The sequence below is a fragment of the Arachis stenosperma genome, chromosome 8, assembly GCF_014773155.1.
Source record: "Arachis stenosperma cultivar V10309 chromosome 8, arast.V10309.gnm1.PFL2, whole genome shotgun sequence".
NCBI classification, from domain to species: Eukaryota; Viridiplantae; Streptophyta; class Magnoliopsida; order Fabales; family Fabaceae; genus Arachis; species Arachis stenosperma.
Window position 1 is genome coordinate 9,561,259 of NC_080384.1, and position 72,089 is coordinate 9,633,347.

The window sequence follows — 72,089 nt, forward strand, 5'->3', positions numbered from 1 at the left end:
AGTAACTCAAATTAAATACAATATATAATCAGGGAGATGCAATACAACATATTTAATTATCAATTGATGATGAATGAACCAGATTCTTAGATAACATAAGAATTAATTCATCAACTAATAAACTGAAAAATAAAAAAATTTTATGTCAATGGAACAGAGATTACCAACCAAATCAGAGCGTAGAATTATATATAATTATGATCAAATTCATAGCAGAGTAGTACAAGTCTATGATACAAAACAGAGTATATCATACATAAGTATTCAACACAAGTAACTAATTAGCAGGGTTTATAGTTGACCTTTTGTTGATCGGAGATAAAATTCAGTCTCAATTCAGTGCAATCCCCCAGATCCTGCTTTAATATTGACAATAACTAGCTCCAAGTGTCTTTACATTCGTTCAGAATCACAGCATACGCAATGACAAAAAAGTGGTTGTTGGAACTTGATGCCATTGTATTCCCAACCAGTCCATGTCTAGCCTCCACACCACCACCTGCTTCAGGCTCATCAACTACTACACCTTCTGCCCTAATTTTTTCATCCCTTAGAATATGTTTCCTCCTCCTACCTGAATACCTCTTGGAAGTCCATTTTTTGGCTGTCTTTGGAGAATAACATGGACCACCTTTATTCGGTCTAAGCTTATCCCTATTTTTTGGGCCATCCTTGCTTAAATCCCTATTTGGGCTAGACTTCACCTCACTATCTGGTCCATCCTTCACCTCACCAGCTGGACCACTCTTCACCTCCCCAGTTAGACCCTGACTAGCTCTCTTCCTTGATGACACCATTTTCTTCTTCTTTTTCTTCAATCTCTCCTTTCTTTTCTGTACCTCACTATCATCACTGTTATAAATCTCTTCATATTCTGGAGGAGGTGGCTTATATAGCTTGTCCTCAGTTATTTCATACCCATCACCTGAGAAAGATGAGTCACTCACAATAACCTCTTCAGCTTGCATCTTCTCATCCACAACTTCTGGCACATTAACCGGGTGATCAAAGTAGATATAAATCTCGTTTGTCCCCTTGTTTTTAATCTTGTTATTCCTCATGTCATTTATCTCAATATCACCCCTCATTACATGTAAGCTAGATTCCAAGTCAGGTGCCATGCTATCAAACCAAAACATCGTCTTGTACTCCCTATAACCAACTCCTTCAGTAACATTTCAAAATTAAAGAAGTTCACCAAATCAATGTCTAAAGGTGGACACTTCTTGACTTTTCCATCAACATATTCTAATTTGTCCTGTGCATTCCTCTTAGAAATTCCTCCATGATGACAGGAACTACTTTAAACTCGTCCATCTAAAAATTATTTTTACTAATCAAAATCCATTTGATGACAGTTTAGCATCACTGTGCGAATCATCTAAACTACTGATAATTAACATTAATTATTTAACAAATTAACTAAAAAACTTCAAAATCCATTCAGTATCACAATATTTATAAAAATAAACAACCAAGCAACCCATTTCAACCTACTGAACACTAAGACACCAACATGCAATTTAGGAACAGAGATTATATTAGAATAATATTTTAGATGCCCAAGTTCATTACTAATCTGAATGCCGACACAAGCTGTCTCCACTGCACGACATCAGTGACTCCATCAAGTGCGGCATTAGATGAGTCCTCTGAGTCCTTCCTGGCGGCCTTGTCAGCACCAACACTTGCTACTTCCACCACTCTCTATCCTCTCGTGCGAAGAAGGTTGAGGGATTTTGGTTATTCTCTAAATTTGAGTTAGGGCTTGGGGGGTTATCAGAGTGAGAATGACGTTTGCTTCTTCTTAACTTAGCAACAACGTCGTTTCTTAATATGACAGAGGGACAATCGACCCCTGTCCATTCTCACTTATCCACGTTGACACTTAACTCTGGACTAACTGACAGATCAGTATCGGTAAGTGACACATCAGTTTTTTCCGTCAACTATAGACGGGAGAAACACGGGAGGGGACGCGATGAGTTATTTTTTGCATATATAGGGACCGACGTGGGTTACTTGTTTGGTGAGGGATCGCGTTGTCCTAATTAGAAATGGACAGAGACTGGGTTGGGTGTTTACTCTAATTTTATACACATTAAATGTGCGAAATTTATATAAATTATCAAATTTTATTAAATAAAAATAAAAAATTAATATAAAAAAATATTAATGAATTTTAATAAATATATAATATTTTAGTACATAAACAAATATCTTTTAATATACAATATTTTAAATGATAACATAATTTTTTATTTTTAAATAAATAAATATAAAACACATAAATACAAAAAATATAAATATTTTTTATTTATTAAAATTAATTATTATGCAATAAAATTTTTATAATATTAAAAAATTATATTAAAATTATATTTTAAATTATACCATAAAAATATAAATTAAAATAATTAAATTTTATTTTATATTACTCAATAAATAATTAAATTATTATATTCAAAACTTATTAGCTAACTATTTTTTCTAAAAATATTATTATATAATCTAACTTTTTATCAAAATATTTGTAATTTAAAATATACACAATTTTTTTAAAAATTATTCTTTTATCTTTTTGTACTTCTTTTTCTTTTTTTATGATTAGAAATAATAAAAGTGGTTGAATAAAAGATTGTTTAGGGCAAATTCTAATTTGGAGCATCAAAAGATTCTAACTCTTTTTAATATGGATAGGGATGTTTTTAGCATGGGAGTATAGCTTAAAAAAGATTGTGTGCGAAATAGATTCAAGAGTAGCATTTATTGTTGAGCCTGCTTCAGAAGACAACAAATATGAAAATTTGGTGTTGCTTATTCATGAAATGCTTGGCAGAGAATGGGAGGTTCATTTCAGCCTAGTGCTTCGAGAGGGGAATAGTGTGGTCGATCTGATAGCAAAGCTCGGAACTTAGAGTCAGAACGAATATGTTAAGTGGTTAGATCCTACTGGTAATATTATTGAAACTCTTCTTTAAGATGGATGTTACTTGAGTTATAGAGCTCTCCCGTGTGTCTTTTTTTTGTTTTTTTTAGTTTCTTAGTATTGACTACCCACACTCTATTGCTTTTCGCAATCCTAAATTCTAAATTCTAAATTTTAAATTTTAAATTCTCAATTCGAACTCTAAATTTATATTCTAACCCTAAATTTTTTATTCTAAATTTTAAATTTTAAATCTTAAATTTTAAATTATATATATTAAATTAATTTTATTTTTTTTACTTGAATTTTGAATATTTTTAATATAAATATTAGTTTCTATAGTTACACTAGCCGCCAACTATAGCAGTATTCATGCATAAAAGTTATTTTTTCTGATAATAAACTAATATATAAAAAATTAATAAATAAGACAAATTTATAAAAATGACCTTGATATGTATAACCTATGTTATATATATTAAATAAAGTCATAAAATTAAATTTTACAAATATTTTAATAAAAATGATATTATATAATAATATTTTTAACAAAAGTAATAATTAATTAATAAATTTTAAAGATAATAATCTAATTATTTGTCAAATAATATAAAATAAAATTTAATTATTTTATATTTTATATTAGAGTTTGAAATATTATTTTAATATTATAAAAATTTATTGTATAATAATTAATTTTAATAAATAAAAAATATTTATATTTTTGTATTAATATGTCTTATATTTTTTATTTATTTAAAAATAAAAATTATATTATTATTTAAAGTATAATATATTAAAAAATATTTATTTATATTTTAAGATAATTTATATTTATTAAAATTTATTAATGTTCTTCTTTTATATTAATTTTTTATTTTTATTTAATAAAATCTAATAACTTATATAAATATGACATATTTAATAAGCACAAAATTATTATGTTACCTATAAATACAACTTGGATAGATCCAATAATTTGATTGTAATCTATATAACTACTTGCCAACACCACAAAGAAATCTTAAAGCAAATTAAGAAACCAGAGAAGCTTTTGACAACACTAATTTAATGATGAACTCTGGCAACTGGCCAGACTATGATGCTAATGGCAAATATGTAAGTCTCATAAATCATATTTTGGGGTTTGAATTTTAATAGAGACAGTGGTTTAAGAAGCTTTAAGTAGAATGTGTGAGTTGCATAATAAAAAAAAAAAACTATTTTAACTTATAGTGAAAGAGTTAAAAAAATATATAATTTAACATTTTTATGAATATTCTCTTAATTCATTTTTAACGAGGCTACGAGACTAATGGCAAATATGTAAGTCCCATAAATCATATCTTGGGGTTTGAATTTTAATGGAGACAGTGATTTAAGAAGATTTAAGTAGAATGTGTGAGTTGCATGATAAAAAAAAAAAAAAAAAAAACTATTTTAACTTTTAATGAAAGAGTTAAAAAAAAATAAAATTGAACATTTTTATGAATATTCTCTTAGTTCATTTTTAATTAGTGTTAAATTCGTGCGACATTTTAATTTGATAAGTTAAATAAAAAATAATATTTTATAATCATAAATTTTTTAAGTTTAATATAACATTATTATTGTTATTATATAATAAACATATTGATTATGTTGTTTTATCTTTATTCAAAATAAAATGCAAATAGAATAATTTGAAATTTATAATATTCTTCAACCATAAGAAAAGAGACCTAAAAACATAAGAACATATATAACTGTAATAGTAGCATATCAATTTTATACTAAACTTTATATCAAAAGACTAATGAAAATTTATCGACAACCTAATATTTTACTAACTTCATTAGAAAAGTAATTGGCATATGATGTTGTGCTTCTTCTTACACATTTCATTTCAAGTCTGAAAGTAGAATTATAGATAAATTAGTTATATCTAAAGTAAATATTTGTACAAAAGTGTTATTAACATGAAAATACTATTTTTCTTACCTAAATATTATTAAAAACTTCTTTGAATACGATATTTGTTGTTGATGACTTTGGATTGTCGTCTTTATCCAGAATTAGAACCATGAGGCCACTACGACTCTTAACTGTTAACAAAACAACGTCAAGTTGTCCATCGGTGAACACTGATTTTGGCAAGAAAAATCCTACATGTGATAATGATTGACCCTAACTCTTGTTGATGATCATTGCAAAACGCACTCTTAATAGAAATTGTCTCTGTTGGAACTTCAATGACAATCCTAAATCTGGAGAGATCAAATTCATTCTTGAAACGTACACTTTGTCGCCAATATTTCTATCGGTCACTGTCTTCGCTCCAATTACGTTGTTGCCAAGTTCATTAACTATTAACCTTATCTTGTTGCATAAAATTGAAATCTCGTCTATATTTTGCAGTAGCATTACAGCGACTCCTGGCTTCAAAGTAAACTTGTGGTTGGGTAGTCCCGAACCTTTGATATTATTTAGGAACTCTGATGTGAATCACTCTTATTGGACATCTTCATTTTCATCAGCTTGACATGTTGTGTCAGAACTTAAATACTCCTTTTCCATCTCTAGGAAGATTGTTAAGACGAAATCGTTTACCTTCTCGACACTCTCAAGCCTGGGTGCAAGAATTGCCTTACTCTAAAAATACCTATAATCTGACATATTTTACAACAAATTTGGATATGCAAAGTCTACCAAATGAGAAAGAGGATCATCAGTAGTTATAATTAGTAGATTATCTAAAATTTCAACTTCTGGCTCATCACAAACAGTAGAACCAATGTTTTCATTTTTAACATCAAGTATCCAATTAGCAAATCTCTTTATTTCACCATCATGTTAACTCAAAGAACACATTAGAAGCCTCATATTCGTATGTAGCTTAAGAACTTTATAGAACAATTACAAATAGAATGAGTTAATAGCTGGCGACAATATATCGTGTCTACTCTCTTTCGGAATCACCAAAAGTATCTGTCTGAAATCACCTCCTAGAACTACAACCTTACCACCAAATAATTGATGTGTCTTATGTTGATCAGTAACTGACATAAGATCACTGAGCGTCTATTCAAGTGCTTCAAAGCATATTTTATTGAGTATTGGAACTTTATACCAAATTATTAAGTTACTTTCGATGAGCAGCTCAGACTTCAAATGCCATGCTTGATGTTGCAAGTAGATTCATCAGTAATTGTAATGGGTATTAAAAATCTAGAATGAACCGTTCTGCCATCAAGTAGGGGTAAAGGTGCAATTCCACTGGAAGCGACATTTAAAACAATCTTTTCTCTAGACTAAATAGCAGAAAATACTTCATTCAAATAAATGTCTTACTACATCCCCCATGCCTATAAACGAAATAAAAAACCACCAGAGTCTACAATAACAACATTGAGTATCTCACAGAATACTAACCTTTGTTCATGAGTCATTTTTTGTTTCGTATATAAGTTTGTACATATGCTAACTCTTCCTCTATTAGCTTATTCTGAAAAAGCGAACATCAAACGGCTCAGGATATAACATTGATTGATAGTCTCTTAAAGATCTTGCATTGCTATTGAGTATCTTCTGAATCTCAATAAGGCAGAAATTTTTTAATTCGTCGTCAGTCGTCGTGTCTTAGCAAAAGTACATGATGGTTTTATGAATATTTAATAAGTAATTTCAAAATAAAATTTATTAATATTATTATTAAAAATAAAGAGTAAAGTATCATTTTTGTCCCCAACATTTGGAGTAAGTTTCAAAGTTGTCCCTAGCGTTTCAATCGTCCTATTTAAGTCCTTAAGTTTCAAAATCGTCTAATTTTGTACCGCCGTCAATTCTGTTAACGGATTCCTAACGGCAAGAAAATATTGAGTCAATTTTGAAATGTTAAGGACTTAAATAAGACGAAAACGTTGGGGACAAAAATGATACATAGAAATAAATTTTAATTTTATCATTCAATAATAACTTTCATTTTAAATAAATTTATTTTTTTATAATTTTATACTTAAAGTAATGTAATTTTTTATAAATAAATAAATTTTACACTTTCATTCTAAATAAATAATGTAATGTGATTAGAATGAAAGTGTAAAATTATAAAAAAAATCAGATCTCTTCATCACAATGACATGTAACTCGAGTTGGCAAGAGATTGACAGAATTAACAATCCAAGAAACTTAAAGGTTGAAGACCGACCAGATATATCGTGTATTAGGACAGTTAATACTTAATAGTACATGTGATATCTACTATATCAGAATTTTGTTAACTATTCAGAGAAGTTGCACAACATATGAGTCTATTCAATTTGGATAAATAACTTAAATAAGTTCTTTTGTGTTTGGATTTTTAGTTATAAAATTATTTATTTTAAAGTTATAGCGTTTGGATAAATAACTCATAAAATAATTTTTTTAACAGAAGATAATGAATATTAAAATAACGATGATAACAAATACTTTCCAATATTGAATGTTGATTTTACATAACCTAATCACTAATATTATGTATGATATGGTAGGTGAAAATAAAAATAAATATAAAATGTCTGACAATGTATATTTTGTTGCTGTTTTTTTATTTTTTTACTCCTATTAGAACTCCCTTCTACTTTAATGAGGTAAAAAACTTGCTATAATTAACTATGAAAATAATAGCAAGTTATAAAATCATATGTGAAAAAAAAAATTAAAATTGAAATTTCATACCACAATTAAATACAAATTTAATAATAAAAATAGAATGATAAAATGATAAAAAATATCTAAAAGGAATATATACAGTAGGTTAGTGAGATGCAATATTATCTGAAAATGGTGGTGGACGATCAATACTTCCATCAGATGAATTATTACGTGAAAATAGTGAGATTTGGAGCATTGCGTGAGAATGATGGTGGAAGGCCAGTTAAATTTTTATTAAGGAAGTGATAGAATGACTTATCTAGAAGCAGAGAAGTCATATATTTAGAGCCCGTTTGGGAAGTAGCAGAAACTTTTTTTTTTTTTACTTTTGGATTATGAAAAGTCACAATATGTGTGTTTGGCACCATTTTAGAAAAAGCTTTTAACTTTTCGAAAAGTTAATTTACGGCTTTTTGAAGAAGTAGAAATATATGACTTCTCTACTTCTCGATAAGTCATTCTACCACTTAAAAAAATTTAATTTCAAAATAAAAAAAATCTACTTTCCTTTTTTCACTCCGTGAAAAATACAAACCCTTCACTTCCATTTTCACGCAAGGTCTGCTAAAAGCACTGGCCTTCCAACATAATTCCACCATCATTCTCACGCAATGTTTCAAACCTCACCATTTTCACGTAATGATTCATCTAATGAAAGTATTGATCCTCCACTACCATTTTTAGACAATATTGTATTTGAACAACCTACTGCATATATTCCTTTTAAGTATTTTTTTTTTTATCATTTTATCCCTTTATTTTTTATTAAATTTGTATTTAACTGTAGTATGAAATTTTAGTTTTAATTTTATTTTTTATATGTGATTTTATAGCTTGCTATTATTTTCATAGTTAATTATAGCAAGTTCTTGACCTCAATAAAAGAGAAGAGAGTTCTAATAGGAGTAAAAAAAATAAAAAATAGCAACAAAATATACATTGACACACATTTTATATTTATTTTTTATTTTCACCTACTATATCATACACAATATTAGTCATTAGGTTATGTAAAATCAACATTCAATATTAGAAAATATTTGTTATCATCGTTATTTTAATATTCATTCTCTTTTGTAAAAAAAAAATTATTTTTTGAATTATTTATCCAAACGCTACAACTTTAAAATAAGTACTTTTATAACTAAAAATCCAAATACAAAATAACTTATTTATAAGCTGCTATTAATAAAAGTCCTTATGTTTTAAACTCTTTTTTCAAAAAAATTTATTTAAGTTATTTACTTAAACTAGGCCTTATACTTATCCAAAAAGCTGTGAATTAACTTTTTGAAAAGTTAAAAACTTTTTTTAAAATGGTGCCAAATACTTGTGACTTTTTATAATTCAAAAGTAAAAATAAAAAGAAATAGCTTCGGCTACTTTTCAAATGGGCTATAGGATAATTAATGGGATTACATATTCTAACTTTTAAAATGTTTACTATTCTATGAGACTAATGTGTAACGATAAAAAATTTATTGCAGCTATTAATGAGGTAGCTGAACTTACATTTAAGACTAAAATTATATAATACACATGAATCAAATAATGATAGTTACAATATATCAATGTTCAAATACAAAAAATATAATATATAACCATATGTTTGTCAAAATTTTAAAAATTTGTATACCAATGGATAATTTTTTTGTCTACAAAAAACCATAACAATAGTGAATAATAAAGTGTTGATATATATTCTCAGCAACATCGGATATGACTAGGTATTCAATTTGCACAAAATTATTTACTACAATCGTGTTTTTAATAATATTCTCAACTTCTTCAAAAATTCTTGCAAGATTTATAACCAACTATTTTAACAATGATTTTCTTTATCATAGGTGTTTTCTCTTTTCAGCTATGCATACTGTTTCTAATTATTTAGTTAAAAAATTCGAATTAAATATAGTTGTCCTTGTAATCATTAGAAATAATATATCAATTATCTTATATAATAAAAAAATTAATGTATCATTAAATTCAAAAAGAAACTAGGTTATATTAGCACTATTTATTACTGGCTATCTAGGTAATATTGATACATGTCATTATTATGTCTGTAAGATGTTTTTGAGTATAGTAATAAAAAATTTTCGTAACTTGATAGTATCTGTAACTTTATCACTCGTATATGTATACACAAATTATTATTTGTAGATTTAATCTTAACAATTTTGTGAGCATGAATTGCCATGATTAAAAGATAGAAAATTTTTAAAAGGAGTAATTAATTGTATTGAGCAAGAAAAGTGTGTTGCTATGCCTCTCTAATTCGTACTTTTATAGTTGACTTATAGTTAAGATTTTCTAAAACCTAATTGACTTTGATTTGAATTTAAAATAAAAATCCTAACAACTATAATGTAAACAAAATTATTATTATTAGATAAAAAATTAATTGAATAATTATTAATAATTATCATTATTAGCTTATGAATAAATTTGAATTAATTCAAATTGACTCATATAATAATTACGTGAACTCATTAGTTTAGGAATAAATTTAAATTAAAATAAATTTAAATTAATTTTTTATAAAATTTTATTTTCTGAACAAATAACTTAAAATTAAAAAAAACAACTTAAACAAATAATAATAATTTATAATTTAAAAAAGTAATCTTTAAATAATTTAAAATTAAAAAAAGTAACAATCTAAATAAATAATTTAAAATTTTAGAAATAACCACATAAGTAAAACAATTTTAAATTTAAAAAATAATCAGCTAAGCAGATAACTTAAATTTAAAAAGTAACCATTGAAGCAAATAATAATTTATACTTTATAAATAAAATTTTAAAAATTCAAAAGAATAATATGCAAATAACTTAAAATTAAAAAAATAACAACCTAAATAAATAATTTAAAATTTAAAAAATAACAATCTAGATAAATAATAATTTATAATTTATAATTTATAAATAAAATTCTAAAAATTTCTAATAGTGACACCTAAACAAATAAATTTGCAAACTCAATATATATGTGTTAGGTCTCTCTATTTATATTATTATAAAGATTATTGTAAAAATAAAGATAAAGATAAAAGCTCTCTATTTGTATTATTAAAAATATTTGTATTATTATAAAGATAAAAATAAAGATAAAAATTAAAATAAAGATATATATATATTTTATATTTTAATACATATTTTAAATTAATAATTAATTTGATGCCTAATTTTTCATGTATTTTTGATATGATTTTTTATTTTTAGAGACACTGACAGTTTTTTTTTTGTTCGAATTGATTTCTTAGTATTACTTTAAAAAGAAAGGATGAGAATAAAAAATGTACAAAACAAAATAAAAGAAGGCGATTTTTTAAAGTAAGAAAAATATTAAAATAAAAAATAAAGATTTAATTGTTAGTTTTATAATTTTATGAATCGGAAAAATTGAATCTAGAATAAAACCCAAAACAAAACCCTGGAGTGTAGAACTGCGCAAGTAGCATTTGTTCCTTATTTGGTAAACAAAAGTACTATAAACGAAGCAAAGTCTCTCTCTTTAATCCACTCACTCACTGGTTAGAAGATATTAGATATTCTCTCTTCTTCGCTTCTTCCTCTTCTTCTTCTTATTCTCTTTTAAAAATAATAATAAGAAAAAAAAAAAATCAACGTCTTCTTCCACCAAAAAATATCTGACAACACCCCCATATGAGTTAGCACCACTGATTCACACCGCCATAACCAAAAATCTTAACTTTCCAATCCCACCTTTGACCACACCTAACTAATTTCCCTTCTTCCATGGCTGCCACAGCAGCAGCAGCGTTTCGATCGAAGAATCCACACATTTACAGGGAAGCCACAACCCACCTTAGGCAGCTCCTCCTCTTCAGCCACCACATGCACGGTGGCCGCACCACCCCAATCTCCCTCCCTCCGGCCACCACCAAGTGGGACCACCCGTTCTCCAACACTCCTTACCACTTCACCTCCTTCAAGCCCCTTTCTCTCCGCGGCAATTTCCCAAACCCTTCTCCAACCAGATACGAGGTTCTCGACTCTTATGGGGACCCTCCCGAGCTCTGGAATGGCGGCGGGATTGTAGTCAGGAATTCTAATAACAGTTTTGATGCCGGTGGTGGCGGTGGCAGTGGCGGCGGAGGTGGCGCTGGTGGTGCGGCCGGTTCCGGCGATTCGGGGCCTTTTGATTCAAAGGATGGGTGCTGGGATGGAACCACTATTGGGAATAGTTTTCCAACGCCAAAGGAGATTTGCAAGGGGCTTGACAAGTTTGTGATTGGCCAAGAGAGGGCCAAGAAGGTTGAATTCTTCTTTTGAATTGTTTTTTGAATGATTGAGTGATGAAAGAGATTGAATGGTTATTGATTTTTTTTTTGGCTTTTTTTTTCAGGTGCTTTCTGTGGCAGTTTATAACCACTATAAGAGGATATTTCATGAATCTTCACCCAAGTGGTTGGTATATTATACTTAATACTTCATTGTGAAGTAGTTTCTAGTTAGTTTGCCTTCTGTTTTTAACTGTTTCGTTCGTTGTTGGTTGATGATGCTGCTGCTTTTTCTCTTGTTCTTACTATTGGGAATGCTAGGCCTGCAGGAGGTTACAGCAGCAATGGTGAAGCTGATGCATCTGATGATGATAGAGTTGAACTTGAGAAAAGCAATATCCTTCTCATGGGGCCAACAGGATCAGGTAAACCAGTTTCTTTATTTTAACCTTTACTTTCTGTTTTAGTGTTTGTATCTTCATAGAACTCGTAGTTTTGTGTTATTGTTTTTCATGGTATTTTGGCATAATTTATCATCCTTCAGCTGTTGGAATTACAAGTTGTTATTGTTTCATTTTAGTTGCACTGGTGCATTTATTTGGGCCAAATCCCTTGGTTAGAAATTTGACTGTGGAATCATGTATAATATAAATGAAAGTGGCAGCCAAGTATAGGACTCCCTTTTTCACTTCAACTTTATTTATCATTGATGACATGTTTCTAGTCTAACTTGTTAATTTTTTGATGCCATTTCAAGGACAGGGAAGACATTACTAGCCAAAACTTTGGCACGGTTTGTAAATGTTCCCTTTGTTATTGCAGATGCTACTACACTAACTCAGGCAAGTTAATATGATTTTCTTACCACTAAGAAATTTGAGTGTTATATACCAGATGCATTTCTGCTTGTCCAATTTGAAAATGCCCCAGTACCAACTTTGTGCAGGCTGGTTATGTTGGAGAAGATGTGGAGTCCATATTATACAAGCTACTCACCGTAAGCACCTGTCATTTTCATACACCATAGAAATTTGAGATTTGTCATTAAGCCCAAAGAAAACTAGTTTTTGCAGGAATATAGACCAGGTTTAAACGGTGTGATTCAATCTTGGGAAGAAAATAGGTTTTTTTGTTTAGCTTTTGTAGCATAGAGTGTTGGAGGAAGATTACAGTGTCTTGAATATTTAAAATGGCTACATGTATATTGACATAAATAGACGACAATAACTTGAAAAATCATACCACTGCTAAACAAACTTTATTACTGGCTTGAATATTTAAAATGGCTACATGTATATTGAAATAAACGGACGGAAATAACATAATAACCCATAGACTATGTAGCCATGGACTAGCTGCAGTTTAATGAAATACTTAAGTCAACAATCATAGCATCTGAATCAACATTTCATACATATATTTCCAGGTTGCAGATTATAATCTGGAAGCTGCACAGCGAGGCATTGTTTACATTGACGAAGTTGACAAGATCACCAAGAAGGTTCCCCTTTTCTTACGTCCCCCCATCTTTTCTTTTTTCAAAATCCCAAAACTTTTTTCCCACTGTCTTCTAAGTCTGATGTTCGTATTTCAGGCTGAGAGCCTTAACATCAGCAGAGATGTCTCTGGTGAAGGCGTTCAGCAGGCATTATTGAAGATGCTTGAGGGAACGGTTAGTTCTTCTCGTGAATTTTTTAGCTAATTGATACTGCTGCTAACATGATGTTGAAACAGTAAAAAGTCAAAGCTAGTTATATTACTTTTTGTTTCTGTATCTTTATCAATTCATTGTAATATTGATCTGTTGCATTCTTTCCATTCAAGGTTGTCAATCTTCCTGAGAAGGGAGCTCGAAAGCATCCAAGAGGTGACAGTATTCAGGTATGCTATACTACAAGTTGACGTACTTGTGTATACTTAAAGAGACCAGCGGCCTACGGTGAATGAGCCTATTATTTACAACTGCTGTGCCATCTATTTCTCTTAACAGATTGACACAAAGAACATACTTTTCATTTGTGGAGGAGCCTTTGTTGACTTAGAGAAAACAATCTCAGAAAGGTTGGACAAATGCTGTAAATTGAATACCAATGATATCAATAATGTTGGGTGTGCAACACTTTGTAACTAGTAATTCCCTTGATTCCATTTTAGGCGTCACGATTCTTCAATTGGATTCGGGGCACCTGTACGTTCAAACATGAGAACGGGTGGTGTAACAGATGCTGCCGTTACATCAACTTTATTAGGAACTGTAAGTCACATGTTATGTCTCTTTTAAGTACACCAGCTTCTATGAATCTACTAGTTTCAGGTTGGACATTTGTATCACTGAAAATAATTATATTTGGCAGGTCGAAAGTAGTGATCTTATTGCATATGGATTAATACCTGAATTCGTTGGGCGGTTTCCTATCCTTGTCAGTTTGTCAGCTTTAACTGAAAAGCAACTCATTCAGGTAGGCTATATTCGAGTAACCATTCAACTTGGTCACTGAATCCTTGTGTGAAATTGTGAATGCTTCTCCCATTTAGCTGAGTTCTCAAATGAATGAGGTAGTAAATCAAGTACCTGTTGTCTGTTGATAACTACAAAATTGAACAACAGATGGTGAGAAAGAATGTGATTGACCCTGGCAGCCTGGCTTGTGTGGTGGCAGAAATTTTCTCTTAAGACATGCTTTTTTTTTTTGTCAACTTCAATAGTCATTTTGGGTGCCACCGATGCTTCTAACTTTGCTATTTTTCAATATGTTCTATAGGTCCTCACAGAGCCTAAGAATGCTCTAGGGAAGCAGTACAAGAAGATGTTCCACATGAATGGAGTAAGCTTTTATGAACCTTCTCATCTTTATCTAGGGAAACAGATAATATGTCATGATAGTTATAAGGGAAAAAGGGATTCGGTTTCTCATGTAGATTTTGAAACTCCTTCATAGGCTTTTTGGCTGGAAATTGTTTGTTTCGACAACAATTAACATTATTTTGTTTTCAGGTAAAGCTGCATTTTACAGAAAGCGCTCTGAGATCAATTGCTAGAAAAGCAATATCTAAAAACACCGGTGCTCGGGGCTTACGATCAATATTGGAGAGTGTGCTGGTAGATGCCATGTACGAGGTATGCTAGTTTCCTTTGAATGAATAATTTGTATGTAATGTATGACATCGAGTGCGTGTGTTGACTGTTAATATCACTTGTGTATTTTGATCTCTCTCCTCTATTTTATTTAGAAAAGCATAGTCAGAATAGATGGCTTTTGTAAACTAGTAACTTTCTGACCAAGAAATTTTAGATGGGGTGTGCATTGGTCTACAAACCTATGCTCTTCACTAGGAATTTAGAAAATTGGAATGTGTTTTTCATGAACTGTATTATTGTATTGCTTAGTTTGTTAAATGTTTATGCAGATTCCCGATACAAGAACAGGAGACGATATTATAGAGGCTGTTGTTGTTGATGAAGGGGCTGTTGGTGGTGAGGAGCGTGGGAAAGGGGCCAAGATCCTTTATGGCAAAGGGGCATTGGAGCGTTATCTTTTAGCTCAAAAGAATATTTCAGAGGTATGCATCATTTGAAATGGCATCACAGTTTCCACGATGGTTCTTTTTAATTAAATCCCTAATCATGCTTATTCTGCATGTAGACCACAGAGGCACCGGCCGGAGAGCACGAAGCAGAGGCGGAACTTCCTTCCATTGTTGCAAGCATGTAATCCATTGCTGTATTTATCTTTGTACATAGCAAGTTGATACATTTCTTGAATAATATAGAAGGGTCCAAGTCACATAATGTAATATCTTATAGTAACTTTCTAGCTTCTATGGTCATTCCAACAAATTACAGCAAGGTAAACTAATTGTCCCATACCACTTTTTTAGTGTACAATACCTGATTCATGTACACAAGTTTTGTGCAGAATTGATGGAGCAAAGTGCATCACTTAGATTTTGGCATTTTGCCCCACCAATGCCTTTTACATAATTTATTGAATACTGAAACAAGGGGTGAGTTGTTTCTTGTTTGGGGAATTTTATTTAGAGTGTGCTCTAGAAAAGTTCATAATTCCTTCACACGGGTACATCATCTGCTGCATAATGAATTAGTGGGCAAAAATTATAAGTGAAGTTTGGTGGCTATGTTTTAATGATTCATTGAACAATACTTAAGCCGTCGGGTTCATTGTACTTTTTTAAACCTTGATGTTAAATTTTATACAATGTTGATAGTGAAATAATAAAATCAACTCATAATTAATGAACAAACGATTCATACGTTTAAAGTTTGAAAGTTGATTTTAATATTTACCTGGATGTATCCAAAAAAATATTCCAATTTTTTAGAAATAGAAAGAGATTTAGTTAGATCACTATGATGGAGATATCTTCATGATTCTTCGTTTCTATCTATTATAAGGATCCAAAATCAGCCACTAATGTATTTGTATATAAATATATGTGTTGTTTAATTTATTTTTAATGTATATTTGTATTCTAATATGTATTTTATATTGATGGTTGATTTTGATAATTGATTTTGGTGTATACTTAACATAGTCGTATTAGGATTTGGTGTTATTGCAATATCAACTAACAAATATGGTACCTAAGCAAGGCCAACCCACGCGTACATAGTACATACCTAAAAGAGAAGCGGTGGAAAAGTGAAAATGGAATCAAAACAACATAGGTCTTTGTCTGTGATGATGTTAGTAAGTAATACTTAATACGACATTGATAATAGGTTTTAAAAGAAGCAATAATAAAAGAAGAGGGCTCATTTTCTTTGGGTCAGTTTCTATATGGTGGATTGAGTTGGAGTTTCCATCTATGTGATAAAGATATTTTTTAACATGAATTGGACGGTTTGTTACTTTTCAAAATCAATTAATAAATATCAACAAAATAAAATCATTATTGACACTTGTTCTATTATTAATTATGATTTAGCACAGTATCACTTTATTTAGACGTAAAGTTAACGATACACGGCACATGAATATCGATGCCTAGATGAATAAATTGCTGTTGGTTTTCAGATTATGATCATCAAGCGGCCAATGAGAAGAATTAGCTCTATAAGCACCACTCTCTTGTGATGATGATGCATTGATGCCATTACCTCTTCTTCTCTGATTAATGACCAATTTTATGGATCCAGCATCTCTTATTAGTAAGACATAAACCCAACACACATGAAATGCATTATAATGCAGGTTTCAAACCCAAATCTTAACGAAATAGTAACAACAATTTTCTTTAGATTATTAATCAAATATGAAGTCAACCAGTAAGTGACGAATGAAACGGTCAACGGAACAAAGATACAGAATGATCTAGCTTGATACTGATGACAGCAAAGCGAGAATTCAACCAAGGCATTCCTTTTCTAAAAGAAGAATTAAGTTTCAATAAATAATAGCCATCAATTTATCATCACATTATGCACTTTTTTTTTTTAATATTGGATTAACAATGATGTTTTTTTTTAAATTGTGGTCTTTTGTGATATTTTTCTAAAATGTGGGATGATTTAATGTATAGAGTACAAATCGTTCGATTTTTAAGAGGTACAGGAATCGAACTGTCCGATTTGTGTACTTCTTATAGTTTTAAAAAATACCAAAAATTACCACGTTAAAGTATAACACTCATTTTACTTCTATATCCAAATTTTTTAGCCATATTATGTAGTAAAAAAAACAAAGGACATAATATATAGGCAATGCAGGAGTAATAAGAGAAACTTTTTGGTGGCTACTACAAATAAAAAAATTTGTGTTGTCTTGCTAAAATAATCATTTAACTTAATTTTTTTGTTATTGAAAATTATCATAATGTAATTTGTTGTTGAAAATTACTAATGAAATAAATTTGCTGTTGTAAGAATAGATTTGAATTTGATTTTTAATTTGTTAATCATTTATTTTTTTATTTATTTAAATTGAGAAAGTATTTTATATTAATAATTAATTTGTTATTTATTTTTGTATTATTAATTATGTGTTAGAATTGATATTTGATTATTATTAGGTGAAAATTTATGCACTTAATTTCATGTAAAGTTGATAATTAAAAATCGTTTAAATTTAATTAAATTATCATTTAACTGTTCTCAACTATCAAAAATTTTTTTTAACCAAGTTGGGTTGGTCTAGTGGTTAGCTCACTAGTCCGCTTAAGCAAGTGTCGGGGGTTCGAATCCCGCCTTGTGCATGCAGCAACTCATTGGCCAGCGGCAAACCCTTAAATGGAGCTCAGTACCGCGACGGATTAGTCCTTGACCTGCCGGGTTGGGGGATACCGTGGGAAACAAAAAAAAAAAAACTATCAAATTTTTTTTATCTTATTATTAATATATTTGTGAAGATATATATTTTAATCTTTTTTATAATTGTATATTTTTATTTAATTATATCCAGATCGATTGGATAAATCATTAACCTATCAATTAAATCATTGATTTAATTGTATGACCAAATACATTATAGATTCAGTTTTTGATAGCTATGTTTTTCTCATAAAAGACTGAAAGAGTGAAAGACCATGCTTTTCAAGGTAATCTAATTTTTATGTTTTTGAGGGTTACTGGTTCGGTAGTATACCCTCAAAACGGCGTAGTTCTCTCTTTCTCTCTCAACTCTGAAGAATGAAGAATGAAGAATGAAGATTGAAGAACCCTAGTCCCCGAACCTCCTTCGAAGTTCGAACGCAGCCTGCAGCCACCATCCATCTTCAAAGTCATCGCCGAACTCTTCTCCTCCGGTAGAGGGTGCTGTCGCCGCCGGCGGGGACAGACCATGGGTGCCGCGTCGCGTGTGGAAGCTCTGCTCGGCCCGCTTCTCATCGTTCCTCCTCTCCTCGTCGTCGCAGGAAGGTTTGCGTGAGCTCGTGGCGTCGCCGTCGCCAAAGGTTGGTCGGTCGTCGTCTCTTCGAGCTCTCTCTCTCTCTCCCTGTCTTTGTCCGAGCTCAACGTCCCTCTTCGAGCTCTCTCTCGCTCTCTGTCTTGTTCTGAGTTGCTGATTTTCTGAAATAATGGTTTGAATGATTCTGTTGAAACTTTCTTGATACTCGACTGATACACAACGATTGAGAATTTGAGATTGTTGCTTAACTTTGTTGAAATTGTGATTCACCGAGATGAAATTTTGAAATTTTATTTGTATTCCTTTTTTTTTTCTGAAGCACAACACATCTTTCATTTTAAGGCTCCATCATTTTGACTTTGTAAACAACTATCATGGAATATTAGGTGTTGGAAGTTAGCTTTTGCTCTTTCATATTAGTTGAGGCTAATATTAATATATTATCCTTCTAAATGTTTATTCCATTTCTGAATTGCCACAATGCATACATGATATATCTTTTGTTTATTAAATCTACAGGTCCTGTAGGCTGTAGCAGGAGATATGTTTTATTTAATTGAATGTGAGTGTGCCTTGATGAAGATAGTTATGCTAGTGATAGAATAGAAGTGTTTTCATTTCCGAACTCACTCTTTTGATTGGGTTGTTTAACACCTCAAACCTCAGATATAGTTGTTCAGTTCTAGACTCTAGCTTCCTTAAGCTTTTCTGTTACTGGAACAATGAAGAGAGTTTTTCAAAATACATGCATTTGTATCAGTATATGTAACTATTGGACAAAACCAGGGGTTGATTGTTGATTGTTGTTTTTGTTCTGCTCCAATTATTGTTGATTGTTCTTAACTTTCTTAGTTAATTTTGTACTACTGTTCTGATCCTGAGTTAATTTCTTAGTTGTTGGCTTGTTGATTCGAAACTAATTAGAAATTTTTTATTTTGAAGATGAAACATTATGCATTTTGAAATTATATATTGAACTTTTAATAATTGTATTTTATATATAATTAAACCGGTTCAACTACGGTTTGACTTTTGTTGGACCATTGAACCAATCACTCGACCGGTTCGGTTCTCACAACCTTGATTGTTTCTGATTTTTAAGGTTATAGGTTCTGCCACACCATTAAAACCCTGCATTCTCCACCTCTGCATTTAGCACCACCAAAAATAGATTAGTCTTTAATTCTTTTTAACAATTTTAGTCTAGATTTTTATTATTTAAGTCTTTTTGAAACAGATTGGTCGCATGAAACTAATTTGTCAAATATGCATGTTAAAATTCAGTGTTTATTCCAACTATTATTGTAGCAACGGTGAAAGTGATAGATTTTTCCATGCATTTTCCCTTGTTCTCGGCCGTGTCTACTACTGTAGACAAATTTTGGCAAACTGTAAAGAAAAGGAGGTATAAGATTTCATAATGGTCTTTGACAAATTAAGCGTTGTGTATTAGTGTTTCATAATGAAGGAATTATATTGATTTATTGAACGAGCTAAGCTTTATCTAGCTGTGGTCTATAGAAATATGTGTTATATCAGTCATTGATTCACATACACAGACATGGCTGCTGGTTTCACCCTGCCTGTTTTATGCTGTCTCATTTTTGTCTATTGATATGCCATAATACAAGCTGCAAGGCTTTGCTTTCTGCTATATATTATTATAAAAGAAAAGAGATCAGAGAGAGATAGAGAGGGGGCAGATAAATCAGAATATACATAATAGTTCTCTATCTATTTACATGTCACTAGAAGAGAAACAATTGCTAAGCATAGAATATATATTATTCAATACCCGTCTCCTATGAATGGATGATTGACCATTCTTTTAGTTTATTAAATAAATTAAAACAGTATGTATACATAACTATTAATCAATGAGGATAAAATCCACTTAGAGTTTTCAAGTAAGAAATATTATGCCAAATGTGTCCTGTAACTTGGTTGGCTATATCTTTAATTGCTTGGATCAGATTTCTTTCTTGTTTTGTAACTTGAAAATCTATATAAATGATTGAAGCATTTAGCAAAAATCTAAATTTTGAATTGTATGGTTGTTTCAGTATCATAAAGTTCTCACGTTTATTTCAACTACCAAGAGTGAAGGTGCAACAGTTTTGACTGGAGGGTCTCTTCTTGAGGTATGATATCATTAGTTCATTACCCTCTGATGCTTGCAATTAGGAATATCTTTAATGAATTTCCTTTATTTGAATTAATTGATGGCATTGGCAGCACTTAAAGAACATTTCAAAGTCACACTTAAATGTTATGGTGTTATCTGGATTGAGGTTTGAGTTAAGCTTAAATTAAAGAGGTGTGTTTTAATGTTATTTTTTAAGGGGTCAATAATGAATCTTTGAGTAGTGTAGGTCTTGACTCTTGATTGATGCTGTATAACTGTGGAGGAAACTTTATTGAATAGTTATGGATTTTTTAAATAAATAACCGTGTGAAAAAAGTAACAATATTTATTTAAATGTGAGACTTAATAAAGGAAAAAATGGAATGTTCTTACTGATGCTTCTAAATTGAAGAAGTAACTTGTACATGCATGTTGGAATTTCAAAACAGCACACAAATTGTTCACCAAAATTGTACTAACCTTCCTAGTACTTTGTCACTCCTCTCTGTTTTTTTTTTAAATTTTATTTAAGGTGTTAACTTTAGTTTTCTGAAATGCACTTAGTAGACTAAATGAATCATATAGCTTGAGGCAAAATCTATTTATAGTTTAAGATTGTTCATTTTTATTTTATTATAGCAATTAGAATGCGTAGTTTTGTCCGTTCATTACTATTTTTCCTTGTGGGAGTGTGGGACCATTCATTATTTTTTTGCCTTTAAATATTTCAGTTCAATGCTCCAAATAAGACATTTTCATTATCCATCTTTTAATGATTGATTCACTGTTAAATTGAATTTCGTAATATGAAACAAATTTCAATTACAAATGAGTGTCAAAAAAGAAGCTAATAATTATATGATTGTTATTATAATTGCTTTCTTTCAAATTTTATATTCTTTTTATATGATAGGTAAATCAACTTACTAGATAGAATATTGGTGCATTTGGTCTAATCTCTTGGAACTTTACCCGGCAACAAACAGATTGTAGCTATTGCTGTCGTGTTCGCCCACCTCGTCCACTGTTCTGCGCTCTGCCTTGCCGTCGTGTCTCCCCAGCGCGTCAGCTCAAAAGAAGTCGCCGTCTGCCGTCAACAGCATTGCCGCTGCAGCCCCAGTTGCCCCTCCTCCTCCTCCTCCTCCTCAACTTTCACTTCACTTCAGGTTTGATACTCTCTCCCTCTCTGTAATCTGTTGCACTTAAGGGTTTATCCTACATCTTTGTGCTTGTTTGCTCTGAATCTTGATGATTTTGAGGTGATTATATCTGGGATAAGCAACATCCAAGATTAATATCATTTGGTGTAGGTGTTATCCATGGATCCCTCATCTTATTGGTTCTTAATGTGGAAAATAATGAAAAGTAGCTGGCCACTGAGTTTAACCTTTTCATTTATCTTTTTGTGGTTAGATAAATATTTTATAATCATTGATGGTTGATAACAAAAAGCTAACTGTAAATAGTACTGTTTACAAAAATATGTATATAATACAGTTCTATATATTCTGTTGGTACTTGGTACATCTGCCTTTATTTTAAATTATATTTCTTTCGTTCTTTAATTATAATGTGATGAGATTGTAGGTTGTTATTATTATGGTGAGAGAGCAAACGGCCGTTTCCTTCTACAATAAGCTGCGGGAGTCAGCATCCAAGTCGCCCTCCACGCCACTCCTCATCTTCCCTTTAACCTCCGATGTTGACTCACTTTGCACCCTCAAGATCATCTTCCACATCCTCGAGTCTGACGGCCTTCAATACGCCTGCTATCCGGTCTCTTCCTTCAACGAGATCCATAATTATGCCGGCCCCACACTTGCCTCTGCCGCCGAAACTGGTGACTATGTCGCAATGCTCTTAATCAACTGGGTCTGCCACAGGGACCTACAGAAGACTCTCAATTTGCCACCCTCTGCCCGTGTCTTTGTTGTTGATAGCCACCGTCGCATCCATCTCAACAATATCAGCCAAGAAAATGAATCGGTAGTTGTTTTGTTTACTAATGAGGATGAGAAGATAGCGGATCTTGTTTACAGTTTTGATATTACCCTTGCTGAGTTGGCCAATGCGAGCTACATGTGCAGGGAAGGCAATGAATTGGAAGAATCCGAAGAGGATTCGGATGAATCGGATGAGGAAGATAGCGAAAATAGCGACAATGATGAAGATGAACAGGGGTCTAGGAGAAAGAGAAGAAGGGTTTCGGATTCTGATCCGGTTCAGCTTTTTAAGAACCAGGTTAAGAAGTATTATAAGTTGGGGACTTTTCACGGGAAGCCTTCCGGGTGTTTGATGTATGAACTGGCTGATTCACTACGTAAGAACACCAATGAAGTGTTGTGGTTGTCTTGTGTGTCTCTTACTGACCAGTTTGTTCATGAGAGGTTGAGTGATGAGAGTTACCGTGATGGTGTGGCGGAGCTAGAGGACTGAATTAGATGTGCTGGCAACTTGGATGTGGTTACATCAGTTACTCTCAAGGATGGGACTAGGATACGGGCGCCACATTCGTGCAAGATTGCTTGTGAGGATGAGCTTAGGCTTACGTTGTTGAAGGAGTGGAGCTTGTTTGATTCAATGTTGTGCTTATCTTACATTGCAACCAAGTTGAAGACTTGGAGCGATAATGGGGTCAAGAAGCTGAACCTTCTGCTAGCTAGGATGGGGTTTGCGCTCGTGGATTGCCAGCAGAAGTTCCAGTACATGAGTATGGAGGTAAAGAAGAAGATTAAACATGAATTGAGCGGTTTTTGCCAGAGTATGGACTCACTGATTTCTATTATAGGGGTTTCTTGAGGATACATGGGTATAGCTCAAGGGTGTCTGCCGCGGATGTGGTGTATTGAGTGACTGCCCTGCTTGAATCGTTTTTGAAATCAGATGTTTCTTGTGCATCCAAGCAATTCGGGGTGGCTTACGATGCATTGTCTTTTAAGCAATCTTGATAAGCTCAAGGCCGGGGATGCAACACGCAATTAGGATTCAGAGAGCTATTCTAAGGCATGGTAGCACTGCGATTGCGAAGAATGGGTGCATAAGAAGTGGGAGGAAGTTCGGTGGGTGAAGCTTGAGGATTCGGCTGACACCAAGTTGCTTGGTTATCCGCAGGCTTTGACTAAGTTCTGTTATTTCCTTATGGATGTTTTGAGAGAGAAGGGGGCAAGGATGAAACCTTTGCTTTGTGCTTGCTCGTCTCAAGAACCCAATAGGATTTTGATTGTAGGCGTTTATGGGAAGCCTCGCCTGATCGGAACTCAGGGGAATGCATTTGGGATTGCGTTTAGAAACGCTGCTGAGGAGATTGGAGCAGAGTTCTTCCATGAGTTGTTTGACTCATCATGGATTCTTCTTGATTCTTCCACTGTAAATTCATTCATGATCAGGTTGACTGAGAAGCTATGATGCTGCAACTCTGCTATGAATCTACTTCAAGGAAGTATGTTTGACTTACTGAGAATATCGATAAGTGATCTGTGGTAGTTGATGTTGCAACAAACATGACTCTCTCTCTTTGTCTGTTATCTTATGTTATTTATAGCGTATGTCCCCAATGTGTTAATTAGGTACTGTCACGTTTAATTTGATTAAAATACCCTTAATGTTTCAATTTTCTCCCCAATAACTATTCTATATGTTTATTTATACAACATTATACAGGGCCTTGATATAACTTTTTCTCCCCTTTAACTTTTCTATATATTTATTCACTGTGTTGTCATGTGGCATAGGTTAAGGTTATGAATCGATCTCCTATAGGTTAAGGTTATGAATCGATCTCCTATTTGTTGTTGGTATTATTATTTTGCTGCTTCACATATAATCCTAGGTTATGAATTGACCTATTCTGACCCTAAATTAAGAGAGAGATAGATACAATTAGAGTTAATTTGTTCTAATGCAACTTGCAACCAAAGGAAAATAATTGTTATAGGGGAAATTCATATGAAATATTATGTTGATGAATTTAGCTTGTGAACTTGGCATTTTGTTTTTTCTAGTAATCAGCACATTGTGGGTTAGCTAGTCTCTATTGATATACCTTATTGGAACAAAGGGATATGTTACTTTAATCTGTTGGATTCACTAATGATTTGGTGTTTTGGTTTGCACGTGTGATTCAGGTTACATGGTAATGCTGAATCCATGGCTGTGTTTAGCATTTCGGTTTTCGCTTTTAAAGATGCAAAGATTTCTGTTTTAGAGTATGGTGATTTTATTCATGGACATCGTACAAGGTGAGCGACTGCTTTTTAACTTGAATAAATAGGTCTTTGGTTTGATAATTATTTGTTAATAATTCGTTTCTTTTGGTTTTGCACTTAATGAACTAAAAACTATAAAGATCTTTTAACAATAAAAAATGTGGCCTAAGCTGCCTGATCTCTGTACATAAATAAAACAGGAGTTCTATTAAAGGCAAGTGTTATAATATAACTGTTGTATTATGTAATTCAACTAACATGTTTGGATTGGAAGTTCAGAAGACGAGAAATATCAGAGCACTAGAGTTTGCACCGCGAAGCGAGCTTTCAGAGAATGAAGAAGAACAGAGGTGGGTCACAGCGAGGAAAGGTGGACGGCGGAACAGTAGACGGCAGAACAAAGCGGCGGCGCGGCGACGATCCAAAGAGGCACACGAGGCGGCAGCAAGGGCAGAAGAAGCGGAGGAACGACCAGTGAAGCGACGCGTTTGTGGGGGTGGTGGCAGCTATGAAATTGCGGTGCCAGCTGCCTGCTCCAGTGCCGGCTGCCGTGGAGACAATAAATGCGGACAACAGAAACAACAGGATGGAAAAAAAAAAAGAGAAATGAATATTATTATTTGATTTGGAATTTTTTTATTTAATATTGATTTTTTTTAAATGATCTGATTTAGATTGGGTTTAAAATTTTGAATTTTTTTCAGAGTCATACTAAGTACTTTGTTTACTTGGCGGAGATTATTAAGAATGCACAAAAGTAGACCACTAAAATAATGATCATTGCTTCCAATAAAAACTTAAGTGAAAAAACCTTGCTTCTAACAAAAGCAAAATAAAACGGGGAGAGAGTATCAAATTCAAGTAATTAGGTTTAGATTAAAATTCATACACTATTAATACAAAATGTAATGCTGATCTTACATTTTAATTTAATAAACTTTCAAGTAATTGCCATATGATAGTAAATAATCACCTGATATGATTTGATAGTTTTTAAAATTTTGGGTAGAGAATATTTTTTGTTTCTAAAATTTGGCAAAAATTTTAAAAATATTTTTAAATTTTATTTTGTTTTAATTTTGTCTAAAAAATTTATGATTTGCATCAAATATATTTTTAATGGTTATATTTTCAAAAAACTTAAAACCAACCTAATAATAATATATGAAAATTATGCTTTATTTGTTTGTGTTGAGAGTTGTTTTTATGAAATTGTTGAATTGATTTTAAATTTTTTGAAAAATTAGCCGTTAAGAGTATATTTGATGTAAATCGAAAACTTTTGAGATAAAATTGAAACAAAATAAAACTTAGAGATATTTTTAAAACTTTTATCAAACTTTAGAGACAAAAAGTATACTTTATCTTAAAATTTTTTACTGCATTAAACTTTATCTCATTTTGTTTCCTCAATAACATAGATCGTATTGTTTTGAGCAAATAATTAAAATTAAAATTAGTGCCATGAGTTATGAGTATAGTTGATAACTATTTAAATTTTATTACCTTGATTATTTATGGATTTAATATAAAAAAAATATGTATGGACCATGGATAGAGTCTTAGAATTAAAGATTTTTCCCTTTTTTAGAAAAAAATAAAGATAAAAGCTTCCGCCTCAAAAGAATTAATATTGAAATATTTATATTAATTATTTTTTAGGATAAACAAATTAGAAATTACGCATCAGACTAAACTTAGTTACCGTTGGATTAATACCCGCATTATCTAATTTCTGAAATTTAACGGTTCTCGTTTCCCTGTCTCTCTCTGCACACACGACCCAAAACTTGAACCTCCATAGAGAGAGAAAGAGATAGACCCGGAAGAAAAGAACCTGTTCTTCCTCGGAAAGGAGTTGTTTGGTTTGTCACACATTTATCTCTCTCCATTCCCATCATCTTTCTTCTCTGTTCTCCTTCTCTTCTTTCTTTTTTTTCCCTGGTAAAATTTTCCAGGAAAGCAAAAGAAAAAACAAAAGAGAGAGAGAATTGAGGGGATAGAAGGTTGAAACCAAAAAAGGGGAATACCCAGGTAATTAATTTGGCTTAAAAATCCGATTTTGATTACTGGGTATTTCTCCTTTTTTCTTTTTTCTTTCTCTTTTATTTTGGTTCCTTCTTCAGAGGTGGAGGGTTTTGGTGGGTTGTGATGGACTTGGAAAGCATCGAGTGTGTGTCATCCTCGGATGGCATGGACGAGGATGAGATCCACCCTCACCATCATTCTGAGTTTCCTTCCACAAAACCACGCAATGGAGGAGCCAATAACAACAATTCTGTGGGTCCCAATGCCATAACTCCTGCAACCAGCGTCCATGAGTTGCTGGAATGCCCTGTATGTACAAATTCAATGTACCCCCCAATTCATCAGGTTTGTCCTTTTGCCAATTTAGGTTTTTTTTTATGTTCTCTTAAATCTTATTTTGCATTGTATCATATGAGTTCTGTTTGTAAGTTTTGTTTCTGGGGTTAGATTGATCCCATTTGCATAAGCAGATTCGATGGGGGATTGGTGAGGGAGAGCAAAATACCTCGGATTTGATTTTGGAGTTTGGATTTTCCTTACATGATGGAAGGGGTTATAATTGTATCTGTTTTGATTGGAGATTCGGAATTGGTGCGACTCTTGAATTATGATTGTGTAATTACGGCAATACTTGCAATTTGTGATAGGGAATTTCTTATATTGTGAAATTTTTGTTTTTATTTTGTTTTATGCATTTGAAGAATTGAGTCATGTATTTGGTTTTAGCAAGTTACCAAAATTTTGTTCAATTTGCAGGACACCTGTAATATGTTCAGAACACATGCCATGTAAATATCATGTCTACATGTATTGTCTTACTATGCCAAAATTTGTTCTTGTCTTTAAAACGTTGGCTATACCTCATTTGATGTGTGGAAAAGTTGATATTGTTTTTATTCAAGGTGCAAAACTTGTATGTATTTGCCAAAATGGGGCATAAAAGTTGTAACAAGTTGATTGATTTGCAGTGCCACAATGGGCACACGCTGTGTTCCACATGTAAAACAAGGGTACACAACCGGTGCCCCACTTGTAGACAAGAGCTTGGAGATATCAGGTGCCTAGCCTTGGAGAAGGTGGCTGAATCACTTGAGTTACCATGCAAGTACTATTCCCTTGGATGTCCAGAAATATTTCCATACTACAGCAAGCTTAAGCATGAGACTGTATGCAATTTTAGGCCATACAGTTGTCCTTATGCTGGATCAGAGTGTTCTGTTGTTGGGGATATTCCCTTCCTCGTCGCTCATTTGAGGGACGATCATAAGGTGGACATGCACACAGGATGCACATTCAACCATAGATATGTGAAATCAAATCCCAGGGAAGTAGAGAACGCAACCTGGATGCTCACAGTAAGTATATCAGATAATATACGTTGCTGTTAACACAATTTCCTTTTGTTTTTCCCTTTTTAATGTTGAATTGCGATGTATAGGTACAAATTAATGTTGATTCATTTTCTGGTTTGCAAATGTAGTGTAATCTAGCATATATTCCCCTCAGTCCTCACTGTCTCTGATTTTTCTGTTTGTCAATATTTTTTGTGATAGGTATTTCATTGTTTTGGTCAGTACTTCTGCCTCCACTTTGAAGCTTTCCAGCTTGGGATGGCTCCTGTGTACATGGCATTCCTTCGTTTTATGGGTGATGAGAATGAGGCTCGGAACTATAGCTATAGCCTAGAGGTTGGGGCCAATGGCAGGAAACTCATCTGGGAGGGTACGCCTAGAAGTGTTCGGGATAGCCACCGGAAAGTTAGGGATAGTCATGATGGCCTCATTATTCAACGAAACATGGCCCTATTTTTCTCTGGTGGGGATAGGAAGGAGCTGAAGCTCAGAGTCACTGGAAGAATATGGAAGGAACAACAGAATCCAGATGGTGGAGTTTGCATACCAAATCTTTGTAGCTGACATGTTACTTGAAGAGTATTCTGTCCCTTTTGTGTTTCGGACACTCTTCTGAAAACTCTGTATTTATACCAACTTTTATCATGTTGTAATAGGTTACTTAAGGCACTAAAGTTGCTTTCATGCCTTTTTTTTTTTTATTTTTTTATAACTTTTACTAAGCTTTGTAATGAACAAGAGCTTTTTTTAACTTTAAAAATTGCTTGATTCTTGATCAGAATTTTACAATGGAGATTGGATGTCATCATAATTGGCCTCACATCTGATGTTAACTTTGCTCCCACTTGCCGCCAACTATATCGTGTTACTTTAACTGCCACCAGTAATAATACTATATATAAAATTATAAATCTTTGTTCACTTGCGTACGAAATTATTTGCTTTTAGCACTAGTAGCTTTGGAGGTACTATAGTATTCACTTTAACTGCACAATTGCGTGGTAACTAAAGTTGCTTCATCTTTCTTCTAACCCTGTTGTCTAGTCTTTATTTGTCAATAACAAAATCAATGTTGCTTCACTTACAATTTAAGAAAGTTCAGTATAATTTCCAGAGAAACATTACTCTCATTTCTAGGCATAAAATAAGTCACAATCCAAAAGCCATAATCTTGTAGCTGCAGCACTATAGAGGGGAAAAGGAGGGGAAAAGGAGGGGAAAAGGAAGTTTCAATGTGAAATTGATCAACTCAATAACTGCATAATCCTTTCCCCAACAATTTAATTACATATAAAATTAATCGAAAATTTGGTAACATAAGTTTATGATTCAAAACTATTTTTGATAAAGAAGAAACACATGCATTACATTTCCTGATCTAAGCATATCAAGATTAATGAAGTTGCAACTTCAAGCGGTTACCTCATTTTTAGTCTCTCCATCAACTGAACCCTCAGTTTCAGTTATTCTCTCTGCCAACTCTGGCTCAGAAGCATTTGCATCATTGCTCTCTTTAGCCTCTGAATCAGCATCCTTATTCCCAAACAACTTGGAAGGAAGCAATGAAGCAACTGCAGCTCTAGCACTTCTTTTTGCAGCCTCAGCTGCTTCAATCTCCTTAGCCTTTGCTTCGGCTTTCTGCCGCTCCTTCTCCTCCATCAGTTTCGTTAACTCCTCTTCTCTGCCTTCCTTCCTCAACAACCCCTTAACAAACTCCTGAAACTCCTCGTCAAAATCAACCCCATTGTCGTCCAACAACGTATCAACAATCTGAAGCACCTCATCCAACCTTCCCTCATCACTTAGCACCTTCATAATGAAGTGATAGCTAGCAACATCCATCTTGAGCTTCTTCACCATTAAGTCAAAGAAAGACTTTGCCTCGTCGATCTTCCCGATTTTCACCAAGCCATCAACCAACCTATTGTAAACGGCCAAGTTAGGCCTGAGCCCTGAATCCACCATCTTCCTAAAGTACCCAGCAGCATCATCAGGCCTACTCTCTTTGAAGCAGGTATCCATCAACAAGCCATAAGTGAACTCATCAGGGTTCACTCCCTTCCCCTCCATTTCCCCATAAACCTCCTCAGCTTCCACAAGCATCCCATTGTTACACAACTGCTCAATCAAATTGTTATACGACAGTGTATCGGGGCTGCACCTATACTCCCCCATCTTCCCAAAAACTTCAATGGCCTCCTTAAACCTTCCTTGAGCACAATACCCATCCACCATCACATTAAAGCTCCCCAAATTCACAGCCAGCCTCCATGGTGGATTGTGTTCGCTCCTCATCCTATCAAACAGCTTCAATGCCTCGTCGAACTTCCCATTCTTGTTCAAGGCATCCAGCACAGAATTAAAAGCGATAGCACTCATCTTCTTCTTAGAACCTTCCCCAACAGCCTCCACAAAACTCTCCATGGCCTCCTTCTCCATCCCCTTCAAGAAATACCCTTTCATCAAGCACCCAAACACGACACCGTCCTCAACAACCCCGCCCAATTTCTCCTTCAAATCCTCATACAACTTAATCACGCCATCCGAATCCGAATTCCTAGCATGACCAAGCATCAAATAGTGATAAACGAGAGGGTCAGTTGCAAGACCCTTAGAATCCATTTCTTCCTTGATCTCCAAGGCACGCTCAAGCTTCCCATTATCCACCAAACCCTTGATCAGAATCCGGTACGTCGTTGGGGAAGGGTTCATCGGTGCATCATTGAGGAACTGCTTGTAATGCTCCAATGCAGTATCAGGCTTCCGGCAATCAAGGTAGGTCTGGAAGACAAGGTTGTGCGTGATGATGTTTGGAACGACGCCGGCCTGGGTGATAAAGCGGTGGAGAGAGAGGAGGTCGGAGTAGCGTGACTGGCGGAGGAGGGCGGTGAGTACGGCGTTGATGGTGAAAATCGTTGGGCGGCAGTTGGAATAAATGGAGTGGCGCGTGTAGAGCGCCGCCTCGTCGAGATCGTTCTCGCGAATTAGGGTTAAGATTTTGTTATGAAGGTTGAGACGGTTGCCGTTTAGTGCTGACACGTGTTCGGGTAGTTTGGGATTGTTAGGGTTCAGGTAGTACGGAGGGGATTGCGATTTCTGAGTTTGTTGTTGTTGTTGCTGTTGGGAACGGTTGAGGGCGGAGAGAGGGGGCTCTATGCGGAGCTGGCGCTTGCGTCGGCGGCGCTCGGCGGCGGCTTCTTCTGGGGAGGAGAATGAGAGAAGGCGGAGGGATACCGTGGAGGATGGAGGACGGCGGTGCTTGTGCTGTATCACGGCGGCTCTAAGGTGGGTAAAAAACGTGGCCTTTGAGAGAGCCATTGTTGCAATGCTGATCGGAGGGTTTCAGAACATAGATAGGGTTCAGAGAGGGGTTTAGAGGATGGAGTGTGAGGATTTCCAAGATTTCGGATAACCATTTTTGTTGGGCTGTGAAGGCCCAATATCTTACAATAATCAGTTTTGATTCTAGCAATCCACAAAAAAGAAAAGGCAATTCCATTCTTGTAACCCCAAAAAACAATGTTAACCCATACAACTAAAGGACAAAAAGAAAGGAGATTATACTTTCAAATCAGAACTACATAACAAACTTGAATTAGTCTAATAATTTGCTTATTAGTCTATTTAACTATATTTATATATTTAGCTAATTTTTTAAATAACAAGTGTGAAAATTTAGATAATTTTTTTCAAAAATTGATTATTTTTACAGATATAACCATATACTAAAAAATTATATGTATTATTTAAATATCCTACAATGATATACCTCTAAGAAAGAGGCAAAGGTATTTTGTATCATAATTGAATAAAGTATATTCCCAAAAATTAAAAAAAAATGATTTTACTACGTAATTAATAAAGGTTTAACTAACAATAAGTCAACAAACATTTGAAATGTAATATATTCGCATTTGAAGTGAGTTTACGAATTTAAGGGATGAAGACCGGAGATTCTAACTTCGGTGTACACAGAATCTAAGTCGGGTGGACAACTTGCAAGACACTCTAATACTAAAGTAAGTAGTGTTTAAGGTGATATGGAATATGTGTCTTATTTATTAAGTGCATTTTCCTTTTATTTTTGTCCCTTTGGGTTGTGTCGTTCTCCAGCATTTAGTGCCTTTAAGTTACGTTCTAAATGGCCGGATTTAACGGTTTCAGGCTTAATGGCGCTGCCGATGTGTCGTGTTTAGTGTTATATCGTAACATCGGATTCTCATTTAATTGTCGTTCCGTTATGTTATTATTTGTCCAAAACAGTACCCCCAACTCGAATTCTTGGACCCAAATTCTTTTGTCACGGGTATCCGAGTTTATGATGTTGGGGTGGTCTTTTGATGGGACCCTAAAGGGTTCTTTAAGGAAATTGAACAGTTTCTTTTAGTTTCATTGGAGCAGCTATAATCCCCTCGTTTTGTAAATTGTCAGCCTTCTCCCACATTCTCTCTCCAGTAATAAATGCAACATTAACTTAAGTTTAAATGCAACATTTAATAAGTTTAAATAGGTTTTATTTTACCTTTTCACTTTTCAAACCATTTCATTTTCAAATTCATACGGACAGTCTATTCTCTTTCTCTATACAAATCTCCCATGTTAGGTTTGTTTTGCTCACCGTCGCCGTTGCGACCTTGTTGTACTAAGGAGGATTAGTGGTATTTATCAGCAATTTCTACAACAATCGTCATTTGAGATTAGTGAAGCTTTTATTTCAGGGGCGAAGCTACATTATGGAGAAGGGGGCAATGGCCCCCCCTAATTTAAATTTTTTACATGTAAATTATATGTAAATTTCAGTTTAGCCCCCCTTAAAATTTTATTTTAGTCTTATTTTATTGTGTAAATATTTTTAGCCCCCCTCTAATATTTTATCTAGCTCTGCCCCTGTTTTATTTCTCCCTATTTTGTGTTTTTACTAGAGGAATTTCTTTGAATCTTTGTTCATTTTGCATGTTATCCCTTTCGCTTGGCATTTACCTTGTTTTTCTTTGTCCTTATTATCTCTGAATATGCTCTTTGTAGTAGGGGCACCACTATTTTTCGTTCCCAAATAGTTGATGATTACTATTTTTCCCCACTCTTCGTAGTTTCTTGCATTTTGTAAGTTCATTCTATGTTTTGAACGAGCTATAGCTATAGGACTTATATTCTTAGGATTTTTTATTTCTGGCAACGTAGTATTAGTAACATAGTAGTGGTGTCCCTGCAGGTTTTCACGAGATGGCCAAGAAAAAGGTTATCGTGAGCTGAGGGCATGGCGGTGCTGCTAATCTATCGAAACTCCGTCCTGCCACCGCTCCAGGAATGAAAAGTAAGCTAGAGGTAGATATATACTCTTGGGTTTTTGAAGAAGTAAAGAATACGCCTTCTACGATTACTCGTGAAGAACTTGACAATTTGAGGGAGGCTCGGGTTATCTTTGATTCCGACCGAAGCAATCTTTACGTCTTCTCTATTCCGAGGTCTGAAGATCGACTATGCCATATAAACGAGCATGCCAGTATCGTTCCAGATTGGTTGTGGATGTACGAGACCTTATTTTTTGGATTGGGGTTCGCCTACTTTTTTTTCGATTTTCAGATAAGCTTATTAACGCATACTCGATGCACTCCTTCGCAGCTCCACCTAAATTCTTGGGCCATTATCTGGGGCTTCAAGCTTTTGTGCTCATTTCTGGATATTGAGCCTACTCTTAGAGTCTTCTTTTTATTTATTCACTCTCATCGTCCCCTTTAGGTGGCAGGGCGATAGGTTCGTCTTTTTTTGAGGCATTCCTAATAGAAAAATATTTACTTTGTTTGAGAAATCATATCATGGATTCCAAGAAAAGTATTTAAGATTGAGGGGTAGAAGGCACGACTCCCTTCTTTTTTACTTTGGAGGGCGCCAAAAGATTTAACTTGTATTAAAATTATAATGTTTCTTCATCGAAAATACAAATTTCTAACGTCCATGCTAACGAACTTTTAAGCATCAATTTGTTAATGATGCTGTGGAATGAGCTTTTCCTAGTTTTAAGGGACATTCTCATAAACAAACAAGTTGCTCGAAACGCTATTAGTAAGTTTTGTATTCACGGTCTCTTTAGTTTATACTTTGCGACTTCATATTACTGACGATTTCCTATTTCAGTTGATATGGTTGGGAGACTTGCCGCTATCGTCGAATTGAAGAAGAGGTCAAGTCAACCCCCAATCAATGTTGGTGGGGATCAAGTTTTCCTTTCGCCACCATCAGCCGCCAACCACAACCTCGTAGAGTTTAGGAAAGTGGGGAGGGAAGGGGTCCAAAGGTCGAGGTTCATGACCTGAAGGGGATTCCCCAGTTTGTTCTCCTTCAAGAAAAAAAATTAAAAGACACCGGTAAAGAGGATGTCAATGTTCTGTCTCCTTCATCACTCACGCACATTTTAGACAAAAGATTCTGAGCTTTTGACTTCGTGGACCAACATTTCATGAATGAGAAAATGAAGTTAGTGCTTGTCAAGATGCCCCTAGAGGAGACCCTTTCCCGAGTTCAAAGAATGCTTCTTCGTTCGGCGACATGTGTCCGTTATGCCGAAATAGAAGTTGGAAACCTCCGTTTTGACTTCCTATCCAAGGATAAGGTAATTACTGATGCCAACACTTAGATTCAGAAATTAAATTCTACAATTACCTCTCTCCTAGGGAAGCAGATTTGCCTTGAGGTTGAGGTGAAAACTCTAAAGGAGGCCAAAATTGCTTCTGACTTGAGAGGAAAAAAACTTGAAGAAGCAAAATTCCTATTTCCGAGCTGATTAGAAGGATTGATGGGCTTGAGCTCTTAGTCAAAAGAGCGGAGCAAGTTGCCGTGGATGAAATTTTTGATGCAAGGCGAAACATCCTTGACCAGATCAAATTGAGGGCTCCCAACTTGGACGTCTTTAAAGTTGATGCCTTCAAAAAGGTGGTGGATAGAAAGTTTGTTTCTATTTTGTAATTTTGAACTTATTTTGCTAAGTGTTGTGAATTTGGTAGTTGGAACTTTCGTACTTTTGATAACACTTTTTCCTATTTGTTGTCGGAACCGCTTTTATGCATTTCCGTTATGCTCGAGACTAACTTATGACTCTTAACATTTTACCGTTTTGATTAAATATTGGGTTCTATTTAACCGTTTTTTAGTTTTTAATTATGACCCGAATTCAATTTTTATACTAGTGAAGAAGCTCAGCATAACTTATTCATAACATAAAATTCCGTATTGAAAATCCATATTTTATTTAAACATAACACAAAGTATTAGAAATTCATATTTTATTGAAACATATCACAAAGATGCGAGTAAAACATGTTTGATAAATACAAAGGAAGCCTTATTAAAAATCTAGATGTCAAGAAAAAGATTGCCCCTATTCCATTCATAGCCAAAAGACTTCTAAGAGTTATACATCTTCAAATGAGTCACATTCCAAGTTCTTGGGAAAGTACAACAAGAGGTGCAATCCATTGATTATTTTTTAATCAAGCATGTGCCTAAGGAAAAAAATACAAGAGCTGATGTGTTGTCCAAATTCGCAAGTACTAAGCCTGGAACAGAAAACCGTAGTCTGATACAAGAGGTACGTATAGAACCTACTGTAAAAAAACTCAACATCCTGATTTTTTGTTCCTCCAATCTTAATACTTGGATGAACCCAATTTGTACATGCCTAGAATACAGAACCTTGCCTAGTGATCCTAAGGAAGCAAATAAGTTATGACTTAAAGCAGCCAAATATATCATGATAAATGGACAGTTGTACAAAAAGGGTGTGTCCCAACCATTGTTAAAATCCTTAAATGACTAACAAACAATGTATGTATTGCAGGAGGTACATGAAGGTTGTTGTGGACATCATTTAGGAGGAAATTTGTTGGCTCAAAAGGTCATCCGAGTTGGGTACTACTAGCCCACTCTCATTAATGATGCCATGGAGTATGTGAAAAAATGTGAGAAATGCTAGCTGCATGGCAACCTCCACCAAGCACCTCCTCATGAGCTTGTATCTGTCACCCCAACAAGACCATTTGCTAAATGGGGCTTGGATTTATTGGGATCTTTTCCACAAGAACCAGACCAAGTAAAATATTTTATAGTTTCTATAGATTATTTTACCAAGTGGATTGAAGCCATGTCTCTGTCTAGTATCAGTTCCGCTTAGTGGCGAAAGTTCGTTTGAAGAGAAATCATTGCAAGATTTGGGATCTCCGAATCTATTGTCACAGATAATGAAACTCAATTCACGGACTCGAAGTTTCAGGAACTATTGTTCGGCTTAGGAAGTTGGCAAATATTTGCCTTGATAGAGCACCCGCAAGCAAACGGACAAGTTGAAGCTACTAATAAAGTGATTTTGAATAAGATAAAGAAAAGATTGGATGAGCGCTCAAGTTCTTGGGCTGACGAGGTGTGGTTAGTACTATTGTCATACCGAACTACAGTACAATCCACACCAACAAAATATCTTTCAGACTCATCTATGGTGAAGAGGCAGTAATCCTGGTAGAGCTCGGGAAGCCATGTCCAACAATGCTTTTGGGAACCTCGGTAACTCATGAAAGCTTGGACCTAATTGATGAAGTCAGAAATATGGCTAACTTAGCCGAGAAAGCTTTAAAGCAATGTGTGGCCAAAAGATACAACACCAGGGTTTGATCTAGAAACTTTCGAGTTGGGAATCTAGTGTTAAGACAAGCTAATGCCGGAACCTCAGGAGCTCAAAGAAAGCTAGCTCCGAACTGGAGAAGACCCTTCAGAATTAAAGAAGTATACAAGCTTAAAGCACTAGACTGTTGCAATAGCGGATCCCGCGCCTAGTATTTCCCGTTAACTTGGGATGTCACCAATTATGAATTGCTGAACACAGTCACTTTTGTAGCTCCGATGTCCCGAGTCAACGCCAATCCTGCAAGCAAAGCTTCATACTCAGCCTAATTTTTTGAGATAGGAAAATCAAATTTGATGGAGGCCTTGATTACCAAGTCCTCACCCTTAGTTAGGATAAGGCTAGCTCCTCCATACCTGACATTAGAAGCTCCATCCACATGAAGCTCCCATATCCGTATGTCGGAGGCTGGGTGTGTCATTTCAGCTAGGAAATCTACCATCGTTTGGGCCTTAATGGCGGAGCATGGTTCATAATGTACATCGAACTGAGATAGCTTAATGGACCAACTCATCATCTGACCTACTAGGTCAGGCTTTTGGAAAACTTTTTTGGTCTGTTCGCACTATTACCAAATAACTTCGGAAGTATTGGCGCAACCGACGAGCCAATGTGAGTAGAGCAAATGCAAGTTTTTTCATCTTTGATTATCGTAGCTTGGGTCCTTGAAGAACCTTGCTAACAAAATACACGGGACGTTGATGCTTATCCTGATCCTCTAGAACCAAGGTTGAAGCCAGAGTTTCTTCGGTCACGGATAGGTACAAGAACAAGGGTTGCCGATGTTCTGGCTTTGTAAGAAAGGAGGGGATTAGAGCAAATTTTTAAAATGTTGAAAAGCTGCTTCACATTCCTCGATCCAGGAAAATTCCACATCCTTTCTCATCAATTTAAAAAGTGGTTTGGCTTTTATTGCGGAAGCCCCTAAAAATCTCGACAATGCGGCCAATCGATCTGTGAGCCTTTGAACCTCTTTAAGATTTCGAGGACTCGACATGTTTAGAGTTATCCGGTATTTCTCAAGATTAGCTTCTATGCCTCTTTGAGTGACCATAAACCCTAAAAATTTACCTTCCCAAACTCCAAATGCACATTTTGCCAGGTTCAACCTCATCCTGTGAAATCGGAGGCAATTAAGAACTTCCTACAAGTTAGCAATCAGGTTGGAGTTGTCCTTTGTCTTTATCAACATATCGTCGATGTAGACTTCCATATTCTTCCCGATCTTTTTCTTGAAAACTTTTGCCATTAACCTTTGATACGTTGCCCCTACATTTTTTAAACCAAAATGTATTACAGTATAGCAGTAAATCCCCTCAGGGGTGATAAAAGCTATTTTATCTTCGTCAGCTTTATGCATCGGAATCTGGTTATAACCACTATAAGCATCTAGGAAGCTTAGTATCCGATATCCCGATGAAGAGTTAATCATGTTGTCAATATTAGGTAGAGGAAAATAATCTTTTGGACAAGCTTTATTTAAATCCGTATAGTTTACGCACATTCGCCATTTTTCATTAGACTTTTTTACCACAACCACACTGGACAACCATTATTAAGTTAATTCCCGAATAAACCCATCATCTAATAACCCCTGAACTTGTCTTTTATCCTCGGCTACTCGGTCGGATGACATCTTTTGATGTCATTATGCAACCGCCTTGAACTCTAGGTTAATAGCTAGTTGATTGGATATGAATGCTGGATCAATTCCAGGCATGTCGGCATATTCTCAAGCAAATAAATCCACGTTACCTCTCAAGAAATTCTGAAGTTCTGACTTCAAGGGATAAGGTAGTTCCGTGATGATCATAGTGTACTTTTCTGTCACATCACCGATTTGAAATCTCTCTAACTGTCCATTGGGCTCTGGTCTCAGTTTCTCCTGTAGTCGGGAGTCTAGGTCAACAAGAAACGCCCCCTTTAAATTCTTTAGCTTTATCCCGGAGCGTGAGGCTAACCTTGTTGCATTTACCTGCAGATACCGATCTCCTCGGATGGTTGCAACCCGACCTTCCGCCGTCAAGAACTTCATGACCAATAATTTTATTGATATGAATGAGCATAGATCGTTGAGTGTCTTCCTTCTTAAGATCACATTATAAGATGTAGAATCTTGAAGGATGACGAACTAAGCCTGTACCGCCCTTATATTGACACCTTCTCCCATGGTGAAGAGAAGGTCAACGGTCCCATCAGGTCTGATATAATGATCTCCAAGCCGAACAACCCCTAGGAGATGGGGGGCTTCAAATGTTGATCCTTTAAACTTAGGGCATCAAATGCGTTCCTGAAGAGAAAGTTTGAGTCTACACCTGTGTTAATGAGGATTCTTTTCACGATGCCATTACCCAACCTATCAGTAATCACCAAGGATTCATCATCTTTGGATGTGGCAACTTGAAAATCCTCTTTCGAGAACTGTATTGCCGGAATGGAGGTTACTTTGAGAACGTCGGAGGTTGCGGCTTTGACATCCATTTTAATGGCATTGTTGGATCTTGGCAATCTGTTCCTTTCAACAACCACATTAACTATGACCTGGGCTGTGCCCTTCGTGTTATCTGAAGGTCTGGAGTTCTTTGGGTTTCTGGTTTTCCGATCTTCGTCCTCGTTGTGCCGTTTAGGCAGCCTTACGTGCTAGACGAATTCGAGGAGCTTACCATCTTGAATCATTTATTCCAAAGCATCCTTTAAATCAATACAATCCTTGATCTTGTAACCATAGGGTTTCGGTAATCACAATATTGAGAGTTGTTTAACGAGGCTCTAGGTCGAATCTGTCTTGCTTTTAGTAGTATGCCTTGATGAGAGACTCGTTGAGGTACTTCGGTAAGTGAGGTCACTAAAGGTGTGTAGGAAAAAAACTTTTTGACTCATGGGGTTGGTGATTTTGGGAATGAGGTTTGTCCAAAATTCCCGACTTTGTTTGATGACGGCGCCAGATTTTTCTTTTTTGTCGAGACCACCTTTGAAATTTTTTCATCTCGCATGTACTCTAGAGCGATCTAATGAATTTCCTCAATTGACTTCACATTCTTAGAAGTTAGATGTCTACGGAAGTCTTCTTCCAACAATTCAGCAATCAAGCACAAGCACACGACCTCTGGGGTTCGCGTGTTTACCTTCAGGAGTGCTTTATTGAGGCGGTCCAGATAATCTCGGATGCTTTCTCCTACTCTTTGTTCTACCCCCAATAGGGAGATAGGATGCTTAGCCTGGGTTCTCCTAGTGGTAAAATGGGATAAAATTTCACTTTGATATCAACAAAGGAGGAAATTGATCCAGAAGGTAACGTATTAAACCACGCCATAGCTGGTACCAACAAAGTCACTGGAAATGCTCTACATCGGATTACGTCTCCGACTCCTTCTAAGTTCATCCTCACCTCAAAGGCATCAATGTGATCCTGAGGATCCGTCTTTCCATCATACTTTAAATCAGTAGGTTTGTCAACATGTTTTGGCAAATGTATTTGAAGGACGTGGGAATTAAATGGAGTTTGTCCCATTATCACATGCTCTCGGATTTTACTGTGCCTTTTAGGGTTTAGACTCCTCTTCGGAGTCCTCTTCCTTTTAAACTGGGCAGATGTGACTCTTCTCTTGCCCACCTATCTGCATCCTGAAAATCGCCACGCTGTCGAGGTGACCTCCTCCCCTCTCTTTGACGTTGGGGTGAACGTGATCCTGTCGATTGAGGCCTTGCCTTTGTTCGGGGTTCTTAGGATTGCGCTCTTCACATTCCCTGGCTGTGCGACTTCAAGAGCACAATTGCCTAGACAACGAGCGTTCAACCAATCATCGTTCAAGTTTCAAACGGTGGCGTTCCAATTCTTGTACCCGATGTCGCATTTCCTGCATGGCGTGATGGTAGCCATTCCCTAAGCCAATGAAATGGCGAGCTTATGCATGCGGGGTTTTGGATTAGGGACTCCTTGATTTTCATACTCGAGGGGGACTTCTTCGCGACTTGGGGTAACATCAGTTCGTATCCATCCTCCCGATGTTGATCCTTCAGTGGAGTCTCTAAATTGATTGTAGAATGAATTTAATGTTCAGCCATGATCCATGGTGAAGTAGGATCCCACAAACGGCACTAAATGTTCGTATCTGAATTGAGTTTACGAACTGAAGGGATGAAGATTGAAGATCCTAACTTCGACATGCGCAGAATCAAGCCAGATGGATAACTTGTAAGACACTCTGATATTAAAGTTAGTAGTGTTTTAGGTAATATAGAACATGTGTCTTACCTACTGAGTGCATTTTCCTTTTATTTTTGTCCCTTTGGGTTGTGTCGTTCCCCAACATTTAGTGCCTTTAAGTTACGTTCTTAATGGCCGAATTCGACGGTTTCAAGCTTAATGGCACTGCCGTTGTGTTATGTTTAGTGTTATATCGTAGCGTCGAATTTTCATTTAATCGCCGTTCCGTTATGTTACTATTTATTTAGAATACACTTCATACTAATTAATTGTCATTAATTAATGATTATTTAAATTTTATCTTTTAAAAATATAAAAAATTATTTAAAGTTAATTAATTAAGAGTTGTTTATCTATATTTTTTCAAACCTGAGATAAAACTTATCACGATAATTACGACCATGTGGCGTATATTCATGAAAACGCCATCATCAATTTATTTTTAAAAATATATGTACCTAAAACATGATATTTGTCTCCTTATGAAATGGTCTGGTCTGCGTGCGTGCAACTTGAAGACATGGCTTATTTTTCAATGCACCATCTCATTGAAAGAGATGGAATCGACAAATGTTTTTTTCAACTTCACCAAGTTGTGAGAAGCTGACTTATCAAATCGCCGGAACTTATCAACTTACTAAGCTATACTCCAAAACAAATGCCAAATGCGTATTAACGTAATAGCGTATGTTATTATCATAGCATATTATTATTACATGTTATTATCATAATTAAATATCGTAAAGTCAAACTTTCAAACATTGAAATTAAAAACGTTGCAAAAACAATTCAACTATGTTGTCAAATTATAATTATATACTATTGTTGTGCCACCTAACTCCTACCTTCTGTCCAGCTAATTAATTAACGTGTACTCAATTGTATTATATATTATCGTAATCACACATTACCACCATGGACAATTTATCCTCTAAAGTGGCATCAGCAAATCAAGCCTAATATATATATATATATACACTCTTTTTTTAATTATTTTTTTAACTATATATTGTTCCGTAGCTTTCGTTTATTACTTGAATTCCACAGCGTAATACTATATATGTTAGTAATATTATTATATAATTGACTCTCTATTAACAGATAACGTAATTGTAGTGTGTATTTATTTATATAAGGAGACAGGGTAATGAAAATTGACTGCAAACCAACTATATGTGTCTATTTCCATAAAATGGCACATATCAAACACGTCCCACGCTAGAAACAATCTTGTTCTATAATCAATTTATATTGATGGCCATTGAATTTGGTTTTGAGCATATTTTTTTAAAGATTAAGTATGAGAAGCCAATAAAATATTTGTATAATGTGAATAATAGAAATTTAGAGAGTATTAGAGTATAATCATTAATGTTATTTTTTTCCATCAGCGTAAGTATCTAGGATGAGTGGTATCATGATATGGTATTAGAGTTTTAGATAGTCAAAACTCAAAATACAAGTGCACATAATATTACATTGAATTTCTTTTTATTAGATTTATTTTACGTATGGCTAGGAGGTTTGTGAATAATTTTGAAGAATTAATTATTAAAAAATAAAAAATATATTAAAAAAACAATATAGCATCGTAATATTATATGCCATATTTTCTTTAAAAGGAAAAGAAAAATTAGATAATATTATTAATTACACATATATTTTCACTTAGACTATTTGTTTGTTAAGTAGAAAGTTCATAAAAGACAAAATAAATTGTTAAAAGGCTTTTTTTTCCTCTCACCATCATTATTTTACACTACAAAAGTACAAATAATCAGTTAGATAAATTATAAATGTGATTATAATTTAAATCTAATTTAATCTTAATATAATAAATTTTATTTGATTTAAATCTTGAACTCATAAAATGTTATATCTGTTCTTTGAGTTCACATCATTTTTTTATTCTACTATATTTTAAATAACTTGTATTTTTGCAAACTAAAATTGCCACTTAAATTTAAGGGAGATATAAGAGAATATTAGAATATTTATTTTTAATTAGATTGATGTTAATTGATATTTTTATTAATAATAAAATAATAGACATCTATTATTTAATTTTTTTTGAGTTGTTAATCACTTATAAATAACTAATATCTTAAATTATATTAAACAAAACTATTATAGATCATCACAACAATAATATACATCAGCATTTGATATTTACTAAGTTATTATTATTATAAATCCTATCCGATCCATCATTTGAGTAGTATATAAATTTTATGGATGTTTGCTTTATTACAATATAATGATAAATTTATGTATTGATATGATAAAAAAAATATTAACAAATAAAAATGTGATTTGTGGATTATATTATCTATTTCATTATTTAATTTTTTATTTAAAAATATATTATTTATTATTTATACTAATTTTTTTATAATTAATTTAAAAAGACAATAATATCCTTTAAACTATTATTTTTAAAAGAACTTAAATATGAGAATCAGCCGATTATTCACTTTGAGATCGCCGGCGATAAAGAAGAGAAAAACGAAGATGTATAGTTACGTTCTCCTTTTGACGCTGCCAAAGCCATTTTTTTTCTGAGATCTAGTTTTTTTTTTTGCCAGCCACAATGGTTGCATACTAAAAGTTATTAGAAAGTGGAAGAAGATGAAGAGTATTTTTTGTTATGAGATCTTGTTTCTTTGTTTTTGTGCTAAATTATTTAAATTTTAGAGTTCAAAATTTTAATTTGATTTTAATATTTGTTGAATTTAAAAGAGTAGTATTTGTGAAAGATAAAAATAAATATGCTTAAATTTTAAAAAAATAATTAAAAGAATATGTTTGCCCTTTTTAATTAATTTTAATATCAGTAATGATATAGTACATTTTTAAATAAAAAAAATAAATACTAACGTAAATAATATCATTTATATATCTTATTTTAGTTTTGTTAGGTAAACAATTCAATGATTTTTGTAAATAATGTGAATAATGAGTTCTAAAATTGACCTAATAAAATAAAAAAATACTCAATTCTAAATTACCTAATAAACTTTAATATTATGATAACTATCTGTACACTTAATGAATTGGACATTTAGTCATTATTAATTGTGTATGATTAAATCAAATAAAAAAAATATCCATCAAATTAAAAATAATAAATATAATTATCTGTATATCTATTGAATTGAATATTTGATATATTCATTATTCACATTATTTAATATTTTCTTTTATCTACTTATACTTTTTCATCTCATTTTTATTGTTCTATATTTTTCTTATATCAATACATATACATTTATTACCATACCCAAGTTAACACAATTTTTTTGTTATGTATTTATGTGTGTCATAAAGTAATGATAGATCCAACTCCATGCATGCACCGATATTAGATGGAATAGTTAATTGGTTATTACTTTTGGAAAAGTGGATCGAATCAACTTTGTGAGATTTGAAACTGTAATTACGTATGCATTATTGAATTAAGCACGATGGCAATGTAAGAATCATTGAGATTTCGGATTATTATTTTTTCTTCTAATAAATCCACCACTGAATCCTAGATTTTTTGTTTACTATACTGCTTTGATTAACTTGTTTGACGCTGATAACAAAAATGAGATTCATGTCATTAACTTTATTTTACTATCAATCAAATCCAGTAGTGTGAATTTGAAGACGTTGAATGCATGATGAGCATACAATAATTGACTTCCAAAAATAATGTGAAGTACGTGCTTAGAGTTTCAACTTTTAATGATAGTGAATCATGATGTGTATGTTATTTAAATATTATAGAGTATTATATTATACTAACAATATAGTAGATTCATCGAAAGAGATCATAAATTTCTGTCATCTTGATATAAAAGGTGTTTGCATGCAGTTAGAATAAGCCAATAATTCACCATGATAAGAAAAATGTTAGAGGTAAGTACTTCTGGTATAGAAAGAGTTATATTACGTGTATAAATATTTTTGTAATTAAATATTTGTTTATATTAAAGTTTGTAAATGAGAGTTTCTATAAAATTAATTTTGTAAAATTGATTTTAGTTAAAAAGTAAGTTGGTGTTAACGTGATTTATATTTTACATTTTTATATAAAAATAAATTGTAATAAAATAAATGTTGTTTGGATTATATGGTTCAAAATCACTTTTAAATAAAAATTTATTAAAAAAATGAATTTAAATAATAATTTTATATTATTTTATTAATTTAATTTAAATATTTAAATAAATTTTATGAATTAATTTTATAATAAAAAATAATATTAAATATTAAATTAAAAATAACATATAAAAAATTGACAAAATATATTTTATATCAAAAACAAAAATAATAGATGAATAATATATCAAAATATACTTTATTAAATTATATTATTTATAATTTTTTTAGTATTTTTAGTACTCTTTTATTTAATTTTATTTTAAATTATAAATTTTAATTATTTATGATTTTATTATTAATTATAATTAGCTTTTTATTTATTTTATTCTTTTTAATAAAATCAAAAATTTATATTATAACAAAATTATAATAATAAACTAATATACGAGAATTACACTTACAAGTTTTAATTAGATTCAAAAAAATAACAAAAATTATATAAAACAAAAAATAAAAATTTTATAAAAATATATAATTATATATTTAAATAATTTGAGTATTAAAAGAATATAAGGAAGAAAATAAAAGATAGAATTGACAACAAAAAATAAATTCAACCCTAAAGTGATTTCTTAAATGTAAAAGCTACAATTTCTAGTTTTTTGTAAATAGACATTGAGAACGTAAAATTATTTTCGCGTTTAGAGTAAAAAAAATCTAAATATGACAAAAAAAAGGTCAACACACTTAAACGTATTTTTCTTCTTTTTGAGTAAATACCCATAGTCATCCCTGAGATTCACGCAAATATCATAGTAATCCCTAAGATCCCGATTTTTTCATTGTAGTTCTTTAGATATAGCTCCGAACACTCAAACTGGTTCCTGGGTATATTTCTGGTGATGACTCATCATCGGAGCGCTGACGTGGACTCGGTTTACCATGCTGGAGGGGTCCCAACGACTAGCTGAGCTGGCTAATTTTCAAATTGCACCCAGATTGGTCCCTCCTATTATATGTAACCCTAAATCCCCAAATTCTCAGACACTTCATCTCTTCGTCATGTTCATCTCTTTTCCTTCTTCTTTCATACACTTCTTTTTGTCACGATATATATTGGTGCTTCGATGTCATGAGAAATTGGTGGTGAACCATCTACATAAGCATATCTTGACTCGAGATCCATGAGGAATTGGTGGCGAACCATCTGGATTGTTTAGCAAGAAGATCTCCTACACACCAAATTCATTCTGTTTGGATATATTAACTGAAGATGATTACATGCTCCAACTAGCACAATCATTTGCATATATTAACCGAAACATACCGAAATCATTACAGCGGCATTTGGATTTCAATTGTTGAAGTCTCCAATTAATGCTGATGACTGAGAAAATATCCAATCATTTTTAAGATACATGTCAAATTATATTTCTACATCGAAAATAAGATTTTTGTTGAATTTTAGATGAACATCCAAAACAGATTTTTTAATAATACAACCCCTTAAATTGAATTTGAGCATAAGAAAAGAAACCAATTTTAATAATAAAAGTTAAGAATATAATATGAAAGCATATATACCTTAGCTCCTGGTGCCCATTCTCTATAAGTAATTTCTGTGACACTGCAAAAAATAGTAGTAATATTGATAAATAAATTTGTATTAATAAAAGTAGATAAGTTCATTGCAGCTTTCTAAGCAAGAAGTTAGACACCTCTGCCTAAAGCCAAAATTTTCATGGTCGCGAGAAAATGGATCTAGGCCACTTTCATGCTTGTCGATATCCTCTCGCAATCTCAAGTATCGTCCGAAACTGTAATTTGAAAAATTTATATGATCTAGCAACTCAGATAGTTGTTCCACAAATACTTAAAGAAAATAAAACTTAAAAGTGAGGTTACCAGAAATCAAGATGGTCGCGGTGAGTGAGTAAAAGTGGATCAATTTCATAGATTTTCTTCCCACAGCCAGGTGGAGGGATGATCTTAATTTTAACTACTTCATCTCTTTCCATTTTCAGTTTCTTGTCTTTGGATACCAATGTCTTCTCAGCATGAGTTCTAGCACTATATTCTACAAGAGATGTCGAAAAACAGAATCTTTCTCATCTTCAATCTCTCTGAAATTTCTAAGCTACTTTCTTGATTAAATCACTAACATTATGAAGAATTGAAGACCCTAAAATATGAATTCAGCAAAACAACATTTAAAGAAATATGTGATTAGCAATCTTACCTAAGCTAACTATGATTTCTAATTTTCTATTCACAAAAGTGCCACAAAAATATAATACATTCTTGATTCTTCATATGCATATGATATTGAAATCCCCAATCACAAAAGCACATTTTTTATTAAATTAGAAATTTCAAGTTCTTCTGTTAAGGAAGAAGCATATTCTTAATCTCCAAAAATAACTACAGAGATGGTTAATTTTATAAAATAAAGTACAAATAGCTGAAAGAAAAAAAAAAAAAGAAAAAATGAAACGTGCTACAATGGGAACAACATTTCTAAAATCGGTTTATGAAGTAAAACACTTGTGATTATGAAACCCCACAAAAGATGAGATTCAGATTTGGTGGACACATAACAGAACCTCAACTACACTAACAACTTGTATATCATCAATTAACACTGTATTAAAAATACAAAGTAAAAAAAAAGAAGGTTACCTTGAGTCCGATCACAAAGTCAGAATCATGTTCTTCTCGTGAAGGAGGGAAAGAACGATAACAACTTCTGGTCGAATTACTTCTTCTCTCAAATTTTTCTAGCCAGCGAATACAACCCTACGGTTACGCCATTGACGGGGAGATGAAGAAGAAGTCAGAGGGTGGAAGAGAAAGAGACGAGTGAAGTGAAGCGTTTGTGAAAATATCTAACGGCGTCGTTTTTGGCTATGAAGGGTGCCAAACCAAAACGACGACATTTTGGACCCCTCCCACGTGGCAATTCGAGGCCACGTCAGCGCTCCTGACTCATCACCTGAAATATGGCTAGGGACCAGTTTGAGTGCTCAAAACTCTATCTGGAGGACTACAATGAAAAAATTTGAAATCTTAGAAATTACTATGGGTATTTGCGTGAATTTCAGAGACGACTATGAGTATTTACTCCTTCTTTTCAACACTAAACTAAACATAGTCTCAGTCCCTTTTCTGATTCTCAGTAGTATGCGTCTCTTTCTTTCAATCAATTTGAGGATCTATCTTCGTTCTTGAGGATTTTTAAATTTTGACATCTGTTATCGAGAAATTTTTATTTTTAAGGTTAAGGTTGTGATAAATTTTGAATTTGTCTTTATTTTCATTTATGTGACGATTTTACTACATTTTGGATTTGTTTCTTTTAAAATATGTTAACCTTGTTTGAATTTATGTTTTTCTCCTTTTCTCTTCTTGGATCTCATGCCTCTTCTCTCGTTAACTGATTTTATTGAATTTTTCTGTTGTTAGGATCTGTTCTTGTTTCTGAGGATTCTTTATTTTTAAGGTTAAAATTCTATTTAATTTTTAGATTTGTTTGTTATAATATGATATATTTTGAATCTTTATTTATTTTCATTTACGTGATGTCCCTTGGATTAGTATATGTGACTTATTTTTCTTTTTTCTCACTTTTTGGAGTACACAATTTTTTTGTTGGAGAGAAAATAATATACTAAAAGGGCTAAAGATGAGTGAAAAAATAAATAAATAAATAAATTCTAGTCTACCCAATTTTTGTAATGTTCATTTTACCAATTAATACAATCTAAACAAATAACTCAATTGTTAATAGGATCAAACCTCTTCAAAAAACTCTAATAAAACTGTAACTTGTTATGTTTTTTAAAAATATTTCTACCGGTAAAATTTGCAAAAATAAATAAATAAGTTTTACATAATTCTATTTTCTCCGTTTGTTATTAATTTAATTGGCCATAAAATAGTACGGAGCTGACTAAATTAAATTAAGTTTGTTTTTCGGTACATAATATAACTTTTTTAAAACATATTAGTATTTAAAATTTTTTCTTTCATGAATATTATTTGAAAGAAACCGCTCTATATTGTATATATAATGATTTGAGAATTTTATTAAAAATAATACAATGTTAAAAAATATACATATATAACGATTGCAATTATATCATATTTATTTTATTTTTTTAAATGATTTCTCCTTTTATTTAACTCAATTATTAAGGGTAGTCACTTAAAACTATTTATACACTGCTGATAAATAAGTTGGTAAAAGTTGATTCTGTTATATACTTATATGTTGGTGTTGGTTTCTTGATTAAAGGAATCTTAACTCCTTCTATATATATAGTGCAATGATAGAGGTTTTTCACGAGGGATGCATCATCAATTCATATTTTTTCATAGAAGGCTTTTTCTTTTTCAAAAGCTAAGTCATTTTTAGCTCTTTTATTGTCAATTCCTTGACACAAGCACATGGTGGTGGGAAATATTCATCAAAATATTTGATTGATTAAAAGAGTATTTTATATTCGATATTCTTTATCCCAAAATGAAACTAGAGGGACACAAATTAAAGCAAAAAACAGAAAGGTCATTTTCGTCTTTGATTCTTCTTTTTGTCATGTGATTAGTGTTATAAGCCATGCAATCTGCTTTTTAAGTTTTAACACTTAAATATAATGGTCGACATTGGTGGTCCTGATATATAAATGTCTAATTAGTTACACTTGCATTATTCGTATATAAATTTATTATCCATTATACCTAGATGAAAGATTAGAGGGGGCAAAAATATTTATATAATAAAATAAGACTAAAATAAAATTTTGAAGGGTTAAACTGAAATTTACATATAATTTATATGTAAAAAATTAAAATTAGGAGGGGCCATTGTCTCCCTTTGTTACAATGTAGCTCCACCCTTGTCATTATATTTCTCTAATTTTACAACCAAAACAAGTGTAATAACCCGTGTCATGCACGTGATAAGATTGAAATTATAATTTTAAATTTTTTTGTTAAGATTAATTTGAATTATAATAATTTGATTAATAAAAATGTAACATATTATGTATTGTTTGTTTTTTTTTAATCTAGTATTAAATGTATTAACTCTAAAATAGTTATTAATTAGTTTTAGTAATTTACTTTTTTCAATAAATCAAACATATATACTCAATGTGACCATAAATAATCTAGTAATACTTAGATCCACCAACAATTTTTTATATGTTGTTTTATTGTCAAGTAAAAACATATCAAAATCAACTCAAAATAAATAATAAATTATTAGAGAATTCTATTGCACAAAATTCTCTAACAAACAATAAATAATTTAAACCCACTAAAAAATAACTCAACACTTTTCTTTGATACTGCAAAACATATACCTGAAATAATATTATATCAATGTTAGTATACAGTTTTACAATTATCGACCGTATTTACTATACGTGACTCCTTCTTAAAAGTTATTCTACATACGTGTGCAGTCAAAAGATAAATTACTGGACTTTATTTTATTTTTCTAAATTACTATAATTATGCATTATTCATTAAATGCTACTTGTAATATAATTATAATATTGTAATATAATTATAATAAATATATTTTTCTAAAAAAAAATTTAGAAGAGAGAATAGTAATTTTATTTTGAAGGAAAAATAAATTTATGAGGAATTGACACTTCACTTTTATTAGTTGATAATGTATTAAATATTGATTTTATATAATTATAATAAAAATATTTTCCTAAATTAGTATAATAATGCATTATTCGTTAAATGTTAATTGTAATATAATTATAATAAAGATATTTTTCTAAAATAAATTTAGAAGAGAAAATAGTGATTTCGTTTTAGAGGAAAAATGAATTCATGAGGAATTGACACCTCACTTTTATTAGTTGGAGGAAAAATCCAATTTTAGTATATTTCTCGTTATTATATATTTTTCTCTAATCATATATCTACTGTTTTCTTTTCTTCGTTTCAGCATTTTGAATCTGGGTTTAACTTGTCGTAGTTCTCATTTCTCAGTCATTCTATTAGATGTAGTTGATAACTATTGAAATTCTTTGATTAATATAGGAGAAAAATGTATTATTATATGATAGAATTATTATGAGTATATTTTGTTATTAAATACACAAAGTTAATGTAAAATAAAATTACACATAAAAGAAGCAAAGAAAATAAAATTAAAATAGTAAAAACGATAAAAAGATTATTTTTACAATTTTGTTTTGTCATTTTTATTATAGAAGATTAGAAAATAATAAACTTTTGACTAAATTAATTTTGTATTTGTTGTATTCAAATTAAATAATAATAAGTTTATTATTTAATTATTCCTTAAATTTATATCATAAAAATCAATCAATATACATAATTTTAAATTGTGTGATACTTAATATCTAATAATCAATTAATTGATATTAATGCATCAATGAATTGCATTTAATGAGTTAAACAAAATAAATAAGAAACACTCTCAGAAACTGCTACGTTGACTCTATCATTAATGTAAAAAAAAATCGATTTTTATATATAGAATCGATAATATAATAGACGGCGAGAAAGAGAAAGATAAACATTTTAGATCCTAGGTTGTTTCATTTGGATGTTGTAATGTGGGTATCACATTATTTTACTTATTCTACTCTATGGACCTTTTTGCAACTTTATTTCAGTATTAATAGAATTTCACTACCTTTTAGTAATAAATTAAAATCCAAAATAAAACTAAAAAAAAGTAAAGAATATAAAATTATTGATTGAAATTTTATTTTATTTTTTGTTATTATAACAGGTATTTTTATTTAATATACCAACACCGTACAAAATTAATCATAAAAAAAGTAAAATATAAATAAATATACTGAATTAAGAGATAAAATTATATTTATTATCTCATTTTACTTTTAGCAGCACATAGAATATCATGTACTCAACATAATTAAGATGCAATTATAATTAATATTATTTTTTTATTTTAAAATATTTAAAATTAATCTTAATATAAATAAAAATAATTTATTATATTAAATAAATTAATAGAATAATATAAGTTAACTATTTTTTTATTAATTTTGTTGTTTTTTTTTTCAGTACCTTTAAAATTACGACTTTTTTTTTAAATTTGACCGTGAAATAAAATTAGAGTTGTTGGTCTACACCATTAAAAAAATAATACTATGCAATTTATTTGTACATATAGCATGTTCCTAAATTTTTATATGCAAAACTTAAGATTCTGTATTTTTTTGTTTATGCCATAAATAAGTATTATTTATAATGATTCGTATTGATTTAAAAGCTTAAAATTTGTTGTACATATTAATTTTATATTTAATATTAAAATATGAAAATTTGCTATGTTATTTTACTATTAATGTATGTAGTATTACATTATAAAATATAAAATTAAAATGATTATTATATAATTTAGATGGATTAAACTAAATATAAAATATAAAACAGAATTGTATTATTAAATTTTAGTAATTTTAATTAGTTAATAATATAAAATAAGATAGAAGTGACTATTTATAATTGAATAGTTTTGGTTTATTAGACTAAAAAAATCGAAAAACACTCTAAATAAAAAGCCAAATTAACTTTAATATTACATTCATTAATACGATTTTAATTTTATATAATAGTTAGATAATAAATTAGTAAAAGCAAATGGAAGGATAGCTTTAATTAGTATTTGATGAAATATTCATTTAGAATAATTAAAAAAAGTAAAAATATGATATTATTAAAATAATACATTTTTATGTTTAAAATACATTTAATTCAAAAAATTTGTAAAATATAAAATTTAGAATAACATAGCTTCATGAATATTAATCATTAATCAATTATGAACTAACATAAAATTATAATACAATTTATTGACGAAAATAATCAACAATTAATATTAATAAATATAAAAATCATTCAAACACTTTTATTAAAAATATGAGTGGTTAATTATCATTTATTATTAATAATATTTTGTTCATAACTAAAACTAAAATATAATTATATTAGATTTTAAAAGAATAAATGTAAGTAATAAATAATCTATTTTATCATGCATATTATAAATTAATGAATTAAACTAACTGATATAATGAATTATAATTAATTAATTGGTTTAAATTATAATAAATTATATGATATTTAAAAAAAATAAAATGAATAAGAAGAAAATAAAAAAATAGAAGAGATAAAAGACTACAATAAAATAAATTGAGTGTAAGAGTTTTATTTTTTATTTTTTATAAATTTTATATCACATATGTTTCAATAATAATAAATAAAAATACATCAACTTGATATCTAAGAAAAAATGACGAGATAAAATCATAACACAGTTCTAAAACAAAAGGTTAAATTAAACCATAATATCATTGCACAACACAAATTGAAAGTAACTTCACACTATAATCTACCACACAAAGTAAATGACTTAAACTTAATTACAGATTTTTTTTTATTTATGCATATATCATAACACCATGGTCTATAAATGTTTCATGGATAACATATCATATATTGCTCTAAATGATGAGCACGGGAGTTGAAGATAGTTGACTTCTTGCAACGACGCCTCATAGGAAGAAAAAGAATTGTTGTAAAAGCTACCTAATGAAAGAGTAATTGGTAAATGAATGATATTTTTTTCTAGCATATATGGTCTTTTATAATGGTAAAATAAAAATGCAAGGAATGGAATTTTATATTTTTATATTCGGAATAGAATTTAATATTTATCGTAATAAAATTAAATAACTAATCAGTTATAATTCATGTATTTAAATAAATAAAATAAGTTAAATAAAAATATTTTTAAGAATTAATCAAATTAGTTAGTTGATACAAATAATTTGTATAATTGATTTTATTTGATTTATTGAATTTAAAAAAATAAATTAGAAAATAATTGATTGAATTAATTAGTTGATATAATTAATTTATTATAATTGATTGGATTTAATAAATTAAAAAAATAAATAGGAAAACATATGGGACAATGATTTTGTTAACTAAATTAATCTATATTTATTGTATTTAATCATTATAAGTAACAAATCATCTATGCTATTATGTACCTTATAAATTAATGAATTAAAATAATTGATATAATAAATTACAATTATTTGATTGATATGAATTATAATAAATCGTGTGATATTTAAATATCTAATCAAATCAATTAGTTGATATAATTAATTTACTGTAATAAATTGTATTCAATGAATTATAAAAAATAAATTAAGAAACACGCTGAAAAGTAGTGACAGATCCAGAAATTTTAAATAGTGAAGATAAACATATAGCATATAAAAATAATAAAAAATATTTATAAATATATCAAAATATATAAAAAATAAATAATATAAAAATATTAAATATTAAATAATTTTTATGTAATCATTATCAACATTAATATATTGATAAATAATAATATGATTATTAATTTATCTTTCGGTAAATTAAATATAATAATAATAATAATAATAATAATAATAATAAAAAATAAAATTAATTAAAATATAAATAAGTTATCTTCTAATCAATAATAAAAGTAAAATATATTTTTTATGAATTATATACAATAAATGATATTTTTTATGTTATATTTTTTTCAATAAATGATATCACAGGTAACTATCATTATCATATATTATTATTATTATTATTATTATTATTATTAAAATGATTAAAAGTATTTTTAATTGATAATTGATAAGTAGTTTAATAATGTATTAAATATTGATTTGATATAATTATAATAAAGATATGTTTCTAAATTAGTATAATTATGTATTATTCATTAAATATTAATTATAATATAATTATAATAAAGATATTTTTTATAAAATAATTTAGAATAGAGAATAGGAAAGTTCATTTTGGAAGGAAAACGGAGTTACGAGAGATCGACACCTCACTTTTATTAGTTGGGCGAAAACCCAATTTTAGTATATTAAGTAGAGTAGATGTGCTACATGTTACTTTCTCATTATAATTGGAATCAAATCTTTTCCTCAAAAATTAAGGAATTTTTTTTCCTTCTTACTAATTTTATAACCAAAATATGCACATGTTAGTCTCTCATTATAATTGAAATCAAATTTTTTCTTTCATCCAAAATTAAAGAATTCTTCACTGTTTCTTACTAATTTTACAATCAAAATGTGCCACACGTCACTCCTTCATTGCTATTGAAATCAAATATTTTCCTCCAAAATTAAAAGAGTTCTCCCCTCCTCCCTCTTCTTTTCTCTATTTCTCTCATTCTTTCAACCACTCTATCTATTTTATATATCATTATCAATATTAATGACTAATTACTAATTTGACAATCAAAATGTGCAACATGACATTCTTTAATTGTATTAAAATTAAAATTAAAATATTAAAATTGAAACTAAAATATACCTATATGATGTATCATATATTACTATCTAATTTAATAATCAAATGTGTCACATGACACTCTCTTATTAAAATTGAGAGAAGATATTTTTTTTTTCAAAATTAATAAACTCCCTTCCTAAATTCTCTCATTTACCTCTCTTTATTTTTTTTATTTCTCTCTACTATTTTTACTCTATATATAATTTATATTTTATATAGTAATTTGACAAATCAAAATATTTCATCCGATATTTTTTTACAATTAAAATAAAATTTTTCCTTCCAAAATTAACAAACTCTCACTCTGACTCTCATTCTTCATCTTTATCTTTCTCTCTCTTTTCTATCATTCTTTATTTTTTCTATCTTTCTTTTCTACAGAAAATAAAATTAATAAAATAATATAATTTAAATAAAAAATATTATTATTATGATTATTATTATATACATAATTTTTTATTTAGTTTTAAATTTTCACCGCTTATCTTTCTAATCTATATTTTATTTTTCTTCTTTCAAATATTTATTACATATGATTTGGAGAGAATACTAATGTTATAATTAAAAGTTAGAATCAAGATTCAATTATTTTTTAAAAAAAATTAATTTTGAGTTAATTTTATAACTATCAGTATAATTTTTTTATACTAATATCTAATTATATTTTTATATACATAGGGAGAAAAAATATTATTTTTAAATAACAAGTATAAAAATTAATTATTTTTATTTGTGCAACAGACTTAATAGTTAATACCTAATTAAATGTAAAAGTATACACGTTAAATTGTTTTAAATTTTAGATAACGAATATTAAAATTAATTTTAATAAAAAATTAGACTTTTTGATATAAAAATAATAACTAAAATCTTATTATTTGATTTTTTATTTACAGATGCCTTGGTCTTTTTAATCATAGATTTTTGTCAACCTTTTTTTTTTTTTTTGAAAATAAAGAGCTCAACACATTAAAGTGGAGCAAATAGAAGTAAACAAAGTAAACAATTAAAACAGACAAGTAACTCCAAAAAAGTAGCAGAAAATAAAAGTAGCCATCAACAGCACGAGAAGCAAACACCTCTCCACTCGTCACAAATAAGTATGGTCATATTGATGATTTCTTCTACACATTTGCTTTTATTCTGAAATATCCACCTACTCCTTTCCAACCATATGTTCCAGACGATCGCATAGAAGTACCACCTCAACCACTGCTTTCGATCCTCTTTTTCCACGCGGCTCTTTTTCCATGCACTCCACACATGACTCTTCTCTTCTCTACTGTTTTTTATTTTTTGCGTCTGCACCGCCTCATCTTTGCCTTCTGTTTTGCCAACTTTCTCTTTTGTGCGATTTCTTCATTCTGCACCTGGAGAATTGCTATTATGTCATCTTCTTCATTGTACAATACAACACCTGATTCCATCGCCAGCTCCCAGGTCTTTTTGTTTTCCAATAACTGCTCATCCAAGCACCGAGTATAACTATCCCGGTCCTCCTTTTCACATTCACCCTGCCCAGAATCAGCCCCTCCAATGCCTTCCATAGCATGTCCAACAGTTCCCCTACCTCCACTCTGATCAAGCATATTTACCCGAGCAACCCCCAATTCGATATGGTTACCTTTTTCGTCACCCATCCGTGCAACCGCATCGAACTCCCGTGGAAGACCACAGCCTGCGTTCAACTCGCCCTCCACTACAACAGCGTGACCGTTGCTACTCTCCCCTCCTCCCAGCACCATCCGTTCTGCGACACCATGCGCCTCCTCTTCCGCGACCCTATCTGACTGGACTGCTGCTCCACCGGCGAGATTAGACACACCACAATCACCATCGCTAGCTTCTCCATCGGATTGGGCATGGGCTTCCCCACCGTAGACCAGGCGGCTCCCCTATTCTGCTAACCGGTGGCTCCCTCTGTTTCCATCTCCGACGCTGCTGTCATCGTTCCCTTCAAGGAAGCGTACCCCATCGAGGTCTCGGTCAAGCTACGCAGGGGGTAGGGATCTGCGAGGAAGCTGCGCACTCTCTTTCCAACTCGGGTCATGGCCATTCACTGATGGGGTTCGGCCCAACCAGATAGAGTTCTCTTCTAGATCCATAATTTTTTCCTTGGCCCAATCTTTAGTGCATCCTTTTGTTTTTTCTTTTTCCTTATTTGCAACTCTTTTCGGCCCATTAAAATTTAAACTATAAACACATGTAACCGTTCTATCAGAATCTGCATCAGAATTAAAACCGTTTTCACTGGCTAAATAAGAAATTCCTTGATTGACTCCAGTAACGGCTTGATACGTTCCTAATCTTCTGCCGTTGTGATTGGAACTGAAACTAATCCATTCATTCAAAATATCATCAGTAATTACTAATCTGCCCTTAGCATCTTCCTCTCCCCGTTTCGCCACCATCAACAGCCCTTCATCATGATCGTCCTCCGGTAATGGAGCTGGTTGCCTTCTCTGCCATTTATCTATTTCTATATGTGTATTTACTCTATCATGCTTCAACGTCCCACAGTTGGTCATTCCATTATCACAAAAATCCACCTTACATTGCATGTTACATACTTCATGTCCAACCTCTTTTACAAAAACATCATAGCCTACAGAACCAACCGAGATATGAATCCTCTTTTGAATCACTTCCGTTACACACGTGTCAATCTGCACACGACCTACAGAGAGGTTACGGCACAATTTTGTTTCTTCTGCACACCCAACTACTGCTCTCCACTGGCCTCCTATCCTTTTGAAGGTATCGATAGACCATGCATGCAACGGAACCCCAAAACATTCAATCCACACTTTACGAGTTTCACTACGCTCTGACTCCTTCCACCTCCATACCCTGTGAAAAGCTTGTAAGAGACGATTAAGCTTAAAGGTGTACGTCTCGTCTGCATGCATAACACTATCAAAGGTGAAGAGAGCTTTGCATGCTCCCATTTCTCGAATTTGAACAACAGAAGGCAAGTTCTTCGTTGTCATTTCCCTCAACGAGATGAAATTAATAGGCTTCGTTGTTACCCCTACAAGACTTCTCTGCAACCATTCTACGTTTTCAGTCGCCATTGCGACTTCCACCTTCTTCATCTCGCCATTCCCAATCAAGTTCTTCACGTTTTCCTTCATCCGACTCTCACGTGCAGTTAACAAGGAGCTAGCGCTGCCTCCTTCCCGATGTGGCTCCTGAATTGATGGATTTTGCTTATCATATCCTTATCGTCCCTTACCTATGTCTGTAGTCCCAGGTAGTCTTCTGTGCTTTGTCTCTCCCACAAAGACAATCTTGCCTCTCAGTCTCCGCCGATTCATCTCCGCTATAGCTTTCAATGCCCCTCCTCTCGTCGTGTACCGTATGAAGGCAAACATGTAGATGTCACCATTTTTATATTTTCGAGATAGATATATATCATTGATGCGCCCAATCCTGTTGAACAACTGGAATAACTCTCTCTTTAAAATGTCTTCTGGGAGATGATCCATAAAAATGGAAAAAGATTCATGTTCCAATCACCGATACTCTTCCCTGTTTCAAACTCTAGGATCCTTGCCATATTCGTTAGACTTACCCCTCCATGTGTTTCCCCCCACTCTCTCTCTCTCTCTCTCTCTCTCTCTCTCTCTCTCTCTCTCGTTGCTAAGAGTGCGAATATGCCTTTTTTTAGAGCGCTCTATTTTAAACTGGAAGGATTCAGCTCACAACACTATTTTGCACATTGCAACAATCAATGATAGATTTTTGTCAACCTACGATTTTTTTTGTAAAAATAGTTTGATTTTATAAATCTTTTGTACCATGCATAGTTTATACTGTAAGAACAAAGTGAACCATAATTTTAAAAAAATTATATTTCTGTAATATTATTACAGATAAAAATACTAGTTATATATAAAAAAATTTAGATTTTGAGTGGCCTTTGCCATAAATCTTTTGGGTGAAAAATCATTTTTCATATTTTTGTATAATATTTAAAAGTTATTAGCATAATATATGTAAAATATTAATAATTAATAGCTTCAAAGCAAATTTGAGGACGCGAAGACTCTATATAAGACAATGCTCTACGCGCCGCCCCCTATTCTGCTAGCTATATGTTTTTATCTTCTACTTAGAATTTACCTAATAATTAATGGAAATCACTTAGATAAAGTACTTGTTTAGGTGTTATAATTTTGATAAAAATAATTTTTTTAATAAAAAAGTATTTTTTTAATATATTTGGTAAATTTTTAGTAATAGAAATAAAAACACTAGAAAAATAAAAAAATTTATTTTTTGAGAAATTACAATTTACATTTTTTTAAAAGATCTTTTTTCTTAAAAAAAAGATGTTTTCATGTAATAAATAAACAAAAAAATACTTTGTACAAGATGTCTCCAGTACGGGATGAGAGATGGATCGGAAACTTGCGGGTCAAGGCGGATCTCGGATTACTTGACTGGAGCGATGAGGGGGAAGGTACCTGCAAAGACACTCCGACATTCAAGTCAGAATGGATCTAAGAGGTAGAAGGTGTGAGGAATGAGTGAATACCTGGAGGGACCTGGATCCTCTATTTATAGGTGATAGTGAATATCTTATCTTATCTTATTTGGCTAAGATAAGGGAGACGTTTGAATTATCTTATCTTATCTTATTTGACTAAGATAAGGGAGATGTTTAGCTCAGTTAGTTAGGAGCTCTAGTGGGCCGGTTCTGGGTCTTCTGGAAGGGTGAAGCGGGTCAGACCCAGGTAACCGGACTTGGAGACCGTTCCGGGTGTAGGATCTGTGGGCTGGATCCGTAACAGTTGCTCCCGGAGCAAGAGAGTGAGGGTGCTCGGTCTCATTGATAGGGAAACTTTTTCTTTGCCGTTGTGGTTTGGCAAGGACATCGTTGTTTGGTTTTTCCAGTCGAGGTCAAAGATTTGGGGAGTTCCTGGCCGCTTCATGGTCAGGTGAGGAGCGCGTTGTTTGGGCGTCTCATCATATGCCGGGTTTGATGACCATTCCGAAGAAGGGCCCAGAGATCGGGTCTGAAATAGTTGCCCCAGGAGCATGAGAGTATGCTTTCTTGGTCTCAATTCTAAGTCATTGGAGAGTCCGACTCTCTATAGTTCGGGAGACTGTGGGGGGCCTGAAAAGGGTGTGACGTCATCCTGCACCAATTGGTAGGATGTTGGTCAGTCTGGCTTTCCGCGAGTTTGGAAGACCGTCAGCTTATGCTTGTTTTGTGTGGCCTTTTTTGGGCCGTTATTGTGAACTTATTTTAGACCTCTTGGTGGGCCGATTTCAAGACTTTATTTATTTAGCTTATTTGGATTTTCATTTTGTTGGCTTTTCAGGTGATCGATTTCCGAGTAGCCGTTTTACTTATTTGGATATTCGTTTTATTGGTTTCAAGGTGATCGATTCCCGGGTAACCGTTTACTTGTTTGGATATTCGTTCTGTTATTTGGATATCCGTGCTGTTGGCCTCAGGATGATCGATCCCCGGGCCACCATTTTTGTTATTTAGATACCCGTTTTGTTATTTGGATGTACATTTTGTTGGCCTAGGGGTGATCGATTCCCGGATAACCGTTTACTTATTTAGATATCCATTTTATTATTTGGACATTCGTTTTGTTGGCCTCGGTGTGATCAATCCCCGGGCCGCCATTTTTGTTATTTAGATACCCATTTTGTTATTTGGATATCCGTTTGTTGGCCTGAGGGTGATCGATTCCCGGGTAGCCGTTTACCTATTTGGATATCCGTTTTATTTGGATATCCGTTTTGTTGGCCTCGGGATGATCGGTCCCTGGGTAGCCGTTTACTTATTTGGATATCCGTTCTGTTATTTGGATATCCGTGCTGTTGGCCTCGGGGATGATCGGTTCCCGGGTAGCCGTTTACTTGTTTGGATGTTTGTTCTGTTATTTGGATATCCGTGCTGTTGGCCTCGGGGTGATCGATACCCGGACCGCCATTTTTGTTATTTGGATACCCGTTTTGTTATTTGGATATCTGTTTTGTTAGCCTAGGGGTGATCGATTCCCGGGTAGCCATTTACTTATTTGGATATCCGTTTTATTATTTGGACATCCGTTTTGTTGGTCTCGGGATGATCGATCCCCGGGCCGCCATTTTTGTTATTTGGATACCCGTTTTGTTATTTGGATATCCGTTTGTTGGCCTCAGAGTGATCGATTTCTGGGTAGCCATTTACTTATTTGGATATCCGTTTTATTTGGATATCCGTTTTGTTGGCCTCGGGGTGATTGATTCCCGGGCCGCCATTTTTGTTATTTAGATACCCGTTTTGTTATTTGGATATCCATTTGTTGGCCTCAGGGTGATCGATTCCCGGGTAGCCATTTACTTATTTGGATATCCATTTTATTTGGATATCTGTTTTGTTGGCCTCGGGATGATCGGTCCTTGGGTAGCCGTTTACTTATTTGGATATTCGTTCTGTTATTTGGATATCCGTGTTGTTGGCCTCAGGGTGATTGATCCCCAGGCCGGCATTTTTTGTTATTTGGATACCCATTTTGTTATTTGGATATCCGTTTCTCGGGCCTTGAGGGTGATCAGTCTCCCAGTACTGGTCGTGTTTTTATTCCGTGTTTAGGGGGGAATATAAGAAAAGTATTAATAATTTGATGGAATTTTATTGATGTTTGGGCCTAGTTAAAACCCTTCGTTTATGGCAGGAAAGAGTACCCGAGATTGACACTTATGCGAAATTAAAAAATTAAAGCAAAAAAGAAAGCAAAGCAAAAGGAAAACAAGGTAAGAGATGACTTAGAGGGTCGGCCTATGTGTAGTATCGTCATAGGTTGGCGGCGTTCCAAGTCCTCGGGATCTCGTCACCGCTTAAGTTGTTCAAGCTTGTATGCTCCCTTCCCAATTGCTGCCTTGATTCTGTACGGGCCCTCCCAGTTGGGGGTGAGTTTCCCTTCCCCTAGGGCTGGGGCGCTGATGTCGTTTCGTCGTAGGGTACAAATTCTCGTCGGACCACGCCGTGGTTGTACCTTAGGCTGATTCTTTGTTTAAGGGATATTTCTCTGATGTGGGCTATGCTTTTCACCTCATATGTGGGATCTCGTTCCGCTTCTTTGTCGTTACCCCCCGATCATTCTTCTTGGGCTCGGGTCTCCTATCTCTACCGGGATAATAGCTTCAATGCCGTATGTTAGGAGGAAGGGGGTTTCCCGGTGGCTGTTTGGGGGGTTGTTCGATACGACCACAGGACTGATCCGAGTTCGTTGGCTCATAGTCCTTTGGCTTCATCTAGCCGTTTCTTGAGTCCCTTGATGATTATTTTGTTCGCGGACTCCACCTGTCCGTTTGTTTGGGGGTGCTCTACCGAGTTGAAATGATGGGATACGTGTAGCCCTTCCAGGAATTCTCGGAATTTTTTGTCAGTGAATTGGGTTCCGTTGTCTGAGATTACGATCTCGAGGATCCCGAACCGGGTTATGATATGTCGCTGGAGAAATTTTAGGCATTGGGCTGCCGTGATAGAGGCTAGGGGTTCGGCCTCGATCCATTTAGTGTAATAATCTATGGCGACGATGAGGTATCGGAGTTGTCCGGGTGCGGTATCTACTAGTCTGTCGATGTTTGGTAGAGGAAAGGCGTCCTTTGGACAAGCTTTGTTCAGGTCTGTGTAGTCGACGCACATTCACCACTTCTCATTAGACTTTTTGACTAGCACGACGTTCGCCAACCATGTCGTGTATGGTAGTTCCCTGATAAAGTTTGCTTCGAGTAGGGCTTTGACTTGTTTTTTGACCTCGGCTGCTCGGTCCGGGGACATTTTCCGTCTACTTTGTGCCACGAGTTTGGCTTTGGGATCTACGACCAGCCGGTGGGACATTAGGTCGGGGTCTATTCCTAGCATGTCGACCGGTGTGAATGCGAATAGGTCTCTGTTTTGTTTTAGGTGTTGGGAGAGGTCATCATTAAGGTCGTACGTGAGGTTCCTATTGATAAAATTGTACTCTTCTTTAGTTTGCCCTATTTGCAGTTTTTCCATGTCTTGTCGGGCATCCAGGTCGGATAAGAATATGCCGGCTGCATCGCGAGACTTCTTCTTTAGGGCTAGGCTGGTGTTATCCACTCTGCTGCGATTTCCCGGTCTCCGTGGATGGTACCGATGGAGCCGTCTTCTGTTGTAAACTTCATGAAGAGGTATTTGGTGAAGATGGTGGCGGATGATGGAACCGTCTGGTTTGAGGAAGTTGCCTCCGAGTCCCGTGACGCTGTTGCGGTGTGTCTGGAGATTGTCGTTGCGGAGTCCGAGCTTGTCAAAGGTTCCTCTAAAGAGGATGTTAAAGTCTGCGCCTGTGTCAACTAGTATCCTTCGTACTAGCCCCGTTCCGATTTTTGCCGAGATGACAAAGGGGGCATCTTCCGCTGAGGTGCCGTGTTGACAGTCCTCGGGTAAGAATGTTATCGCGTTGTCGGCAGTGGTGGTAGGGTTTTGGTTCCGGACTGCCAGGACTTTGAGATCTTTCTTTAGTGCTGATTTTGACTTGCTCGATGTATCTTTGCCTGTGATGACGTTTACTATTATAGTCGGGTCTGACTCTAGGCTTTCCCTGGGGTGTTGCCTTTGTGTTCTCGGGTTGCGTCTTTCTCTTTCCGGTGACCTGTCCCTTTTGGCGTGTTTTAGTTCTCTGATGATTTTGACAAACTCGGGGAGCTTGCCATCTCTTATAGCTTATTCGAGGGCGTTTTTTAGGTCAAAATAGCCTTGTGTCCTGTGCCCATAACCTCGATGGTAGTCACAGTATAGGGTTTTGTTGCCGCTGGTTCTTTCCTTGAGTTGTCGGGCTTTCGGGATGATACCTCGATCTGCTATTTGGTGGTATATCTCGGTGATCGGGACCGTCAGGGGTGTGTAGTTAGAGAATTTGCCGATTCTGGGTGGTCGGTTTGTGTTTGCTGGCTTGGGATGGTCCTTCTGACTTTCTCTGGGTGGGGGGTTATGCCGAGGCGCCGAGTTACTGTGTTGGGTGTTGCCGTGTTGCCGCTTATTGACGGCTACGACTTGGCTAACTTCCTCGTCATTTATGTAGTCCCTGGCGACGCTTTGGATCTCGTGCATGGTCCATACTGATTTGGTAGTAAGGTGTTTACGGAAGTCCTCGTTCATGAGCCCGTTGGTTAGGCAAAAACTTGCGACGGAATCCGTGAGTCCGTCGACTGTTAGGCATTCGTCGTTTAAAGCGATCGAGGTATTTTCTTGTGGACTCGTCTTGTTTTTGTGTGTTTCCTAATAGGCTGATAGGGTGTTTGGCTTTAGTGATTCTGGTGGTGAATTGGGCCATGAACTTCTGCGAGATGTCATGGAATCCGGTTACAGACCCGTTGGGGAGGGCGTTGAACCATTTGATCGCTGGCCCAGCTAGGGTTACCGGGAAAGCTCTGCATCGGACTGCGTCATCGGCGCCTTCTATGTTCATTCTGGCCTCGAGGGCCATCAAGTGCTCCTGGGGGTCTTTGATTCTGTCGTATTTCATATCCGTGGGTTTATCAAAACCTTTAGGGAGTTTTGCTCTTAAGATTCTTTAAGTAAAAGGAGTAGCTCTCATTATTATGTGATCGTTTCTCGTGCACTTGGTTTCTCGGTGTCGTCGGTCTTCATCCGTGTCGTGCTTATTATTTGGGTCGCGGGAGGTGTTGCGGTTGTGCCTTTTGCTGTGTCTCCGTTCTGGCAACCTTTCGTGTATGGGGTCACGCGAGATGCTTCGATAGCTTCTCCTGGTATGTCGCCGTTCTGGCGATCTGCCGTGGTAGGATTTCGATCTGGAGGTTGCATGACTTCCGTTTTTGGCGTTGTGTTTTTCCTTGGTAGCAACTCTGCTTTCAAGTTCTTGAGCTCGGAAGCAGAGGTCTTGGATTATTGGGGCTGCTTTGTCCCCCGTGTTCTCGGGATATCGTGCTTCGACGATGACTGACCCATTTTCTTTGTTATGGATGGTGCTTGCTATCCTTCTGTGGGGTGCAGCTTCTTGGCGCTCGGGAGTTGAATTTCTTGTTCGGGAGTTATCTTGGTGGCTTATGGAGTGCTCTTCAAGTTCGTCCGCCATTCCGATTTAACCGGCATAATTTCCCCACAGACGGCGCCAATGTACAAGATGTCTCCGGTACGGGTTGAAAGATGGATCAGGAACTTTCCGGTCGAGGCGGATGCCGAATTACTTGACTGGAGCGATGAGGGGGGAAGTACCTGCAAAGACACTCCGACGCTCAAGTCAGAATGGATCTAAGAGGTAGAATGTGTGAGGAATGAGTGAATACCTGGAGGGACCTGGGTCCTCTATTTATAGGTGATGGTGAATATATTATCTTATCTTATTTGGCTAAGACAAGGGAGATATTTGAATTATCTCATCTTATCTTATTTGGCTAAGATAAGGGAAACGTTTAGCTCAGTTGGTTAGGAGCTCTAGTGGGCCGGTTCCGGACCTTCTAGAAGGGTGAAGCAGGTCGGACCCGGGTAACCGGACTTGGGGACCGTTCCAGGTGTAGGATTCGTGGGCCGGATTCGTAACATACTTTTATATTGTTATATCCAAACATAATTCATAGATAAAAAGATATTTTTGCATGAGATATCCAAACATAAAATCATTTTTACTTTTTCATAAGATCTTATAAAAAAAGATAACTCGAAAAAAGATTTTTTCTTAGAAGTTCACCCAAACAAGCCCAAAGACGTTCAAAACATCTTTTTTTAAACCATATTTCTTAGTAATTAAAATTTAATATATATAATCGACCAAATCATGTTATTTTTGTCAAAATTAGATCAAACAAATTAATTTGACCTAGGGGAAAGCTAGATAAAATATTAGAGGAGGATCAAAAATATTTACATAATAAAATAAGACTAAAATAAAATTTTAAGGGAGCTAAACTAAAATTTACATGTAAAAAATTAAAATTAGAGGACCTTGCCCCTTTCATCATTATCATTATGTGGCTCTGCCCCTTATTTGACCGAAAAAATAGTGAATCAAATCTTAAACCGATTTAAATTATTTCTTTATAAAAAATGACTACAACACCCTTATTATAGAAAATGAAAAAATACTTTTATTATATATATTAATTTTGAGAATTTTAAATTCTAGCTCTTTACTTCTTTGTCATCATAGGATTAGGATTTAGAGTTTTCGTATATATATAAAATAGAAGTATTTTAGTCATTTTCTATAATAAGGATATTGTAGTTATTTTTTATAAAAAATAATATTAATTTAAACTAATTCAAAATTTAATTTATTATTTTTTCGGTCAAATTAATTTGTCTGGTTTAATTTTGATAAAAATAACACAATTAAATCAATTATATATATTAAATTTTAATTATTAAAAAATATCTAAAAAAAAGTCGTTTTACATAGTTAATATATAGTTTATACTATATATTTCCTATTGTGAGGTAATCCAACCTAATGATTATCACATGTCGGTTTGGATTATTCATAACAATATTGTATGCCATTGTTTGAATAATCAATCAAGTTATATATATAAAAAAAATTAATCATTAAATCAACTATTCTTATAAAATATATATTAAAAATAAATTATATAATATATATTTTTATTTGTACATAAATATATAATAACTAGTTTAGTATTTATATTTTGATGATATGCAGGTAATATTTTTTATTAACAATAAAGCAAACAAGTATTTTGGTCGCTCTAGTATATATGTAAACCAGCATTTTATCTTTGTGTATTAAAAAAAGAACTGGGAAGCAATAAGATTATGTTTTTACCAGTTGTTACGAAGCGGCCCAGAAAATTAAAAACAAATTAGTTAGGCTCCATTATTTCTTTAATATATGGTTGAGGATTTGCTAAGTCATCACATATTATAATAATCCAAGTGTTAGACATATGATACGTCATACATATGTTGATCTATTTCAAGTAGAATAAATTGTGATTCATATAAGTACACGATCTTCATCATACATATACACTCATCAAGTGAAAAATGATAGATGATATGGACTCTTCACAAACTAGTTTCTTTACTTTAATTGCAAGTCAAATGAAAATAAAATAAAATAAAATAAAATTAGTGGCTCCATTTTAGAACACACTAAAGGAGACAATAATAGAATATAATAGATGTCACTTTTTAGGAGTTTAGTCCTCTTTAAAGACAAAGATAATACAATGGATGTTCCTTTTATCTTTTGGTGAACAATTGAATAGTTCAGTATCTAAAGAAAAATATATATGTAATCCACTTTACTGAAGCTGTTTCCTCAAACAAAATAAAATCAGTAGGCTAATTGTTTTTTCTATAAAATAAATATAAACTAAGTCAACATTTCAATTCTCTCATATTTCTAATTTTAAAATTTAAAAAATCAAAAGCGTATGAATATAAACAATCTTTTAGCAGTGTAAAAAAAAAGGTATATATGAATATGGGAAAAAAAATTCAATATGGCCCCAAAATGGTGAAAGTTTATAAAATAGGCCAATGGGATGATTTTTATAAACAATACTGATAAGTAGTAAATGAAACTCAATTTGTATTCGGTCAATGGTCATTAAAATTTAAAATCCATTATTTATTTAAACCAACTTGGGTTGGTCGAGTGGTCAGTTCACTCATCCGTTTAAGCAAATGTCGGGAGTTTGAATCCTGTCTTGTATATGCAGCAATCTATTGGCCAGCGGCAGACCCTTAAATGGAGCTCAAATCCGCGACAAATTAGTCCTTAACCTGTCGAACTAAGAGATACCGTGGGAAAAAAAAATCCATTATTTAAATGAATGTAAAAATACATAAAGCAACACATAAGTATATATAACTTTAAAAAGTAAGTTTTATATAGAAAGCTGAACTTTTTTGTTAGAAAAAAACAACTCACTGTCTAAATAGGAAAAAAGTATTAAATCATTAAAAGTAGAAAAAAAAGTATACACAATAACGCAATAATAATAGTAATAGTAATATAAATAGAGAGATTTTTTGTTGAAATGGTTTATACATTAAATTTAGGAGTTTATTTATTTAAGTATCATTATTAGAAAATTTTAAAATTTTATTTATAAATTATAACTTATTATGTATTTAGGTGGTTATTTTTCAATTTTTTAAATACGTTTTTTAAGTTGTTAAGTATTTAGTTTTTAATATTATTAAACTAATTATTTACTTAGATGTCATCACAAAAAAATTTTAAAAATTATAAATTATTATTTGTCTAAGTTGTTTGCTAGAACTTTTTAAAATTTTATTTATAAATAATAAATTATTGGTTCCTTGAATTATTACTTTTTAATTTTAAGTTATTTATTTAGGTTGTTTTGCTTAGATTACAATTTTTAAAATTTTACGTTATCTATTTAAGTTATTACGTTTTAAATTTTAAGTTATTCTTTTAAATTATAAATAATTATTTACTTGAGTTGTTACTTTTTAATTTTAAGTTATTTAGGTTATTTTATTTAAATTGTTATTTTTTAAATTTTAAGTTATATACTTAGATTGTCTTAAATAAATTCATGTAATTATTAATTATTGTAGTTATCTCATATTCCTAAACTAATAAATTAAAATTTTCAAATTAAAAAAAACTAGTCTAACTTTATTCCTAAATTAATAAGTTCACGTAATTATTGTGATTTTTGAAAAAACTAACTTTTATTTAAACAAACTAAATAAAAAGATAAGGAAGTCAATTCACGTAATAACAATAATAATCTTATTTAAATAACTAAATAAAAAATACTTTTATCTTTTTTTAAATTAAGTGTGAATTAATTTTATCACTTAAGATTTATAACTAAGTACAAATTAGTTTTGACGTAATAACAATAATAATTAATAATTATTTAATTAATTTTTGTATAACAATGATAATTTAGTTTGCATTATATCGTCTTGTTAGAATTTATATTTTAAATTTAAATCAAAGACAATTAGATTTTAAAAAATTTTAATTATAAGTCAATTATAAAAGTACGAATTAAAAATTTATAGCACCACACCTTTCTTGTTTAGTACAATTAATTACTCCTTTTAAAATTTTCTATCTTTTTTTAATAGCGGATCATATTTATAAAATTGTTGAGATCAATCCTATAATTAATAATTTGTGTGTGCGTATACAAATGATAAGGTTATAAACACTATCAAATTATAAAAATTCTCTATTACCATATTCAATCGAGATAGTTTAGCTTGATGAAAACGTGAGTTTCGTACCACTTATTTAAATAATATTACTTTTATATTATTGACATTTCAAATGTGTTTATTTATCTTATTTTAATTATTCTTTGATTTTTCTTTATCAATTATAGAAAGAAAAAATACATGCCTCAGTTAAGAAGGCTCTTATTTCTTGATTTGTGAATTTGCTAAGAAAAAAATAGTATATCAAATCACATATTTTAGTATTGGACGCAATATGGGTAACTTCAAGACTATACCTATTTAGTTGATAAATTTATTGTTTTAAAATAAATAAATTATTAATAAATTTATTTATTTCATCAATTTTTTTCTTAGCAGAGTTATTGGATATTTTGTTGGAATTGGAAATGAGAAGACTTTTAAAAAAGATTACAAATCTATCAAGTATAATGTTATTGAATTAAAAGTCGATGATAGGTAATTAATTCTTTTTGAATTCTTTTTTTTTTCTCAAAGGCAGTCATTCACTTTTATTCACCAATAAAAAAGGAAGATATTGTCCAAATTGAAGGACATAAACGTAAAAGCAAAAGAAAGGGATTCTCCCAAAGGTTTCACTTCACACGCAAGTGAGTAAACAAACACTAAGTCACTAAATTGAAAAGGGAAAGGGAAAAAACTAAGCTACTCTTGAGGGTCGCAGGGGGCGGACAAGAATTTCTTACTGAGCTCTAATAACGCTAGTGGTAATCTCTTCCGGAGGGGTAGCACCAGCACCTTGCTCAGACACTCTTCGGTTTCGGTCTTTCCAGATATGCCACAATAAAATTGCCACAAGAAGAATCTTGCTACTTCCATTTGGTTGCTTATCCAAGAGGTTCGTTGTTAAACTCCACCAATTGAAGAAGGTGGTTGAATTAGAGAAAGGTACCCATGCTTCCATTTCTTTCTTCCTCCATGTTAATTTTGCATTTTGACATAGAAATAGACAGTGAGTTATTGTTTCACTCTCTTCTTGACACAGTGAACATGTTGGTGGCGTATTGGGGAATCTCTTATGGATGAGTTGCATGACTGAGATTCTTCCGTTGAGATACTTCCAAAGACAAATTGTAATCTTTTGAGGTGTGAGCAGGTTACATAGTTGAGACCAAATTCCTCTTTGCTGCATATAAGTTGGGCATAGATCAATTGGCTCATGAAAGAATAGGTAAGAAATTTGGTATCCGGATGTAACGTCGTAGCACTTGGAGTTATTAAATAGCCACTGAACTTTGTCTGGTCCTTCTCCCGGAGTTATTATTAGAATTTGCTGTGCTACCTCAGTGGGAAACACCTCTGAGATAAGCCATTAGTTCCATTGTTTATTTTCAGAGAAAAGGTCTTTGACTAGAATCATTCGATTTGATGTTTGGCTGTAATTGGTGTCGCAGGAAACTCTATATGGGAAGGTTGAAGGAAGCCAGGGGTCTCTAAAGATCCGAATGGACTCGCCGTCTCCCATTTTTTAGATTGCGCCTTTTTCTGCAACACTCCGTCTGTGGAGAAGACTCTGCCACCCCTAGAAAAGTAATACTCCTTTATCTGCACTAAGTAAATCCCCATACCTGTAATACCTGCCCTTTAAAATTCTAGCTAGGAGAGAATTAGGTTGGGTTATGAGTCTCCAACATTGCTTGCCTAGCAAAGTTAGATTATGTGCTCGCAGGTCTTTCACACCCAGTCCTTCCTCGCTTTTTGGCCTTGTCATCTTATTTCAGCTAATCCAGACCATGCGTCTTTCCTCTTCGTGCTATCCCCACCAAAATTGAGTCAAGATACTATGAATGTCCTTCAGCAAAGTATCTGGGAGCCTGAAACAAGATAAGGTATAGATGGACACTGCTTCTCCTACTGCTCCGATCAAAATCTGCCTGCCTCCACTTGACAGTAAACTCTTTTTTCAGCCTTGCACCTTTTTGAATACCCTGTCTTTAATGGCACTGAAGGTGGCTCTTTTTGATCTATTGATTACTGAAGGGAGCCCCAAATACTTGTCTTGTGCTCCAATATGAGTAATGTTCATCCTTACTGCCAGGAGTTTTCGAGTAGCATCTGGAGTATTGTTGCTAAAGAAAATTGCTGACTTAGATAGGTTAATCTTCTGCCTGCT

General features: G+C 32.9%; 5 protein-coding genes and 1 pseudogene across 5 annotated transcripts; 3 read left to right on the plus strand and 3 right to left on the minus strand.

The window, feature by feature from the left end:
- Positions 1–4,814: 4,814 nt before the first annotated feature.
- LOC130945342 (uncharacterized) lies at positions 4,815–5,332 on the minus strand. Its single transcript, XM_057874074.1, has 3 exons — positions 5,101–5,332; positions 4,940–5,013; positions 4,815–4,820 (listed from the first exon to the last, which is right to left on the minus strand). Exons 1-3 carry the CDS (start codon positions 5,330–5,332, stop codon positions 4,815–4,817), a joined length of 312 nt encoding a protein of 103 aa, XP_057730057.1.
- Positions 5,333–11,120: 5,788 nt separating this feature from the next.
- Positions 11,121–15,769, plus strand: LOC130944917 (CLP protease regulatory subunit CLPX1, mitochondrial-like). The gene is made up of 15 exons (XM_057873512.1): positions 11,121–11,884; positions 11,976–12,037; positions 12,172–12,275; positions 12,613–12,692; positions 12,797–12,847; positions 13,277–13,351; positions 13,445–13,522; positions 13,675–13,731; positions 13,841–13,911; positions 14,005–14,104; positions 14,205–14,309; positions 14,613–14,675; positions 14,846–14,968; positions 15,259–15,411; positions 15,495–15,769. The coding sequence occupies exons 1-15, from the start codon at positions 11,366–11,368 to the stop codon at positions 15,561–15,563; spliced, it is 1,710 nt and encodes a 569-aa protein (XP_057729495.1). The 5' UTR covers positions 11,121–11,365; the 3' UTR covers positions 15,564–15,769.
- A 2,620-nt stretch (positions 15,770–18,389) lies between these two features.
- LOC130945000 (uncharacterized) lies at positions 18,390–25,799 on the plus strand (annotated as a pseudogene).
- Positions 25,800–26,793: 994 nt separating this feature from the next.
- LOC130944306 (E3 ubiquitin-protein ligase SINAT5-like) lies at positions 26,794–29,195 on the plus strand. Its single transcript, XM_057872575.1, has 3 exons — positions 26,794–27,416; positions 28,040–28,426; positions 28,625–29,195. Exons 1-3 carry the CDS (start codon positions 27,195–27,197, stop codon positions 28,985–28,987), a joined length of 972 nt encoding a protein of 323 aa, XP_057728558.1. The 5' UTR covers positions 26,794–27,194; the 3' UTR covers positions 28,988–29,195.
- Positions 29,196–29,364: 169 nt separating this feature from the next.
- Positions 29,365–31,778, minus strand: LOC130944305 (pentatricopeptide repeat-containing protein At3g49240, mitochondrial). Its single transcript, XM_057872574.1, has one exon. The coding sequence runs from the start codon at positions 31,739–31,741 to the stop codon at positions 29,834–29,836; it is 1,908 nt and encodes a 635-aa protein (XP_057728557.1). The 5' UTR covers positions 31,742–31,778; the 3' UTR covers positions 29,365–29,833.
- Positions 31,779–46,520: 14,742 nt separating this feature from the next.
- LOC130945343 (1,4-alpha-glucan-branching enzyme 1, chloroplastic/amyloplastic-like) lies at positions 46,521–47,459 on the minus strand. Its single transcript, XM_057874075.1, has 4 exons — positions 47,296–47,459; positions 47,109–47,207; positions 46,975–47,017; positions 46,521–46,622 (listed from the first exon to the last, which is right to left on the minus strand). The coding sequence occupies exons 1-4, from the start codon at positions 47,406–47,408 to the stop codon at positions 46,521–46,523; spliced, it is 357 nt and encodes a 118-aa protein (XP_057730058.1). The 5' UTR covers positions 47,409–47,459.
- Between the last annotated feature and the right edge of the window lie 24,630 nt (positions 47,460–72,089).

Excerpts from the sequence above, each read along its gene's own strand:
- LOC130944305 (XM_057872574.1), bottom strand. The coding sequence starts at position 31,741 with ATGGCTCTCTCAAAGGCCACGTTTTTTACCCACCTTAGAGCCGCCGTG.
- LOC130944306 (XM_057872575.1), top strand. The coding sequence starts at position 27,195 with ATGGACTTGGAAAGCATCGAGTGTGTGTCATCCTCGGATGGCATGGAC. Across the intron at positions 27,417-28,039 it reads TGTACCCCCCAATTCATCAG|TGCCACAATGGGCACACGCT; the intron begins GTTTGTCCTTTT and ends ATTGATTTGCAG. Across the intron at positions 28,427-28,624 it reads ACGCAACCTGGATGCTCACA|GTATTTCATTGTTTTGGTCA; the intron begins GTAAGTATATCA and ends TTTTTGTGATAG.
- LOC130944917 (XM_057873512.1), top strand. The coding sequence starts at position 11,366 with ATGGCTGCCACAGCAGCAGCAGCGTTTCGATCGAAGAATCCACACATT. Across the intron at positions 12,848-13,276 it reads TATTATACAAGCTACTCACC|GTTGCAGATTATAATCTGGA; the intron begins GTAAGCACCTGT and ends ATATATTTCCAG. Across the intron at positions 13,912-14,004 it reads GAGAAAACAATCTCAGAAAG|GCGTCACGATTCTTCAATTG; the intron begins GTTGGACAAATG and ends ATTCCATTTTAG.
- LOC130945343 (XM_057874075.1), bottom strand. The coding sequence starts at position 47,408 with ATGGAAAGAGATGAAGTAGTTAAAATTAAGATCATCCCTCCACCTGGC. Across the intron at positions 47,018-47,108 it reads AATTTTGGCTTTAGGCAGAG|TGTCACAGAAATTACTTATA; the intron begins GTGTCTAACTTC and ends TATTTTTTGCAG. Across the intron at positions 46,623-46,974 it reads AATGGGCACCAGGAGCTAAG|GAGATCTTCTTGCTAAACAA; the intron begins GTATATATGCTT and ends TTTGGTGTGTAG.
- LOC130945342 (XM_057874074.1), bottom strand. The coding sequence starts at position 5,332 with ATGCTACTGCAAAATATAGACGAGATTTCAATTTTATGCAACAAGATA. Across the intron at positions 5,014-5,100 it reads TGCAATGATCATCAACAAGA|TTAAGAGTCGTAGTGGCCTC; the intron begins GTTAGGGTCAAT and ends TTTTGTTAACAG.